This window comes from Oreochromis niloticus, linkage group LG10 (assembly GCF_001858045.2).
Source record: "Oreochromis niloticus isolate F11D_XX linkage group LG10, O_niloticus_UMD_NMBU, whole genome shotgun sequence".
NCBI classification, from domain to species: Eukaryota; Metazoa; Chordata; class Actinopteri; order Cichliformes; family Cichlidae; genus Oreochromis; species Oreochromis niloticus.
The window spans coordinates 33,392,930-33,461,662 of record NC_031975.2 but is presented as its reverse complement, the minus strand read 5'-3'; the positions used below and the strand labels follow the sequence as shown (position 1 = coordinate 33,461,662).

The 68,733-nt window shown below is 45.5% G+C and overlaps 5 protein-coding genes and 1 long non-coding RNA gene across 11 annotated transcripts; 3 read left to right on the top strand and 3 right to left on the bottom strand.

Moving 5' to 3' along the window:
* Window positions 1–970: 970 nt before the first annotated feature.
* On the bottom strand, window positions 971–6,291 carry LOC109203831 (G2/M phase-specific E3 ubiquitin-protein ligase). 2 transcript variants are annotated; one of them, XM_025910622.1, is made up of 11 exons: window positions 6,106–6,291; window positions 5,313–5,449; window positions 4,743–5,049; window positions 4,014–4,096; window positions 3,808–3,860; window positions 3,539–3,577; window positions 3,005–3,315; window positions 2,711–2,889; window positions 2,269–2,438; window positions 1,514–1,728; window positions 971–1,414 (listed from the first exon to the last, which is right to left on the bottom strand). In XM_025910622.1, exons 1-11 carry the CDS (start codon window positions 6,218–6,220, stop codon window positions 1,179–1,181), a joined length of 1,845 nt encoding a protein of 614 aa, XP_025766407.1. In that variant the 5' UTR covers window positions 6,221–6,291; the 3' UTR covers window positions 971–1,178. The 2 variants fall into 2 exon arrangements, with proteins under 2 accessions (XP_025766407.1, XP_019219144.1); XM_019363599.2 differs by lacking the exon at window positions 5,313–5,449 and having other exon boundaries at window positions 6,106–6,276.
* Window positions 6,292–9,239: 2,948 nt separating this feature from the next.
* LOC100711611 (A disintegrin and metalloproteinase with thrombospondin motifs 2) lies at window positions 9,240–32,015 on the top strand. 2 transcript variants are annotated; one of them, XM_005461761.4, is made up of 25 exons: window positions 9,240–9,840; window positions 11,394–11,842; window positions 17,196–17,385; window positions 20,233–20,327; window positions 20,412–20,495; window positions 21,218–21,301; window positions 21,541–21,694; window positions 21,905–22,010; window positions 22,273–22,416; window positions 22,530–22,662; window positions 24,394–24,507; window positions 24,986–25,131; window positions 25,208–25,297; window positions 25,380–25,462; window positions 26,028–26,161; window positions 26,318–26,441; window positions 26,988–27,068; window positions 27,152–27,321; window positions 27,422–27,581; window positions 28,170–28,302; window positions 28,382–28,592; window positions 28,675–28,804; window positions 28,900–28,974; window positions 30,113–30,296; window positions 30,860–32,015. In XM_005461761.4, the coding sequence occupies exons 1-25, from the start codon at window positions 9,753–9,755 to the stop codon at window positions 31,623–31,625; spliced, it is 4,128 nt and encodes a 1,375-aa protein (XP_005461818.1). In that variant the 5' UTR covers window positions 9,240–9,752; the 3' UTR covers window positions 31,626–32,015. The 2 variants fall into 2 exon arrangements, with proteins under 2 accessions (XP_005461818.1, XP_005461819.1); XM_005461762.4 differs by lacking the exon at window positions 9,240–9,840 and having other exon boundaries at window positions 11,679–11,807.
* A 5,121-nt stretch (window positions 32,016–37,136) lies between these two features.
* ndufa2 (NADH:ubiquinone oxidoreductase subunit A2) lies at window positions 37,137–38,764 on the top strand. The gene is made up of 3 exons (XM_003457012.4): window positions 37,137–37,337; window positions 38,386–38,492; window positions 38,579–38,764. Exons 1-3 carry the CDS (start codon window positions 37,234–37,236, stop codon window positions 38,668–38,670), a joined length of 303 nt encoding a protein of 100 aa, XP_003457060.1. The 5' UTR covers window positions 37,137–37,233; the 3' UTR covers window positions 38,671–38,764.
* Window positions 38,765–40,150: 1,386 nt separating this feature from the next.
* Window positions 40,151–47,625, top strand: ik (IK cytokine). Of its 2 annotated transcripts, XM_005461763.4 has the most exons (20): window positions 40,159–40,369; window positions 40,879–40,945; window positions 41,058–41,150; window positions 41,226–41,285; window positions 41,635–41,802; window positions 41,957–42,071; window positions 42,185–42,255; window positions 42,486–42,532; window positions 42,781–42,944; window positions 43,078–43,186; window positions 43,399–43,438; window positions 43,649–43,802; window positions 43,877–43,895; window positions 43,978–44,062; window positions 44,719–44,805; window positions 44,908–44,965; window positions 45,070–45,158; window positions 45,261–45,369; window positions 45,494–45,528; window positions 45,646–45,857. In XM_005461763.4, the coding sequence occupies exons 1-20, from the start codon at window positions 40,360–40,362 to the stop codon at window positions 45,671–45,673; spliced, it is 1,608 nt and encodes a 535-aa protein (XP_005461820.1). In that variant the 5' UTR covers window positions 40,159–40,359; the 3' UTR covers window positions 45,674–45,857. The 2 variants fall into 2 exon arrangements, with proteins under 2 accessions (XP_025766406.1, XP_005461820.1); XM_025910621.1 differs by lacking the exons at window positions 45,070–45,158; window positions 45,261–45,369; window positions 45,494–45,528; window positions 45,646–45,857 and adding an exon at window positions 47,584–47,625 and having other exon boundaries at window positions 40,151–40,369; window positions 44,908–45,058.
* LOC112847973 (uncharacterized) lies at window positions 41,664–42,164 on the bottom strand. Its single transcript, XR_003221814.1, has 2 exons — window positions 42,132–42,164; window positions 41,664–41,887 (listed from the first exon to the last, which is right to left on the bottom strand). It is a non-coding gene; the product is annotated as an uncharacterized LOC112847973 (long non-coding RNA).
* Window positions 47,626–49,293: 1,668 nt separating the features above from the next.
* Window positions 49,294–67,440, bottom strand: LOC100711881 (dachshund homolog 2). 3 transcript variants are annotated; one of them, XM_013265223.3, is made up of 12 exons: window positions 66,908–67,440; window positions 61,390–61,499; window positions 55,776–55,904; window positions 55,559–55,693; window positions 55,317–55,471; window positions 55,065–55,203; window positions 54,867–54,908; window positions 54,215–54,372; window positions 53,786–53,951; window positions 53,547–53,666; window positions 52,117–52,176; window positions 49,294–49,975 (listed from the first exon to the last, which is right to left on the bottom strand). In XM_013265223.3, the coding sequence occupies exons 1-12, from the start codon at window positions 67,333–67,335 to the stop codon at window positions 49,938–49,940; spliced, it is 1,680 nt and encodes a 559-aa protein (XP_013120677.1). In that variant the 5' UTR covers window positions 67,336–67,440; the 3' UTR covers window positions 49,294–49,937. The 3 variants fall into 3 exon arrangements, with proteins under 3 accessions (XP_013120677.1, XP_005461821.1, XP_013120678.1); XM_005461764.4 differs by having other exon boundaries at window positions 53,804–53,951; window positions 66,908–67,438; XM_013265224.3 differs by having other exon boundaries at window positions 55,559–55,690; window positions 66,908–67,438.
* Between the last annotated feature and the right edge of the window lie 1,293 nt (window positions 67,441–68,733).

The following is a 68,733-nucleotide window of genomic DNA, read 5'->3' as shown; positions in this document are numbered from 1 at the left end:
TTTAAATGGGACCAAAATGTAACAAACCCTATAAAATGACCAAGAACAAAGCTAAATTGATTCTTAAATATTAATTATATACCCAGGTCTCAGTTTTGGATGGACTTTTTTGGAGACCTAAGAGACTCTGGAAACTTCAATGGAAGCCACGAACGCCAATGCTTGCTGAGATTCTGCTTCACAGGGGTTCTACAGAAAGACCTGGATGAATGCAAAGACCTGTGGAACAAACACAGGATCCGGCCAAGCAGACTTGCATCGTGTCCAGGGGGGATTCCAAACAAACTCTATCTTGCCTCACAGGTATTTGAGTTCTTAACAAAATTAACCTTTTGCATCAAACTAAATGCAAGGTGTTGTTATTGCTTAAGTTGGTTAATATATATTCATAATTTTACACATAAGTATGACAGAGCAGTTTATAACATGTCACCGCATGCGTTGATTTATATAGTTCCATATTGTCAGCAAAAAATCCTTCACTGTTCTATTTTCATTTTGCAGATATGGTTCAAGAGACTGTGGATTTGCTGTTGAGGAGAGGGAACTGGATGTGTTTCCCGAGGAGGGGCTACTGGTTGGATTGTGTGGTGATCCAAACATTGGGGAATATTTACAACAGGCTGTACAACAAAACACACTGCAGCAGCCACAAGACTGGGAATCGGCCACAGAACTGTATTTGGCCCTGAAGGACATAGCTGGGTTTTAGATACCAACTGAACTTCAGTTTGTAATGACATTTGTCAGAGTTACTCTGACGAAGACACACACGGTGTCGAAACGTTAGTTTCTTTCCTTTTTTTGCACCTAATAAAACCTTTGGACTTGAGTGCTCCAGCCCTTCTGTTTTTCCTTCATTTTTTAATGTTAGTAGTGTTTCCTTTCCCTCTTGCTAAATTGAATATAATATTGTTCATAATATACAGCAACTGGCATGGATTTAAATATTAACATTTAACCACAAGGAAACATTTAAAATTTTCTTTAATAAAACCATTTACAAATAGTGTCCAGCATTTCTGTCACTTTTCCAACATACACAATATTCAGAAAAAAACAACTAAATGTTTAACAATATGGAAGTTGCTTGTCACATAAATGTGTTAAGTAGTATGCCAACGGCAGCTGAACCTAACAGGGTAACTCAGTAACTGTAACTTGATGACCTTGCTGATTTAAGAACATCCAAATCCTGGAGCATTTTGAATTCCAAAGTCCATGTTGGCCTTAAAGATGCTGTATGAGTCACAGATGGGTAGCTTCAGAGTATTTGCACAGATGTTTGCAACTGGAAAAGGCGAAACACTTAAAAACTGGATGCGTGGTGGTGGTGTCATTCCTGCCGGTGGAACTGCCGTCAGCCCTGTGGCAAACATCATCAAATCTTCCAGACACACTGCTGTTGCCTTCTCTGAAAGAAGAAAGTAAACACTGTAGTACATTACAGAAAATTTATTTCCTCACCTCTCCTTTCATAAAACTATAAACAAATAAAAATGGTCATTCAAACCTTCACAATCAAGGAGATAATCTGCCCAAAAGCCAAGTGTTAGGACCTCCTTATGCCGCTTGTTGCTTCCTGCTGGGCTGAGATCTGGTCTGAACATGCTCTCCAGTTCTGAAGCAGTCAGGGCCTTGGCAGAGAAGCATAGGAGTGGGGCCAGCACACTGGAATGTTGTTGCAGTGCACTTAAAAAATTCAGACTTTCCAGTCCATCTTTAAATCTGCAAAGGATAGACAAATAACTAATAATTGGTTTATAGCTATAACTATTGCAGTCTTCTAAATTGTGTTTAAATGTCTTTAACTACTAGAACTTTCATTATAAATCTGGACAGATTTCAAATGCATAGAATCACTCATACACAAAAACAATTCATAGCGCTCAGAAATTAACTGTGACAGCAAAAAAAGAAGAGCTCATTGGGATTTTAGCATTTAAAAAAAAATAGTGCTTTCACACTGGAATAAACAAGTGTGTCAAACAAGGGATCACCTCTTTTTATAAATAACTGAAAAATTAATCATGTTGCATGACTATGATTATTATGGGTCATTGTGAACAATAAATGTATACTAAATTAGAGTTCTAGTGTCAAAAGGTTAATAGCGTGCGACAGTGGCTCAGGAATTAACTAGTTGTTCATCAGATCACCGATGCTACTGAATCAGTTTTTTCATATACATCTGAAGGTCTGAAAATGTCAGTGGCTGCTGTGATGAGCAACTGGCCATCCTGAATTTAAAAGGAGTAATGAGTTTACCGTTGAATGACACTTTGGTTTCTTTCAAGGATGTACCATCTGAGGTACTCCTCCACAAATGCTTGTTTCTCAAAAGGCTTGACGTTTCTGAGGCATCCAGCAGTTTGGAAGATTGTGCTGTTTTGCAAAATAAGATTATGCAAAGACTCCTCTGATTCAGCTTTCAGAACCTATGAAGAAAAAAAAAAAAAGGTTTGCTGTAAGAAAAACAAAAATATAATTTTCACTACTTTTACGATTCATTCAAACATTGGATTAAAAAAATAATCAATTTGTTATTTCACTTGTGTTGTTGGGAGTTGGAAATCCGTCCTTTTGGATTACAGAATCTACTTTCAAGATATGATCCAACCCGGATAACTTTTATCCCGATTAAATCTTTTAAACTGGCCCCAAGTGTCTTCTAAGTAAACCCATTCCCTGAGCCTAGGTAATTTTCTACCTGATGTAAAATTTTTGTGATCTCCTCATCTTGCACATCTTCTACAGTGGCGCTGAAACTCTGATTCCCTGTGATGTGGTTGACCAGGTTCTTGGAGAGGAAATGTGGTGCTGGTCCCCCATGCACAATGGATACAGCGATCATCTTTCCTGCTAAAAAGTACTCATCTTGCCTGGCAGCTGTTATACAGGGCACATAATTATCATGGTTAATTGCTATTAAATATGCTAATAAAAAAAATACGCCAATTTTTATTAAAATTTCCATTGTAATAATTACGGAGAAAACATCCACCTCTTGAATTATATACAAGATAACGGCTCTCTGGAGGTCCATCAAAGATGGGGCGATTTCGCAGACTGCCCATAAGAAGTGTGAGGAATTCACGCCTCGGGCCACCTGTATCCAAACCTTCTTCAAAGCTGCCAGCATCATCATTAAACTTGATGAACATGTCGTAGTTGTCAGAGTATGTGCTGTGTCGAAATCCTCTAACAGCTCCATCCCATACAGCTGACCTTGATATATTGAACCTGCTGACCTTCTTGTGGTCAAGTTCCAGTGCCAAATTTGCAATAATTCCATGTGCCTGCAAATTGGTGTCTCTAAAAAAAAGGGAAACTTTTTTTTTTAAAGGTATATATACTTCTCTCATGATTGCATGATGTCTTGTACAGAACAAGATGGCGGTTAATTGGATTCAAATGTTTAAATTACTAACACAGGTTCTTCTGGGGGCTCAGCAAACAGTGAATCGTTATCTAATTGCAAAGTAAAGGCGGTGGAGATTGTCTGCTGCACTGTTTTACTAATAAAATAGTTTTTTACCTGTTGTACTTCATTAGCAAGCACAAGATCCCCAGCACCCTTCCTTAGAGAACAAAGAAAAGCATTTTTGTTGTGTACTGTGAAAATATTAATTGACACTTTGAAAATATTTAAGCATCTTGATTAACTAACGAACAAGCAATACAAGTATTATGTAGTCCATGTTCCAAAAACCATATACAGAATGAATGACAAAAGTGTATATCTCATTAATACAAAGTGTAGGCAAAAAACAGTAAAAGATTACATGTTCTTCAAATATCACTTACTCATATTCTGCCGCTTTCTGTAAAGGACTGCTTTCATGTTGAAGTTCCAATGGCTGAAACAAACAAACAAACACACGCACGCGAGCACGCACACACACACACAAAATGTATTTCACATATAACTATTAACTGTTTTACTGAACTGAGGCAAATGGTGGTGGCTAAACAACAAGAAAACTCTATAAAAAATTTTAAATTGTACTTACCAGTGTATCAGCAAGATCAAACTCAGAGGGCCTTTTAATAACAATCTCTGGGTCAGAGTCAGACAAGTCTGAGTTTTCTCCAACTACAAAACATGAAAACAAATTAAGCTAAGCTAACTAAATTTATACTAATGTATGAAACTTTATTTGATCATCAATAATAGATTAATACGAAAGGCATAAAGTTAGCATTTAAAACTCATGACTCAGTAGATCCAAAAATGGCTGAATTTCATGTTTCCAGGAAGAAACATAACATATACAAGCTAATTTAGGGAGCAATGGTGGCAGAGGAGTTAAAAGCCCGCCCTGTAATCAAAAGGTTGAAGGTTTGAGCCCTGCTCAGTCTGTCACATTTGTTGTGTCCTTGGGCAAGACACTTCACCCTCCATGCCAGGTGGTGGTAGTGGGAGGGATAGGTGGCATCTGTGTACAGCAGCCTTGCTTCAATCAGTGAGTCCCAGGACAGTTGTGTCCACATTGTAGCTAATCACCAGCAGTGTGTGAATGTGTGTGGGTGAATGACTGGTTTTGTTGTGAAGTGTCTTGGGGGGGTTGTAGAACCCTAGAAGGTGCTATATCAAATACAGGCCATTCACCATTTTAATGTAGGTATGCTATTGACTTGGGTGCTTTATGCGTAATGTTATCATTTCACAATTTCAAAATTAGCATTTGTTGAAACTAAGGGAATGTGTGTCAAAATCCAAACAAACATTAGCAGCTTACCATCTTCAAAGTCACTCTTCAAGCAGATGAAAACAGTGATTCTTTGATAAGGCTTGCCAACTTCAGCCTTATAAGCCTCAAGTGTAAATGGTCTTTGTGTTCCAGGGACAGTAATGACCTCAGTGCCATCCGGATACAGAAGAAGGAAAGGTCCATCTTTTAGATCTTTGTTAAAGTCCTTCATTTTTTTAACAGCTTGATTGAGCAGACTTGTGGCAGTAGCGTCAGGGTCTGTTGTTAGGAAAATAGTTTTTCCACGGTATGGCTTCAAACCACCCTTTTTGATGGTCATCAAGCCGACATTTATCTGTAAGGAAAAAGACATGAACAATGGGCCAAGTAGATACTAATATGACTCTAAGCAGATCTATTCAAACTTGAATATTTATTAACTGCAAAAGAGGGATCTTCCTGACAACCTAAATGTACAATTACTCATAAACAATTGTTCTTATTCTGGATAGCTTTACTACACTGAACATTTTTTACACAACTCCCCTAAGGAATAACAAAAGAATGTCATTAGAAAATTAACCTCAACTTGTTTTCAGACAGAGCTAGCCAAACTACCTGAACCTTTCTTTTTTCCTTTTTCTTTAAGCCCTTCCTCCCTTCAGAAAACTTTTGCCTCTCTTCATTTTTCTTTTTTCTGTATTCTAAGAAGGTGCTGAAGGTTGGAGTTGGGCAGTTTGAGGTAGTCTGTGATGCTAAAGGGAAACAAAGGAAAAATGTACTACAATGTCACACATTAAAGACATTCATTCATGTGACATTCCATTCCACAACACGCAAATAAGGACAACACTGAATAATCTCACTAGAAAATTTCTACCAAGGAATGACAATGTAACTGATACTATTGACCAATACAATTCTACACCACTAAGTTTTAATGTATAGACACATAATAGTGTTAGTTCCTAAAGTTAACCAAACATAATAAATGAACTAATTTATTATCGTTTCAGTTGTGGAAATGCTCAGAGGACTGTTCCACGAAGCAAGCTAATCCCAAAAGCCAGGCTCACTCTGAAAATCCAGGCTCGATTGCCCCAAATTCGGTTCCAGGAACCAGGCTAACCTGCAGTCTTTCTGCTCATTCATTATGCAATATGCTTGTGGACAAGTCTGGTCCGTGGCACCCTAGCTGCGAGGTTTGTTAACACTAGAACTGCCCTCAAACCTTCACTACTAGAAAGGTCTTGAGCAGTCATTTTGACAGCTGCGTGCATTTTCAAATGAGCCTCGATTTTCTGAGCTCGCTTAGTGGAACAGCCCTCTGGTCTGCTATGGTCTGGAAACAGCTAACGCTAGGCTAATAAATCAATAAATAACAAACATTTTATTATGCTTATTAACTTACTCAATGGGAGTGAAGTGTCTCCGATGCAAGATGCGTGATAAAGCCTCTCGCCACAGCCGCTGCAAAAGTTTGGTGACTCCTCAACCAGCTTTTTCCCATAGCTAGGACAAAACATTCCGCCGTTTTTCAAACGAAATGCGCTACAGGCAGAGTAACTTCCGGTTCCAAAGACGAACAGTGCGGACATCCAATCAGTGATGTCTCCTGTTGCCGACTGGTACCTACCCTTTCCGGTTTTCTTAACGTAATTGTGCTTCTCAATTTGTTTTTGTGATTCTTCTTTTGTTTTCGTGCATCTTAATTTTATTTTGTGCTTCTCAATTTGTTTTTGTGATTCTTCTTTTGTTTTTGCGCTTTTCAATTTGTTGTTGCGTTTAGTGAATTTGTTTTTGCGCTTTTCAATTTGTTTTGCGCTTTTCAATTTGTTTTTGCGTTTAGTGAATTTGTTGTTGCGCTTTTCAATTTGTTTTTGCGTTTAGTGAATTTGTTGTTGCGCTTTTCAATTTGTTTTTGCGCTTTTCAATTTGTTTTTGCGCTTTTCAATTTGTTTTGCGCTTTTCAATTTGTTTTGCGTTTTTCAATTTGTTTTTGCGTTTAGTGAATTTGTTTTTGCGCTTTTCAATTTGTTTTTGCGCTTTTCAATTTGTTGTGCGTTTTGTGATTTGTTTTTGCGCTTTTCAATTTGTTTTTGCGTTTAGTGAATTTGTTTTTGCGCTTTTCAATTTGTTTTTGCGTTTAGTGAATTTGTTTTTGCGCTTTTCAATTTGTTGTTGCGCTTTTCAATTTGTTGTGCGTTTTGTGATTTGTTTTTGTGGTTTGCACTTCAGGGCCACCGTACCCAACAGTGAAGGAACAGGTTCAGGGACAGCGAGATGTGTCCTCTTTTGTTGACTTTGTTGATAAGCTGATTGAAAACTTCAGCAAACGTTTTGAAAGCTTCAGCTTTGGACAGCAGCTCACCATGTTCATAAAGAACCCATTTCTCATCACTGATGTCAAAGGGTTCTCAAAGCAAGTCACACAGCACTTCAAGTGGGCAAATGCTGGGCAATGCAACTGATTCAATTCAATTCAATTCAATTTTATTTATATAGCGCCAAATCACAACAGCAGTCGCCTCAAGGCGCTTTATATTGTACAGTAGATCGCACAGTAATAAATACAGAGAAAAACCCAACAATCATATGACCCCCTATGAGCAAGCACTTTGGCGACAGTGGGAAGGAAAAACTCCTTTTTAACAGGAAGAAACCTCCGGCAGAACCAGACTCAGGGAGGGGCGGCCATCTGCTGTGATTGGTTGGGGTGAGAGAAGGAAAACAGGATAAAGACATGCTGTGGAAGAGAGACAGAGATTAATAACAGATATGATTCGATGCAGAGAGGTCTATTAACACATAGTGAGTGAGAAAGGTGACTGGAAAGGAAAAACTCAATGCATCATGGGAATCCCCGGCAGCCTACGTCTATTGCAGCATAACTAAGGGAGGATTCAGGGTCACCTGGTCCAGCCCTAACTATATGCTTTAGCAAAAAGGAAAGTTTGAAGCCTAATCTTGAAAGTAGAGATAGTGTCTGTCTCCTGAATCCAAACTGGAAGCTGGTTCCACAGAAGAGGGGCCTGAAAACTGAAGGCTCTGCCTCCCATTCTACTTTTAAATACTCTAGGAACAACAAGTAGGCCAGCAGTGTGAGAGCGAAGTGCTCTAATAGGGTGATATGGTACTACAAGGTCATTAAGATAAGATGGGGCCTGATTATTTAAGACCTTGTATGTGAGGAGCAGGATTTTGAATTCTGGATTTAACAGGAAGCCAATGAAGGGAAGCCAAAACAGGAGAAATATGCTCTCTCTTTCTAGTCCCTGTCAGGACTCTTGCTGCAGCATTTTGGATCAGCTGAAGGCTTTTCGGGGAGTTTTTAGGACATCCTGATAATAATGAATTACAGTAGTCCAGCCTGGAAGTAATAAATGCATGAACTAGTTTTTCAGCATCACTCTGAGACAGGATATTTCTAATTTTAGAGATGTTGCACAAATGGAAGAAAGCAGTCTTACATATTTGTTTAATATGTGCGTTGAAGGACATGTCCTGGTCAAAAATGACTCCAAGGTTCCTCACAGTGTTACTGGAGGCCAAGGTAATGCCATCCAGAGTAAGAATCTGGTTAGATACCATATTTCTAAGATTTTCAGGGCCGAGTACAATAACCTCAGTTTGGTCTGAATTAAGGAGCAGAAAGTTAGCGGCCATCCAGGTCTTTATGTCTTTAAGACATTCCTGCAGTTTAACTAATTGGTGTGTGTTACCTGGTTTCATGATTTCAGTTCACTTTATTTGTCACAGGAGACTTTCCACAGACACACAGAGAGAAACTCAAATATTCATGACAGCAGAAACGTGTGTGTGTGTGTGTGTGTGTGTGTTCTCAGGTCATGGATCCAGATCTCACCATCGTCCTCCTCGGTAGAACTGGAGTGGGTAAAAGTGCTTCAGCGAACAGTATTTTAGGACAAGCAGCGTTCGAGTCAAAGACTTCCTTCAAAGCGGTGACGACAGGAATCAGCGAGGAAACGGGACAAGTGTTTGGGAAACTGATCGAGTGGTGGACACGCCGGGAGTTTTAGGGTCGGAGCGGCAGCTGAGAAGGCTCTGTGGGGACGTCCTCAGGTCCTCCGGACCTCACCTGTTCCTGCTGGTGCTGAGAATCGGTCGGTGGGGTCTATATTGGAGAAGCTGTAAAATAATAAAATCCTGTGAAAGTTCCTAAATGTTTGGCCTCATTTACATTTTCCAAAGATGTCCAGTGGGCCGGGAGGGGGTCTTTGACGAGCCAGTTGTGGCCCCCAGGCCTGATGTTGGACACCCCTGTGCAGGCCAAAGATCAGCTCAGTGCTGAGAGCAGCTGCTGCTCCATCAGCAGGAAGCTCTGACATCATCTCTCACAATAAAAAACATTATTCTGACAAATTCTTTTTCATGTTTGTACAACCTACTATACTTTGTACTTTGTACATACTTTGTACATATTATCATGTTATTATTTTATTTTATTACTTTATTATCATTTTGCTGGGTGACAGCTCTATGGTTCTGTAACATTTCACTTACTAACACTTTTATTTTTACAACTCAAACTTCATCGAGTTGATGTTACTGTTCTGAGTGTAAGTGCAGCTACTCACCAGCAGGTGGAGCCACTGCTTCAGACCAACTTGAATATTATTGTTTAAAAAGTAATAAATACTGTTTCAGGGAGCAGTTTGATTAGGTTAATAACTAAAAACCACGCAGCGCTTGTGACATTTGCATTTCTTCAACCAATCAAAATCTTTCATCAACATAAAAATGCCTCACAGACCCAAACAAAGTCAGGTCCCTGATCGGCACAGGTTCAGGTTTTTGGGGTCCTCACAAGGATAGAAGAACAAGTTCATGTGTTTGTGTCTGTGTGGGTCAGCTGTTGTCCAGTACTGTTGGTGTGAAACCAGATCCAGGACCATCAGAAAGCTTGGAGGGGAAGGACCGTGCTGCAGACGGCAGAGGGAGGAGATAATGACGGAGTGGAGGAGTGTCTGTCCGAGGCTCAGTCTGCTCAGCAGTTAGTCTCAGTGTGTCTGCCTCACAGAGAGCCTCACTGTCAGCATGGAGGAGCGTCGCTGTGGATTATTGATCATCACCTTTCTGCTGCACGTCCACTGTTTGCACTCAGTTTACATCACCCAGAGCACAGGTGAGACTCTCCTCTAGTACTTCTCATACTGCAATACTGACACTGCAGTACTACACACTCAGTACTGTTGATTCTATCTGCACACCAGTTACACAGCAGCTGCACTGATGCAGTAACACTCCTGCTCTTCTTCTGTGGTGGTTTCCATTCAGTGCTCTGCGTGCTGACCTTTGAACTGTGCAGTCAAGGTCAAAGTCAAAAAGTCCATCAGCACACTGACCAATCACAGAGCGGCTCTCGGTGAGAGGCCCCTCCTCTGCACGTTTTCCCAGTAAATCTCAGTGTTTACGTGTTTCAGACGTTTGGGGAATGTGAGCCATCCAGATCATATTTCATCAAATCCTCACTGTGTGTATGTTTGTGCTCACATTCCTGCTATGTGAGGACCAAGCCTTTACACCATCACAGTGGGGACATTTCTGCAAATTGGGGACCTTCACATGGGGTGAGGTTCAGGAGTGAAGTGTTATCTGAGTCCTCATGGCTCAGTGTGTGTGTGTGTGTGTGTGTGTGTGTGTGTGTGTGTGTGTGTGTGTGTGTGTGTGTGTGTGACCTCCATGACCTCAGACAGAGCCCACTCATCCTTCCTCTTCATCAGTGTAGGTACTGCTCACAGACACACAAAGGTCTGTCTTTCTATACGTGTGAGGACCCTCGTCCTGCTCTCTAATCTCCACCAGGACAGAAACGTCCTCACAGAGCTGCTCTCAGAGTAAGACTGTGTCCAGCCTGAGCTGATGTAATCCTGTAGAAACTGTCCTGTGTGGGAGGATCAGAGGTTTTAGTGTTTATTTATTTATTATAACATCTGGATGAAACAGCTGGAGTCATGTTATACATGATTAGTAATGTCTTTGAAGTAAAACACAGAAACCACAGTCAGCTTTGTACCTGCCCACTGGTTTCATGATCACCATTAAATAATCCTTAAAAATATATTTTATTTAAAATGTCTTTGTCTGAATATGTTAAAGATGTGGCCGTGTAAAAAGAAAAAGAAAACACCAACACAGAAGTGTTTCAGGTCATAAACTCATTTACACGCTCTGTGAGAGGCGTCCAGTCAGAGTCCAACCACAGGATGGTCTCAGTCTCTGGCTCCGCCTCCTCATATGCTCTGTTGGTACAGTGACCTCACAGGGGCCATGTTATTGGTGACATGATGTCATTATAAAGGCTCCTACAGCATAAACGCGTCTAGAGGTCCAGCTCAGGTGAAGCTAGCAGACAGCTAGCAGCTACAGCTGCCTGTGTCACCATCCACCTGTCAGAGGCCACGCCCCCAATAATGCAAACATTAAGCCTTAATCCAATCTAAACAGGTTTGGATTATCACTAGAGACTCTAAACATGTTTATTTTAACATGGGAGTCTATGGGACTGACTCAGTGCTGCCCCTGCTGGACGTCAGAGGAACTGCAGGTGTGAGGTTCAGGTGTTGTCGGTCTGAATGTTCAACAGTAACGTGTTTCTTTAAATAACTGAAGGTTTTATTGTCTTCAGTCCTGAAACAGACGCTGCAGATGTGACTGACTCTTCTTCTTCTTCTGCAGATTCTCTCCATCAGGTTCTGTCGGAGTTCGCCATCATTCGTCCAATCAGGACAGACTCAGAGGGGCGCTTCCTGTCAGGTTCCATCTCAGCTCACCAGCTACATCGCAGGAAAAGACACGCCCCCTCAGCAGAGGACACACCCACTGAATTTAATGACAGACACATGGACACACCCTTTTTACAACAGGCTCCGCCCAGTCACAGTTGGCGGGGACAGAGTCACATGACAGAGGAGGCGGAGCTTTTCTATAATGTGACCGCCTTCGGGCAGGAACTGCACCTACACCTGCATCCCAACTCTCGCCTCGTCGCCCCCAATGCCACCATGGAGTGGGAGGAGTCAGGACAGCGCCACTTTCAGCCAATAGAAGACACCGGCTGCTTCTACACGGGAACTGTGTCCAACATGGAGGGTACGTCAGTCGCCATCAGCAACTGTGATGGACTGGTATGTATCACATGACCCAATCGTCTTACAGCTGTTAGATCAGATCAAAGGTTCCCAATCTCCAGGTCGTGGACCAATCCTGGGTCATGTGAACTTAGTCACAGGGTCCCATGTAATCAGTGCCTGAAGTTCCTGTGAAGAAACTCCGGTTCCTGCACCGTGACGTCAGTGAGCAGTAGTGTCAGAGCTGTGGGAGGGTCCACAGGTCACTGAGCATCCTCAGCTGACCTGCCAACACCATCACCAGGGTGGAGTTAACGGCGTGACCTCCACCCTGATGAGTTCAGAGGAGACGGGACTGTGGACGTCCTCCTCGTGTCTCCGAGGAGCTGAAACAAAGTCATTAATCAGCTCATTGAGCGATCACAATCACAGATGTTTCTCCTGACATCATCCTTCAGCTCTCTGTGGGTTTATTGTTTTAGCTAACGTTTAGCTAATGTTTAGCTAACGTTTAGCTAATGTTTAGCTATCGCCGGGTCGTTATGTTGTAGAGAATCATCAGCACAGCAGGCTGTAGACATGCAGGTGGTTCTTTCTACACTCACTGTAAAGAAACAGACTTTATTTAATTATCCCACAGAAACTCGCTTCAGCACTGGGGACAGGAAGAAAAGAAATAGAAAAAAATAGAAAAAGTAAATGAGTGAATAGCTTCAGCAGTGTATCAAACAGTTTCTCAGGTGTGTTCTTTCTACAGCTCTTTGCTTCTTGCAGTAAAGGTTTGAACGTGTTTGTGGCGTTCTGTTGTGCGGACAGCGCTCGCCTCACTGTCACCGCTCTCTGAGCCAGACGCTCACGTCCTGTTCATCACGGTCCTCTGATGCTGACGGTGGTGAGCTGAGCGAGGCGTGTCTGCAGTCATGGACTGCTGTTACTAAAGTGCTCTGTGACTCAGGCTTTCATGAATAAATATCACATGATTGTTAAACAGTCAGCGTGGCGATGGAGCAGTGCTTCAGGTGTTGTAGCTACAAGCACACTAAAGCCCGCCCACAGGAACGTCTGCAGGACTTTAATGAGCAAATCAGACAACCGTCTCAGGTTTCAGTCCAAACATAAACATCTGTCACTAACCTGAGACATCACATGAGCCAAAGCATCAGGCGTTTCCTGGGTGACATCAACCAGTGACTCACCTGAGTCACTGGGTGACATCAACCAGTGACTCACCTGAGTCAGGTAACAGGTAGGGATGGGTACCGGTGTCCGGTGCCATGATGGCACCGGTTCTGACATAAACGGTAGTAACCAGACCGAAAAGCAGCGCACATTTCGGTGCTTTATTTCGGTGCTTTTTTTTCCTGAGCTGTGATGACTTTAGATTTTAGCCAATCATTTACGTTTCCAAGGATAGTAGGCGGGGCCAGGTACGTACGTTCTTTTAGAGCAGAGCTACAGATTAAAAATTCCCAAGGCGAAGCGATCAAAGTTTGGCTGTACGTCACAGCAAAAGATGCAAACTCAGCAGCCTGCAACAAGTGCTTTAAGCTGATACTGTGATACTGTCAAAGGAAGTAACACCTCAAATCTGATGAAACACCTGGCGACGCATAGCGTTTTTTTAAAAGCAGAGAAATGCGCCGTGTTTGATAGCTTGCTGCGAGACCTCACACCGTGCACATCTACTGCGGGTGTGGTGCCTGTTATCGGACCCGGAGTTAGCAACATCCCCCAAAAACCCAAAGAGTAGAGTCCTGGCCCCTAGCCCTGTCAGCGTAGCAGAAATGATGAGGATGATGATGGCAGCAGCAGCCGTTCTCCTCTGTGTGAGTAGCTTCATGTTGTTCGTGTGTAATTAACGTTGAGTAGGCTAACCACGTTATTACATTAATGCATGTAAGGTGAACTAGCAAACACCATCGTAGTTACATGCGGCTGTCTTCTTGTTTGATGGCAGATGCTCCCTTCACCCTGGCCAAAAAGGCTAAAATGACCAAAGAAAAAGTGGAAAACAGTTAAACATGAGAGGTTTTTGGACAAAGTTTGTGTTTTTTCCATTGTTTAAGCACTGCTTCCAGCCAAGAGTGAGACCATATATGCCCTATAGCTGCAGAAAAGGCTAACGTTGTTATCTTTTTACAAAAAAACAGCTGAACATGAGAGGTTTTTGGACAGTTTGTGTTCTCCATTCTTTAAGCACCGGTTTGGCACCGGTATTGGATAAAACCTAAACGATACCCATCCCTAGTAACAGGCTTCTGTGATCCCACCTGTCAGGTGACTCGAGACGTGACAGGTAAAACACAGACTTTGTTTCAAAGTGACAAAGACTGTGAGGAGGAAACATATCAGCCCCAGAGGAAAGTGTCCCCGGGTCAGGCAGGAGAGTTTTATCTCTTTTATCCTCTCTGAGACGATTTAAGGATGTAACAACATTATCATCATCGTCATCATCGTTGTTGTCCTGAGTGAGAAAGCTGCAGCTGCTGATGGATGCAGATGTTTGCACAGCTGTCTATGTGTGTGGAGCCTCCTGATTTTCCACGTTGCAGCTGAAAGCTTCAGTCTGAGGCAGGAGGAGCATCTGATCCCAACATCTACAAAACAAAGATTTTAAACAATAAAAGTCACGAATGTGGCTCACAAAACTTTCAAAATAAAAGCTTTTAAGTTCATCAGGGAGTGAGACAGAAACAGAGAGGACGCTGTAAAACGTGGCGCGCTGAGACCTTCACTTCGTACAGCGTGGGCCGAGCCGCTGAGTGAAGCCAGATGTGGAAGCCAGATGTGAGGCGTAGGAGGAAGAATGAGGAAGCTGCAGGGAACAAACTGCAGACTTTCAGAGGTGGACACAATAACAGGAACACCTCAGCACTGAAGCTCTGATGGAGTTTACTGCAGGAGCAGTGCATGATGGGAAAAGTCTTACTGAGTTTATGATTTTATATTTCCAGCTCCAGCATGTTTACTGCTGACTCAGAGCACGACTGAGGCTTTAGAGCTGACGCTTCTCACCCAGAGCTGCTAATGATGATGGATCCACAGACTCACAGACATGATTTTTATGTGTTAGCCTGATGATTCATTCAGTTCATGCTTGTATGTTTTTGCAGTTCTTTTACATTTTCCTGTTTCCTTAAACTGTTTTTTTTTTTAAATCAACTCATTTGTTTGTAACTACGTTGAAACTGTGTCCATCCGTTCGCTTCCCCTTATCCTTTTCAGGGTCGCGGGGGGGGGGCTGGAGCCTATCCCAGCTGTCATAGGGTGAGAGGCGGGGTACACCCTGGACAGGTCGCCAGTCTGTCGCAGGGCTAACACACGGAGACAGACAACCATTCGCACTCACATTCACACCCACATTTACACCTATGGATGCAATTTGGATTAATCAGTTAACCTATCCCCACAAACTGCATGTCTTTGGACGGTGGGAGGAAGCCGGAGTACCCGGAGGGAACCCACGCAAACACGGGGGGAACATGCAAACTCCTCACAGACAGACCCCGGCCTGATGGTGGGATTGAACTCAGGACCTTCTTGCTATGCAGCAACAGTGCTACACACTGTGCCACCGTGCTGCCCCTGAAACTGTGTCAGTTACTGAAATGTGTTGAAATATTAAAAATGTTTAAATCCTTGTTGAATGTTAAATATTAAGGGTTAAAGTATTCAGAAAATGTTGGGATTTTTCAAAGGAGTACAGTGTGTTTAATAAATGTAAAACAGTGTTTGCATTATATTTATCAGTGCTGTGTGGAGCAGGCAGGATTGAGGGCCCAAATCTGGACTCTAACTCCAACCTCAGCTTTACTGCTGGAATCCAAGCAAAACAAAACTGGGAGACGGGAAAACCAAACAAACTGACAGAGAAAGAGAGACATCACAACACAGGTCATAAAGACACACGAGGGAACGAACACAGGAGGGAACACATCTGAATATGACGGACACCAGACAGGAGACTATCAAAGTAAAACAGGAAGTACTGGGAGCACACAGAGACGCAGGCTGACCAAACCAAGGAGCAGAGGGAAGGGGAGAGGGTGAGGGGCGAGATAGGGTGAGGGAGACACACAACTGTGAAAACAGACAACTTTGCACCATGAAGACAAACCTGACTTAACTGGGGAAACGCTGAGGGAAGGACAGAGACAAAGACATGAACAGGACCAAAGACTAAGGAAACAACCTGAACTAGGAATAATGAAATAACTCCAGAGCGTAAACTGAACTAGGAAAAATAAACACAGAGAACATGATGATAAATAAACAAGAGTCCGAAACACCGTAAACACAAACCCTGGGTCAGCGACCGGGAAACCTGACAGTCTATTTTTATCCTGTTTTATTGTGAAAAGCTTTGTAAGAGGACGTTTGCGGTGGTCTGTATGAACCTGACTATCTGCTCGACGGTCTTTGTTGATGCTCACGTTTTGAAACTGTCTGTGACATTTCTGTGACACATCCACAGAGCAGCTGCTCACTTGTGTTTTAGCTAAAGAGCCCACGCCATCTTGGAGACGTCCAATGATCTCTCTGTAGTCCTTCACACATGATGTTTCTCTACAGTAACATGTCCTCGTCCCTCTGGAAACACAGGACTACAGAGCCTGCACATGTAGAAGCACGACATCTACAATGAGTCTAAGTTTGACGTTCAAAAGACGACCACAACGACCACATCTGGACTCTAAATAGGCCGCACACTGAGGTCATAGAGGCGACGCTAGATGTCAAAAATAAGACGTCACCTGGCGTTACAAAACCACGCCTTCAGTGGACCAAACCTGACGAATAAAAGACGTGACTGTGCAGTGGGACAGACCCACAGAGTCTTTATCTGATGGACACGTTCTTACTTTCACTGATAAACACAGCTGTGAGCCCTGCTGTTCAGTTTTATCATCTGAGTCCTCCAGATGTGAAGGTAGAGGACCATTAGGGGGTCCTTTGTCCCTCTTTGGGGGGGGGCACTCCCACAGGGCTTAAATCTGGGACTCTCCACCATTTGACCTTAGAACTGAAGAAGCTTCTCGGATGAGAGGTGAAACGTCTTCAAGCAACTTGAAGTCCAGACACTTTTCTTTCCAAGCTCCCTTGATTCCTCCAGATGTTTCTTCCTGGCACTTGTTGGCTCACCTGTTTCCTTCCAGGTGTTTAATTGGTTTTACTGGTATCACCTGTTCCTCTTCAGGTGTTTCCTTTGGGCAAGGCAGTAATCTGACCCTCACTGTTCACTGCATCAGTCTCTGGAACAGTGATACTGTAAAAATGTTGAATCACACTGAAGTATTGGTGACTGATGCTGTAATAATCCCGATCTGAAGATCTGAAGATCTGAAACCATGAGCTCAGATCGCTCAGACTGATTAATGCTGGCTCAGATTAACGCTCTCGTGTCTCCCAGGCAGGGATGATCCGCACCGGCGAGGAGGAGTTTTTCATAGAGCCGCTGGATCGATGGAGGCTGGGAGGAGCAGGAGGAGGAGGAGAGGAAGAGGAGGTGGAGGAGGAGGGGCGGCAGCACATCATTTATCGCTCCTCGGCCGTGAAGAAGAACTCAGCTGTCAATCACACAGCTGATGACTTCGTCCAAGGTGAGACTCAGACTGAAACGCTGCATTTCAGATTAGCTGACACTTAAAAACGTTCATGCTGGCTCCTCTTCTGTAGAGCGAGCTCGATGCTGAAGTACACCTGCTGTCGTTCTGTGGCAAAAACCAAACAAATAAAAACACTGTCCCACAGAGAAACACTCAGGTCTGTTTTCATGCCACGTCCCCGTGGGATTAACACACAAACAGCCTGTTATGTGTTTGATGTTTGACGTGACGTAAAATAAAACTCCTCTTAAGTCTATTAAACCAAAAGTGTCATGATCCTGGGTTTTTCTGTTTGATGTTGTAGTTTTCAGGTTGGATCTTTGCCTGCATGTTTTCATCTTGTTCGTTTTTCCTGGCCTCTGATCTCTCCCATGCTTAGTCTGGTTTCTGTGTTATCTCTTGTGTGTAGTCAGTTTTGTCTCTGTTGTTACTTTGGCCAGTCAAGTTCATGTGTATCGGTGTGTTTGTCACTTCCTGTTTTATTTTGACAGTCACTTGTCCTGTGTGCATCATGTTCAGTTAGATGATGTCGGGCTGTGTTCCCGGGGTTTCCTCTCTGCTGATTCCCTGCTGTGTATTTATCCTGCCTGTGTTCTGTTTGTTATCTCAGGTTAGGTTTCTTGTGTCTTTGTAATCAGGAAATCAGTAATGAAGCTTCCTTTGAGTTTTACCTGAGAGAGAGTGCTGCCTCCCTCACACAGAGACACATGACACTAAAGTACCGAGTTTGTTCTGACAGTGTGAGCACGGAGTGGTCAGAAAAAAACGTTACTCAAGTAAAGATAGTGGTTGTTGATCAGTGGTTGTTGATCAGTGGTTGTTGATCAGTGGTTGTTGATCAGTGGTTGTTGATCAGTGGTTGTTGATCAGTGGTGATGAGAATTTGCATAATTATGATGAAGGAACTGACACATTGTTCCTTCAGTGGGCTGGTTTCAGTCATTGTGCTAATGTCCTGTTTATGAGGCTGAAACCTGCAGTCAGCTGAGACTGAAGACGTCACCTGATGATGACGAAACGTTTCCCACTGAAAACATCCAGATGAACAGAATCAACTTCTGGAGCTTCACTTACCTGGATGACTGAGTGTGCATGGAGATGGCACATGCTGAGTTCAGGTACATATGAGCACCTGGAGGACTGAGAGGTTTCTGACCTGCTGTTAGGTTACATGTCTGGGGACGTGTGGGGACTCTAAGCTGAGTTCGTTGGTGTAGATCTGCTTTGTTTACCTGCAGGAGACCAGGTGAATGTTTCACCTGTGAGCTCTGAGTGTTTCTAACTTCATGCTTTAAATAAACACGATGAACAAAACATGAAACCACCGGAGAAACAACCCACAGGCTGCAAGCATCATAAAGCCTGAGGTGAGTTCTGAAGCACTCGTGCTAAACTGGACTTATCGTCACAGCGCTCTGTGTTTGGGAATGCTGGGAGTAACTACGGGAAATTTAATGGAAAATTCCCAAATCCCTGGACTCTGTCCAGTTTCCAAAGGAAACCTTCAGCCCTGAAGTGCAGGCTGTGAGCAGCCGAAGGAATGAAGGCAAAGAATGAGCTCCCAAACCTCAGCACTGCTCCAGTCCAAACTCCACCTCTGAGCTGGAGAGCTGCTCACGTGGAGGCAGGGACGCTGCACTGAGTCTGTGCAGGGGGAGGAGCCAGCTGTGGGCGGAGCTAGCTGTGGATTTCTGCAGTATGTCATCACCACGATAACCTCCACGGCGACGTCTGAGGAAAGAATCAGAGAGAAAACTGTGGAGCTGTTCCAGCAGGACCACGCACACACACACACACACACACACACACACACACACACACACACACACACACACACACACACACACACACACACGCACACACAGACACACACACACACACACACACACACACACACACACACACACACACACACACACACACAGACACACGCACACACACACAGACACACACACAGACACACACACACACACACACACAGACACACACACACACAGACACACACACAGACACACAGACACACACAGAGACAGACACACAGACACACACACACAGACACACACACACAGACACACACACACACACAGACACACACACACACACACACACAGACACACACACACACACACACACAGACACACACACACACACACACCCACACACACACAGACACACAGACAGACACACACACACACACACAGACACACACAGACACACAGACAGACACACACACACACACCCACACACACACAGACAGACACACACACACACACACACACACACAGACACACACACACACACACACAGACACACACAGACACACAGACAGACACACACACACACACCCACACACACACAGACAGACACACACACACACACACACACACACAGACACACACACACACACACACACAGACACACACACACACAGACCCATCTTCCCCACCGCACAGGGTCCAGCCTCACCAGCACGTCACTCAACCAACAATGAAGGCAACAAAAAACAGGACAAACCAGCCGAGACCAGTCGGAGCACCAACCCACCCAAGCTATCTAAACTGCCCCCTCCTGATTTCCACCCCACAAGGGGCAGACCCCCCCCCACGTTCTGAGACAGTGGTGGCTCTGGTTTCAGCTTTGCTGCAGTGGTTCTAATGGTTCTAGGTTAGGCACAGGCTTCAGCGTAACAAAGATCTTTGTGAGATCAGCAGAGAGTTTAGCTCTGTTGGTTCCAACATTCATATAAAACAACAGAAATTTAAACCAACGCTGAGTGTTAGAACACTTAGGAACTGATGGAGAGGTTTTCAGGGCTGTAATGGTTCATTCGTTTGTCTCCAGGTCCTCTCTTTGGTTCCCTGAACCTGAACGTGGCCTCCTCAGGATCTGCTCGAAGGAGACGCTACATCGAGGAGGCCGAGCTGTTTCACATCGAGGTTCGTGGACTGTGAGAGATGATATGCTGCTGATGGCAGAGCTTACTCAACATTTTAACTCTTGTTCTGTTTTCCTCTCCCTAGGTCTTCTTGGCTGTGGATTATTCTGTTCTTCTTTTCCACGGCAGAGACCACATTCAGAAATATCTCCTGACACTGATGAACATAGTAAGTGATTCTCAGCTCAGGCATAAAGTCAACCATAGAGAGGACACAGTGGAGAGAAGCCCAGGGAAACCAGTCCTGAGCAGAACCAGTTTAATGAAGGATGTGTCAACATCACTGTTTACCCGAGGTCACATCTGCAGCAGCTGGCAGGGCGTGGATGGATTCAGCTACCTAAAGTGGAAAAACAACAGAAAATATATTTTATTTAAAGAATCAAGATTATTTTATCAAGTTAATTTTGGTAGAAAGAGCTAAAAGGAATGTTTAAAGGACCGGTCATTTATCAAAGGGAGGAGTGAGAGAGTATTGAATGGGTTATAGTTGTAGCTAGTAAAAAATGTGAGAAGTGATCAGCTGAAAGTCTGCCTGGTAACTAATAGTATGCATACTGTAAACAGCTGAAATGTCTACAGTCAAAAGTTTGAGGTAAGAGTTTAGAAATGTTAGTCAGAAATGACTGTTAGCTAAGCTAAGTAATAATTAGCTGTTTAATGGTGCATTTAGAGTAGGATTACACAACAGCAGTGCATCAATGCTGAGTTTGCTTGAATAAAAAGCTCAGTGCTGAGAGTCACGCTTGGATTCAGGAGGGGCTCTGATTCATGCCGATGGTGAGCCACACTTCTCTGCTCTCTCACCAGTTTAAATGGTGACTGTACCATAAATCAGGAAAGCCTCCACCACAGTAAGGATTCATTTAAGGCTATGTTTGTCTGCTCCAGGTTAATGAAATCTATCGAGACCACTCACTGGGTGCCAACATCAACGTTGTCCTGGTCAGAATCGCCCTGCTGTCACCAACCAAGGTACCAAACTCTGAGTCCTACTCCTTCACCTACCGGGTCAGAGCCCTCTGTATACCTGAGTGAAGGTTTCCAGTTGTTCAGGAAAAATATGTCTGCTTTGTAGGTCTTGTGAATTCAGGCCTGAGGTAGTCTGAGCAGCTGAATCAGTTCAGTGTTCTTCCCTCAGGCTTTGAGAGGTTACCTGTCTGTTAGGAGGTGCATGTGTGGGAATAATAACAAGCACCGTCCTGTTTCATCAGTCCCAGGAGCTGATCTCTGTGGGGAATCCTCAGAAGAGTTTGGAGAACGTTTGTGGATGGTCGTATCTCCAGCACAGAGAGCAAAGTCTCGCTGAGCAGCACGACCACACCATCTACCTGACCAGGCAGGAGTTCGGCCCTGTCGGCATGCAGGGTAATACTGCTTTTACTAACACTGATACTGCTAGAAGTACGACCACCAAAATGTCCGTGTAGGTGCTCAATTATCCAGGTCACTGAAGTCTGAAGCACGCCAAGCAGGATGCTACAAAAACCGACCACACTGATTGCCAGGTGTAGAATTAACAATGGTACCAGATGGCAGATGACCCTTGACCTCTGATCCTGTCATGTGTGTCTGCAGGTTACGCTCCAGTTACGGGCATATGCCAGCTGCATCGAAGCTGTGTTCTCGTCTTGGAGGACGGATTTTCTTCGGCCTTTGTAGCTGCACACGAAACAGGACATCTGTGAGACACACAAACATTAAGGATAAACATGACGCACAAACATGACGCACAAACATGCACGAACGTGACGCACAAACATGACGCATGTTCTCATTTCTGGAAACCAGAGACAGTTTCAGTGTTTGCTGTGTTGTGTTTTCAGAAACATGCGCAGTGCTCAGGGCTCTGTGTGGAGACGCCTTTGTCCAACATTCAGTAGTTACTGACTGCAGTGAGCGTCCTGCTGTTTGTCTTCAGTCTCTGTCTCTCTCTGTCCATGCAGATTGGGTATGCAACACGACGGCGAGGCGAATGATTGCGGTGACGACGTGCCTTTGGGCAGCATCATGTCTCCGCAGGTTCAGGCCACCTTCCACCGTTACCACTGGTCGCGGTGCAGCTGGAGGGAGCTGCACAAGTACCTGCAGTGAGTGCTGTGAATAATACTACAACTTCTACTGAGTGTTTCTGTACTGATGTACAAACCAGAAATACTAAAGTCTTAACCTGATGCACTGAGCTCGGTTTGTGTGTCTGCAGCACGTACGACTGTCTCCGTGACGACCCGTTCAACCACAACTGGCCGGCTCAGCCTCAGCTGCCAGGCTTCCAGTACTCCATGGACCAACAGTGCCGCTTCGACTTTGGACCGGGATACAGTCTCTGTACCGTCGTACGTCCATCTGTCTGTACTAAATATTTGCATTAACTTTATAAAATTCTGTGAAAACATTTCAGAGAAAAGAGAGAAACAATATAAGATTCACACAACCATCAGGTACAGGAAAAATCTGATACTTAATCTTTCCAATAACTTTCATTTAGAAGGTTTTTAACTTAATTTTGATTGAACAGTGTGACAGTCAGGTCCAACTCTAAAACCTTCTTCCTGTTATTGTGCAGGTCTCTTTAAATCAGCTCTGAGCCGTGGCTGTGGGGGTTCGGGGTGTTTGGGTCGTGAGAACGGACTTGTTCTGATACAGTGCTCGATCTGCACTCCTTCACATGTTTTCCACATGTTGTGGGACATGTTCTACCTCTGTCCCATCTGAGAACCAGCCCAAGTTTCAGCAGGTTTCATCACCGATTGTTTTTATTTTTTTACCATGAGCATCAGCGTGGTGGAAGGCGGGGTTTGTACTGGAGCTGATGCTGGGTCCCACTGTTCTGCTGGCCGAGGCTGCTGCCATCAGCAGTTACTGTTGGGTTTGCAGCAGTGTTTAGCTGGCTGGTACTTACAGATGAAAGCCAGGACCCAAAGTTTCCAGCTGAACATTAGACCGCAGGAGATGATTGATGGCTGGTGTTGCACTGACACGATGTCAGGAGGAAGCTCCTTATCAGAAAGTTGTTTCTTAAGCAGAAAAAACAAAGTTGTCAGTGTAAGTGCAGAGAAAACGGTTTAACAGTTGTTAATGAAAGAGTTTGCTCCTCACGAGCCAAAAGAGAAACTGAAGCCGGCTTTGATGAAGTGATTTAAACATTTGTGTTCTGTGAGGAAAACAAACTGGAGCAGCCAGAGGAAACAGGGGCCGGAGGCTGGCCTGGTGGAAAATCTGTTTTAAATCCTGAGAGGAAATGTGATCCAGCAGGAAAACAACCAGAGCTGAACTGAAGGAAGCTGCTGAGATTCACTGCAGCGTCCTGATGGAAACTCCCGAGTCTTCAGCTCAGCTGATCCGTCTGACGGCTTCTTTTAAACACTCTCCAGAGCGGTTTCCACGGTCACCTCCTAGCTAACATCCTCAGCAGATGTTGCTGCTGGCCTCAGCTCACATCTGGACATCTCATGGAAAACTTTACAGTCCTGCTTCATTGAAGGCTTTCACCCGAGTTGATGCGTACCTGCTGGTTGTTTCTTCACGCCACCGCGTTCTCCACGTTTCCTGTTCTGAGAAATGTCAGCAGGGTGCCAACACGAGGTTTTATCTTTCCCGCGTCATCACGCGCTGTCTGAGAATGTGTCAGTTTCCTCTCTTTATCACGGTAAAAACCTCCACACATGAGATATCTGGTTCTGTCGTGCTTGTGGGCCTTTGGGTGCAGACAGATAAACAGGAAGTAAAACCCCAAACAAACCACCACTGTCTGACCACAAGTTTACTTTATTCACTTTTGTCTTTTTTTTAAACCTGTCTGCTTTCACAAACAGTGTCTGCTGATGAGAACAGGAAGTCTGGGCCCAGGCGCTTCCTGTGGAAGCTCTGAGATACTGGCGCTCATCCTCAGAGTAGCTGATAGCCAATGGATTCCCAGATGGTCATGTGACCTGATGTTCAGGAAATAAGATTGAATGTGTTCTGATGTGGAACAGACAGAAGTGTTTCTGAAGGCTGAAGCAGTGATGACGTTCATGCTTCCTCTGACATCAGCAGCCAATGACCTTCTTATCATGTGTCTGCAGTACACGAACACTGACCCCTGCAAACAGCTGTGGTGCAGCGACTACAACAACCCGTTCTTCTGTAAGACCAAGAAAGGCCCGCCCCTCGACGGGACCAAGTGTGGACCGGGGAAGGTGAGGACAGATTTAGGCTGAGTCTTACTGCTTCTATAGGACATGAAAAGGTAAGTAGCAGCCAGGTGTTGCTGTTCAAACACACCTGATCATACAAGTTTGGGCAGTTTGCAGGACTGCAGTCTTCAGGTGTCTGTTAGCACAATGCTAACGAGGAAAAACATCCCCAGTGATCTCAGAGAAGCAACTGCTGCCTCCCATCAGCCTGGGAACCTGAACAAGATCATTTCAAGTCCTTCATTCTGCAGTGAGAAACATTATTCACAGGTGTTCTCAGGAGTGCACGTCCCAGTAAGTCAGACCAAGCTAAAAACCAAACGGCTCCATCAAAGACGGGCCTCAGTTAGAGGTCAAAGTTCATGACAGGGCAGGTAGAGACAGACTGAACAAGTACGGCTGGTTTGGTTAAAGCTGCAGGAGAAAGCCTACAGTTTCCTGTACTTCCTGTCTTTACGCTAATGCTAGCTTCCTGTTGCAGCACTGTTTCAGAGGTTACTGCATGAAGCTGACCCCTAACCTTCTGAGACAAGATGGCGGCTGGGGGTCGTGGAGTCCATATGGCAGCTGCTCCCGGACATGTGGGGGCGGGGTCAGGTTTCGGACCCGACATTGTGACAACCCAATGTGAGTGAGCTGCCAGTTATGTGATGTCACACGTCAGGTGCACCAATCAGTAAGACTAACCCGTCGCTGTTCTCAGTCCAGCCAACGGGGGGCGCACCTGCTTCGGAAACACCTACGAGTTCCAGCTGTGCAGCCAAGAGAACTGCCCCCCGCTGACAGACTTCAGGTGAGTGCTGTTACCTGCCTGGCCCCTCCTCCTTCCTCACAGAGGTCAGGTGAGCAGCTGTGATGTTCTGATTGTGTTTCAGGGAGGATCAGTGCAAAGTCTGGAACCCTGTTTTTGAACACGAGGGACGGAAACACCACTGGCTGCCGTACCAACACCCTGACCGTGAGCGCACACACACACACACACACACACACACACACACACACACACACACACACACACACAGATAAAGACACACACACACGCAGCTCTTCTGGCTCCTGTCCACATAGATTAGCAGGACGGTTCCTCTCTGCTGTGGAACTCTGAGGACAAATATGTCCACTACAGTGAGGACGTTTCTGTTTCAGGGGACGTTGGTGGACAGATTTGTGCTCTGTGAGGACGCTTCAGGACAGACCTTTAAAGGCCTGTTCGGAGATTCAGGCGAGGTTTCCAGCTTCAGATTTATAGTCTCGGAAATACGTTATGTAACTGAGGGTCCTCACAGAGACATAGAAACGTGTGTGTGTGTGTGTGTGTGTGTGTGTGTGTGTGTGTGTGTGTGCGCACATGTAAAAGTCATCAGTGAGGAATCTGCTGCTGGAGGAAAACTCTCCTCCTTTAACTCTTTAGTGTCGAGCAGATGTTAGCAGATGTTAGCAGATGTTAGCAGACGTTAGCAGATGTCAGCAGATGTTTTCAGAATGATGTGAAACTCCTGCACTGACCCGTTTGTGTGTCACAGCTGACGAGCGCTGCCGTCTGTACTGTCAGTCGAAGGAGACGGCGGCCGCGGTGTCAATGAAAAGAATGGTGCATGATGGGACACCGTGTTCCTATGACGACGCCTACAGTGTCTGCGTCCGAGGAGAGTGTGAGGTCTTTATTGTGTCTCAGTTTCTGTGTGTGACCTCTGACTGAAGAACTGTGTCATGTTTCACTGTTTCAGTGAACCATTATTTAATGTGGTCCTGACTCATTCCTCCTCTCCTCCTCTCCTCTCCTCTCCTCTCCTCTTCTCCTCGTCTCCTGCAGCACGTTGGCTGTGATGGTCAGATTGCTTCAGACAAGCAGGAGGACCGATGTGGAGTGTGTGGAGGAGATAACTCCAGCTGTAAGATTGTCAAAGGAAACTTCACCCGCAGCACCAAGAAACAAGGTGAACCGAGCTGAGACTGAGTTCTGGTTTTAAGCCTCCACTTTAAATTCACTCAAGCCTGCAGCTCAGCCTTCTGTTAGTACAGTGACGTCACAGCAGCCACGTTATTGGTCACATGATGGCATTTAAAATGCTCCAAAGGGCTCCAACAGCCCAGAGGCTGGTCCAGAGATCCGGTTCAGGTCAATCTTGCAGACTGATAGCAGCTGCAGCCACCTGTGTCACCATCCACCTGTCAGTCAAAGAGGCCACGCCCACAATAATGCAGACTTTAAGCCTTAAAACAATTTAAACAGCTATAAACAGGTTTAAATTATCGGTGTAGAACAGAACAGTCCGTGTATCCGGCTGTAAACATGTTTATTTTAACATTGGAGTCTATGAGGACTGACTCACTGCTGCCTCTGCTGGACACCAGAGGAACTGCAAGTTTATCTGGACCAGGTTGGTGGTTCAGATGTTTGTTCACACCCTCCTGATGTTTCCTGCTGCATGAATCCTGATCCTTTATTGGACGGTTCATTATTGGATGATTGTTGTTTCCAGGTTACCTGAAGATCCTGGAGATCCCCAAAGGGGCCCGACACCTGCTGATCCAGGAGTTCAAGGGGACCCCTCACATCCTGGGTAAGAATGAAGAACATGCATTAGGATTTCCTGTTTTTCTTTGGTCTTCTTGAAACACCCTGTCTTTCTGTTTTCTGCTACAGCCATGAAGAACCAGGACGCAGGACATGTCTTCCTCAATGACGAACACGAGCTCCCAGAATCCAGAGTGGTGATTGAAAAGGGCGTGGCCTGGGAGTACAGGAACACTGAAGAGGAGGAGGAGGAGTCTATCCAAACCACCGGGCCGCTGAAGTATGGAGTCGTGCTCATGGTAAGTCCGTCGGCGTGTGAAGCCCAGAGTGTCCACGCTGTGTCTGACACAAACCAGAACTACCAACACCCCGCTGTCCCCGCTGTCTCCTGTCCGTCAGGTCCGTTCTCACGGCGACTCAAAGGTGACGGTGTCCTATAAGTACATCATCCAGGATCGCCTGCGGTCCTCGCTGGAGTCCAACTTGGTGCAGGAGGACGCCATCTTCTACGAGTGGGCCCTGAAGAAGTGGTCGCACTGCTCCAAACCCTGCGGAGGAGGTACCCGAGAATCTCCAAACTCCATCATCCATCTTCTACACCTTCTCTGAGTCAGCCCAGCTCTTCTGTTCTGCTTTATTATGTCGTCTTAATTTGGGAATACTTGGACTTTTTTACTGAAAGAGGCATAAATAATGATTTTAGCCCTCAGCTCACTGAGGCGTATTGCTCTGTAAACATGTTTCCACATATCTATAAGCAGAATCTGTGAGCAAAGAACAAGATTTATTTTACTAACAGCCAAGAAGTCTGGATATTATCCGCTTTACAGACTTCCTGACTACACCAGAAAAAATGGTACTCCATGTGATTTCCCAGCATTCCCCTTTAACAGTCAAAGGTCTGAGTTAAATTCTGTCACCAGAGGTGAAATGTGTGCCCTCCCATTGATTTAACTACATGGGCTTCTCAACTGGACCAACTGCTGATGTAGGTCCAGGTCTTCCTGCCAGTATGAGCCAAGCCTAAGATATCTCAGTGTCATGAATCGGCTCTCTTGTCTCTGAAGTACACACCAGCTAACGGCTAACAGCTAACGGCTAACAGGTGTGGCGTACTTCAGGTAACTGTGATGTGTCCTTTTTTCAGGAAAACAGTACACCAGGTTCGGCTGCAGGAGGAAGGCTGATGGGAAAATGGTTCAGAGGATGTTCTGCTCCAACATCAGCAAACCGAGAGCCATCAGCCGCAGCTGTAACCCCGAGGCCTGCAGCCCGGCACGGTAACACGCTACAGGTCACGTGACACACCCACAGTCCCCCAATCATTGCTTCTTCTTTTGATGCATGTCTTCCCCTCAGCTGGGTGACCGGAGACTGGGAGGACTGCAGCTCCTCCTGTGGTCAGACTGGGTGGCAGCGTCGCTGGGTGAGCTGCCTGCAGAACTCCACCAGGGGGCAGCAGCGGCGCTCTGTGCATAGCAGGCTCTGCGGCGATGACCGACCAGAGACTAAACAACCCTGTAACCGCTTCCCCTGCCCCGCTGCGTGGCGAGCTGGGCCCTGGACTCCGGTATGAAGATCAGTTTATCATGTGTTGCACATGTCCTCAGATCAATACCTGATCAGTCTGATTGATCCCTCTGTTTGCGCAGTGTTCGGTCTCATGTGGGAACGGGACTCAGGAGCGTCAGGTCGCGTGCTCCAATCCCGAAGGTTCAGCTGGAAACTGCAGCAAGCCTCGGCCAATCACGACACGCACCTGCCTGGCTCCGCCCTGCAGTGGTAGGCACTGACCAGTCATGCACCGTACATTTGTTTTAATGAGGAAAAAGATGGATGCTGGGAGTTATAGTGCTGCTGACCGTCTCCCCCTGCAGGTGACCAGAAGAATGCCATCATTCAGTGGCTGTCCAGGTCCAACCCCAGCTTCCCGGCTCCAAAGATCTCTTCAAGTAAAGCCCTCCGACTCCCCCTGCTCTGTCTGCTGTCTGTCCTTACGTCCTCTTCTTCTTCTCTTGCTTCCTGAACGCTGTGGTCTGAGTCTGAGGGTCCCTGAATCCCCACAGGGCTGCGTTCTCAGTCCCCTACTGTACGCCCTGTACACATATGCACACCAACCCACCCAACTAACGTCATCGTAAAGTATGCCAATGACACCACCGTGGTTGGGCCGATCTCTGATGGAGATGAGACAGCGTACAGGGTGGAGGTAGAGAACTTGTCCCGCTGGTGCTCAGAAAGTAATCTGAAGCCGGATGTCCTTCAAACCAAAGAGCTCATCATGGACTTCAGGAGGCACAAACAGCTCCACCCCCCTCTCACTATAAATGAAGAACAGGTTGAATCTGTCTCCACCTTCAGGTTTCTGAGCACCCACATCTCCACCAACCTCACCTGGACCCACACCACCATCGCCCTGGTAAAGAAGGCCCAGCAGCAGCTGCACCTCCTCCGTGTGCTGAGGAAGAAGAACCTGGACCAGGAGCTGCTGCTGACCTTCTCCCCTCCTCAGTGGAGAGCGTGCTCCTCCTGCCTGCTGTTTGTACTCTGAGGCCACGACTGAGAACAGGAAGGCTGCACAGAGGGTCATTAACACCACCCAAAACATCACTGCCAACCCTGGAGGCCATCGCCAGCTCCTCCTGTCTCACGTGAACTATCACAGGTGACCCCTCGCACCCTGCCCACCACCTGTTTGACCTGCTGCCCTCTGGTCAGTGCTTCAGGTCAGTCAGGTTCCACACCTCCAGACTCAAACAGCTTCTTCCCCTGGACCAGTCGGACTGTTAACAAACACTACCTGCCCACACCCACCAATGTGAGCCATGGTCTGAGTAACCCTCATCACTCAGGACACTCACAGATTCAGTTCAGTCCAAGTCCTTTATTTGCACCACTTCTAAGCTCTTTCGCACTTTCAGTTCCCTTCTCTTATTTTTGTAGACATTTCTCCTGTTTGCTATTCGTGTCTTTCTGCTGTGTCTTAACACATCTCTGAGGATCACACTAACCCATCAAACCACTGAAGTAAAACTTTTAGCTGAGGTCTTACGTGTCAGGATTCAGACCGTCCTACTGTTGTGTCTGTAGGGCAGCCATGCCGCGGCGACCGCTCGGCGTTCTGTCGAATGGAGGTGTTGAGTCGGTACTGCTCTATCATCGGATACCGCCAGATGTGCTGCAAGTCCTGTAGTGAGGATAACTTCAGCAATGCCACGAAATCCAGAATCTCCAGCAACTTCAGTGGCACCATCACACCGACGGAGAACAGCAGGTCAATATTAGAAAGATATAATTGAGTCCCAGTCTCAAACAAAGAGGAATGTCTTGTTACTCAAATGACAAACCTTTAATGTTTTAAAACCTGCAGTCAGACAAACGTGCGATACATCGACAAAGATGAAAATAAAATGGTGAATGGCCTGTATTTGTACAGCGCTTTACTTAGTCCCTAGGACCCCAAAGCGCTTTACACATTCAGTCATCCACACATTCACACACTGGTGATGGCAAGCTACATTGTAGCTGCCCTGGGGCGCACTGACAGAGGCGATGCTGCCAGACACTGGCGCCACCGGGCCCTCTGACCACCACCAGTAAACATGGGGTTAGTATTTTGCCCAAGGATATTTGGCATGCAGCAAGAAGGCAGCCTGGGATCGAACCACCAACCTTCTGATTAGTGGCTGTCCTGCTCTGTGAGCCAAAAGTGTAAACCAGGAGTGAGCTGACTGTGAAACTGCTGATTAGTTTTACACTGAAGTGTGCATTTAAAGCAGGAAGCAGAGGAGGGTTTAGGGCGGGGCCAGAGGCTGAACTCTGTTTTTGTCTTTTTAGTTCTTGGAGGCTGACCGCAGAGATCATGACATCAGCGCTCACCTCCACCTGGTCCGACAGCAGCCGTGCCATCAGTGATGTCTTTGGTGACACCATCACCACCACCCCGACGCCCAGCTTCACTGTAACTCCACCCCCAACCAGACGGAGCACCAGTGACTTTGTCTACGTGGATTATGATGAGTACAGCGAGTACTCTTCCTACGAGGATTCCTCCGGTCTGAATGAGCTTCCGGGTACTCCAACCTCTACCACTACTGCTGCCACCACTGACATTAATACTATTACTACACAAACTGCTCCAACACATGTGTTCAAGAAGAATTCTCCCACAATGCCCCCTGCTGCAGTTACCATGGAGACTGTTGACACTGAAGACCAAACGCCGGCGCTGGTTTGGACTTCTGCCATCCCAGAGTTCTCCACCACATCATCACCCGATCCTGGTGACAACACCACATCCTCAGGAGGGCGGAGGCTCCAAAGTCAAGTCAACCGGACCGAAGCTGAACCGGCGCCACCTTCATCCTTCTTCTCGCTGTCAAAGAAAGAGAACAACTCGGTGGACGAGGTCCAGTACCGGATCGTCGGACTTGACAGCGACGTTAGCCGAGGACAGCAGAATTACTTTGTGCCACGGATGCCTCAGGTCCACGAGCGAACGCATAACAAACGCATCCAGCAGCTCCTGAACGAGAAACGACAGCAGGACCTTCTGCGGCGGCAAAGCCGCATCAGAGCGACCCGGACTGACAGGAAGCACTGAGCGTAGATTTCCCCTGGCCATTTGCTCGTCCCGACACGTGCGGCGTCGCACTTCCTGCTAACGCTAACGGACTCTAAACGACAAACAGACTGAAACAACCTCCACCTGTGCTCGGAGCTGTCTTCGTCCATGAGAGGCGCGAGCGTGGACTCTATCCTCAGAAGGCCCCGGGTCTGTTTCACCATCATGACGTTTGTACCAATAATCCTGTTTCTGAATAAAGTCTCATCCAGCTGCTGCTGTGCCTCTGAATCATGAACATCTGGATCACGTTCACGCTCTCTGGTGTCAGGAACATTTTGTGCTTTTGTCTTCTCTGAAACTCGACTGATGATTTCTGTTTGTGAAGTCAAAATAAAATCCAGCCCTGTTTTTACCATGAAAATAAAAGCAGTGAATCCTTTAATAGAAACCAAGAGCACAGGAACAAACTGATCAGTGTTATTGATTTTGATAAACAGCGCCTCATGCTGTTCCCTCTGAGCTGAAACCTGATGTTTCCTTGGTGTTGATCTCAGCATCTGTTTTGTTGTATTTTGGTTTCATGAGGCTGCAGATGCTTGCAGTGAAGGTGTGGCCTGTTCTCAGGTCAGTGTGGAGCCGTGCTGCTGGAGTGCTGTTTGTGGATGGAGCAGATGTTGCTCCTGGACCTGCAGATATGGTTCAGCATTGATGGGGCCTTCACAGAGGTGCACCGTAGATGACTTTGTGTGCAGGAATCTAACCGTTCTGTTCAGTGTTTGAGTTGCTGTCTGCGGATGATTTTAAATGATTCAAAGTTGATGGATTCTGTGTTTACACTGTTGTTTGGGGTCGTAGCCTGCTGCCAAGTCGATGCTGGTTAAAGCTAATCGTCCTGTGGGATTCGTGCAGCTTCATGCTGGATACGATCAGGATCAGATCTCTGTTTGTGTCTCGTATCTTCAGGCTGTCGCAGATATTTTTCTTCTGCCGGTAAACTCTCCTCCAGCTGCAGTCTGTGGGACATCAAACTGAATCCAGATCAGATGAATTGCTTCGTGTTTGGGAGCGCTCAGTGGAAAAAGCTGACTGCCTTGAAAACACGTCACACATGGTTCGACTTTCGGTGTTTGTCCCTCCCTCTCCTCCAGAAAATGATCAAAACATAAAAACCCGCTCGCGGGTCAAACCGAGACTAAACTGGGAGTAAATCTGTTCTCAGAGCAGCGTGAGTCATTTCATCTACAGGACGATGAAGAACGTGAGCCTGGGAACAGATGGTCAGACATAAACAGACCACAAACCCAAATATAACAAAAGAAACACAGAAACAGAAAAAATGAATCATCAGATCAGAAAAGAAAAAATAAGTTAGATGTTCACATCCCTGCTCTTTCTACCAGAATGTAAAAATCACTCTGGAATCAGTCACGTTCATACCCAGAGCAGTCACGTGTCCGTCCACTAGGGTTGCCAGCCGTCCCTTAAAAAACGGAATCGTCCCGTATTTAGAAACAAAAGTACACGTCCCGTATTGAGCTGATAAGGGACGTGTACTTTTGTTTCTAATACAGTGAGAGTCAAAAGTAGTCTATAAATGTTAATGGAATTAACGCTTTGTTTGAAAACATAGTTCCCAGCCCCTCTCCTGCTTTGTGACCAATGAGCTGACAGCACACTTATGACAGTATGACAATTCAGATTACCGCTTATCTCATTGGTCGAGGAAAGGTCGCTTACGGAGAAAATACCGGAAGACAACAGATGATCACAACAAGAAGCATGGCCAACAGGGAAACAAACGCCGACACTGCGGTCTCGGACGACCGTACACCTAAAGCTGGGCAGACACTGTGCGATTTTCAAACTGCACGATTGACTCGCAGGGGTTAGAAGTTCATAGGTCACGATGCAGGGTCTCACACTATACGGCCCGATGCTCTGATGCGACCTGAGTGCTCACACTGTGCCTCCATAAAATGAAGGTTATAACAGAAAATCTGTCGCTCGCTCTCACAGACTCACACCACCACCATCAACTTTGCTAAATTGCTAATGAAAAACATTGATCAGGCAGCTGTGATTGAGCAGCAATGTAAATCCAACTATTTTCACGGTTGTTGTGGTCGTGATAATTTTGTGAGGCCACATCGAAAAGGCTCAGAAGAGCTTTTCAAAGTTCTACAAGTGCCTCCATCGCTTGTGTCCAGATCACACGCTGCACAGTTTACGTGTTTGCTCGTGGGCAGTGTGAGCGGCTGCGGTGACAGCCTCACGAGCGATTGATGATCGGGAGCTGGTCGTGAGGTGTTAATCGCTTCTCGTTACCCCATGTATACTACATGATGCACGACGCACGATGAAGGCCAAAATCGGGCCGATCGCCAAATCGGTCGCACGACTCAAAAATCGGCTCAAAATGGGCCAAAAATCGCACAGTGTGAGCCCAGCATTAGACCAGCAATGTTTGTTCCCTCACAGAAAGAAAAAAAAGGCTGCAAAAGTACTGGGAGGAATGGGAAAAGGAAAACACCTGGCTGGAAAAGTGCACGATAACGCCTATAAAGCGCACTGCACTGTGTGCCGGCGCACTTTTTCCATAGGCATGCTTCTAATGGTGGCACATGAAGAACATGAGGGGCGTGAAAGTTCAGGGAACCCTTAACCAATTTTTTGTCCACCAGGCCACGGCAGAAGCAGATATGGTCTGTAAACACTGGTTTGTTTGTTTTTAAACCCTCTGGTTAAGGTTAATATGGGCATGTGCAGTGAATATCAGCGCTATGTGGCCAGAAGTGTGATAATATCATTTATTTTGTATAATAAACAACTGCAGGGATAGATGATTACAACAAATAGATGACTAATACATAAAAGTAATACATAGATGAATAATGATGATGAGTTATGATGCGTAATCATGGGAACAAGCGGGTTTACAAACGGCAGCAGCTGATTAGCGTTAGAAAAGCTGAAATAATACCTCAACTGAAGCCAATTGTACTAAAAGCACTATATGTGCACTGTTACAAGAATGTTTTTAGTTCTGTTGTTTTCTATTAATTTATAATTTTAAGTTAAGCAGGACAGAGTTCTTTTAAAGAAAGATTTACTTATATTCTCAAAAGTTAAGCATGACAGGCTTCTGTTTAAGGAAGAGACCTGTTTCATTGTGTTAATGTTGTCATTTTGAGCTAAAGATAAATGGCTAAATGATCATTTGTTTCCCATGTGTTCATATCACAAAGAATATGCATCTACTTAAATCAACTTCAAGTCAAATGGTTAAAAAAAATAATTTCACACACACACAAAAAAAAAAAGAGCTACAAAATTCACCACATTGGGAAGGGTGAAGACAACTGGGTTGCCCGGCCCTGGCCACGAGGTGTCCCTTATTTATTTTTCAGGGAGTTGGCAACCCTACTGTCCACTGTTCACCAGTTTATCCCCAACATGAATCTGTGGTTCCCAGACTGCTGAGACTGGGCAGCTCTGCATGCAGGCAGAGGGAGGAGCTATCAGAGAGATAAGATGTCATGGCTACTGGACGGACTCAGGCGCAGACAGTTCTTTCTTTGTGAACAAAAGGAGATTATTTATTTACAACAGGGATCACCTCAGTGCTATATACATGTACAGTGAGTTGGGAGGGGGGTCCAAGGCTCCAGGGAGAGAAGGGGGGGAATCCACACACACACTTCCTCTTCCACACAGTCACCGCCACAGCTCCTCCGCACACACGCACTCCTCTTCAGCCGCACTCGCTCCAAAGCTCCACACACGCTGCCACACCCGGGCAGGTCCCGTGATTTGGTCCAGAAGAGGGATATCTACACACAGAATTCAACGTTAGTTTCACAGCAAAATACATACAGGGATTTCTTTTGATAATGCCGAGAGCACGAACTCAGAAGGTTCAACGTTCCAGCGGTGAGCTGCTCTGTGCCACTGCCTTAAATAGCAGCTGGGGAAATCAGCCAGATCAACAGCAGGTGGAGACAATCACACAGGTGCGTGGGCCAAGAGCGAGAGCCCGTAACGAGCTCCACCCAGGCAGAGAGGAGGAGGAGAGACAAAGAAAACAAAAAAGAACAACAACAACAAAACCTGTAGCCAGCGTGAGCCAACCAGAGAGACACGGGGACCGTGACATAAGACCTCCACCAGAGCATCCCCAACCACAGACAGGAACTCCACCCTGTCCTGATCCGACCCTCCGTCAGACACAGTCATCTCAGTGTGGAGGAGCAGACTCTCCTCTTCATCTCTGGGAGATGGCTGATGTCACTGCTGACATCACTGCTGATATCACTTGTAGTGTTGCCAGCTTTTTACGTACCCAGTAATAGATACTGTGGTGTGCCAGAAGCACAGCCGGCTGGGTGAAGTGTAAATATGCACTGTATGTTCATATTCTTATAAAACACAGTGAACTGTCGACCACTGGTCATTATCTACTATATTTTCAGACTCTCTCCAGACCACAGCCGGAGTTTCACACTGACTCACAAAACAAGTCTGAGTGTTTTCAAAAATGGAGTTCAAGTTATTTTTACTTCGTTTGGCGTTAACACACTCCACAGGTCATGAACAAGATTTCTGTAATTTTCACTGTTAGTGGGCTACAGTGTTCTAGCTTAGATGTTCTAGCAGACATCTAAATGCTGTAATTTGATTCTTTTACTAAACCGTGTAACTTGGATGGATGTGATGCTGCCGTGACCACAGTGCACACATGTGATGTTGCTCACAGTGGTCCGAGCTCAGGGAGTGTGTGTGTTTGTTCAGACACATGAAACATTAGAGGGAACACTGCTCACCGCCTGTCTGATTCCTGCTGATCCTATCATCACAGTTTCCCCTGCTCCTCTGATATTAACATGAAGACGTGACTAACTGATCTCTTTGTAACTGATAACTGATTGATGATCAGAGTCCATCACAGGGGGTCTGGGAAACGCTGGAGCCACTGGTCTTACTGGAAATCACTGACACTGCCTGTGAGAGTTTCCCTGTGAGGGGAGCTGGAAGCGCCCCCTGCAGGTCAGAGCAACATCACACACCTGCTGACTGATGTGTGGATGTCAGTCATCAGTCTTTATTCTGCAGTAAAACAACAGCTCAGGTTCATTTAAAGTAAAATATATCTGTGCTTAAAGGTATTTTTCACCATTATGGATCATTAAAATAGTAAAATCTTGTGAAACATAATTGAGTTATTTGACATATGATTTGAGATACTTTGTGAATTTATTTAAAAGCTAACTGTTTTTTAATAAATATAGAATGGCCAGAGAAACCACTCAAAATAGTGTCTCCCTGTCAGGATAAACTCGGGTCGATCATTGTGCCTGTCAGCATAAACTCAGGTAAATGGCCTGTATTTGTACAGCGCTTTACTAGTCCCGCAAAGCGCGACACACACACACACACACACACACACACACACACACACACACACACACACACACAGCCTTCCGATTACAAGGCAAACTCCCAACTCTTGAGCCACGATCGCCCCAGGCACTATGCCACGATCGTCGAACATTGTGCCTGTCAGGATAAACTCAGGGTTGAATGTTGCTCCTGTCAGGATAAACTCGGGGCACTAGTGACACTCCTCCGTCCTTGACAGGAAGCTAAGATGGCGGCCGCCGTGGTGAGGAGTCTGGGCTCCACTTTGGGTAAAAACCTCCGGGAGATCCGCCTGCACCTCTGCCAGACCTCCGCGGCCAGTAAAGGGGCCAGGTGAGCTCAGAGCCGGCCTGCTGAGGCGAGAAGAGCCGGTGATGGTTTGACAGAGCGGTCATTAGCGAAGGACAGCTAACAGCTAGCGGCTAACAGCGCCGCGGACTCGGGTTTACAGTGAGAGGTTTGCAGGTTTGACCCCTGTGAATGCTGTCAGGATAAATCTGTCTGATCACGTGAAGACTCATAAAGAGAGATGATAACAGCAGCTGCAGCTCATTAAACAACAAAGTTGCCAAAGGAAACACACAGAGGCAGAGGTTTGACTCACATCTGGACAGAAGCTCTGGCTCCTGCAGATGTTCGGCTGTGAGTCTTATGTAGTTCATCATGTTCCAGATGTTTGTTCATGGTGGAGACCTCTGAGTCTGCGCAGTGACACACACACCTGAGCCGGCCACTCAGGCTCCATGATCACAGTATGACTCATGGCTGTGACCTGTGTGAACCCACAGGATCACAGACAGATGAAGGTGAAGGAGATTTCATCGTCATCATCATCATCACACTGTGATTAGCTGAGGAGAGAGAGCTGACCTGCAGCAGGAGTCAGGTTATGGAGGAGACAAGGAGCTGGAGGTCAGATTAAGGAGCTCCTTCATTTCCTCGCTGCCCATTAGCAGGGACTGACCCTTCAAAATAAGAGCATGCAGACTGTTGGTAATCTGGTCATGTGAGGGAAACACTGACACGTGACAGAGTATTGATTTATGGATCAATCCATTCATTAGTAACAGAATAATGATGAGCAGATGAATAAACAGTGGCCATGTTTTATTTTTCATTTTGTTGTAGTTCACCTGCAGGTTCAGGGTCCCTCTGACTGAACGTCCTACAGAGGACACCGTCTGATGAGCGGACACCTCGGCGTACGTGTGATTAGTGTCATCTATGCTGGGACATTTATGTTGGTCACTGTTTATGTCTCTGTGACAGCATCACTTCCTGTGGGATTAATAAACAGTTGTTCAGGTGAAACTCAGACAGGTGATGCTCCTGCTGTGAGGTCACAGGTCAGCTGACCTTCCCCCTTCCCCCTGTGTTTCAGAGACTTCGTGGAGCAGAGCTATGTGACCCTGAAGAGGTCCAACCCGGAATTCCCCATCCTGATCCGGGAGTGTTCTGGAGTCCAGGCCCAGCTCTGGGCCCGATACGGTGAGCCCCCCTCACGCTCGGCATCATGGGAGACTCAGATGTGTCACCTGTGTATTGACCTATTATTGATCCCTATCTCTGTTCAGATTTCGGGAAAGAGACGAGTGTCTCCGTGGAGAACATGTCAGCTGATCAGGTGGCCAAAGCTCTGCAGACTCTGGCTCAATCCAAGCCCTGACCCCCGTCTGAGCCCGCAGTGGTTCAGTCCATCCACTCACCTGTTTTTGTTTCTGTAAATGTGCTGATGTGAATAAAGTGAACATGTGAACGTCCCTGTTTACCGTGAGGTCACTGGGTCCATCAGCAGAGTTTCTGTGGGTTTACTGGGAGTTTATTGACGCATCCAAAGTTTTTCCTGAGTTAAAGTCACATTACTTTGTTTATGTTGAAATTAGAAATAAGAAGTTCCTGGGAGCATGTAACTGGATTTCAGATATTTATACTCCGAGTGTATAAATGTACAGGAAATTAACTGGTATTTTAGGAGAATCAAGTGGTTTAACTGGTTTTAAGGTGTCTTAATGGGAACACACTCAGTTTCATTGTAGGTTTATTGGGATTTATGGGGTTTGTTTGGGTCTGACTGGTTTAAATGGTTCAGGCTCAGTGAAACAGAAACACTTTGCTGGTTTTCTGGAGTTTGTTGAAGGAGCTCTGAGTGAAGCTGTGTGAGTCCTGAAGGTGGCGCAGCAGCGAGCACCAGCTGGTCCTGGAGAACCTTCAGCTGTGGCTCTGCTGACCTGCGGGGGGCGCTGTGAGCCAGAGAAACAACACGTGACCGGGCAGGAGAGCTGCGGGTGTTTCAGTGTGTGAGGAACAAAGTTGAGCTGTGAATAAAACCCTCAGTGACGCAGAACAAACGTTTCATCAAATCAAAGAACTCTTCATTTAAACTACATGAAAATGACCTTTAAACACAGACACTGTAGTCGGCCTCTATTTTATAATAACTTTATTATTATTTTATTTTCACCTCATTTTAACCGGATTTATACAGTTTTGGGCTATGTCCACACGTACACGGGTATTTTTGAAAACGGAGATTTTCCGTTTTCGTTTTAAAAAATAATCCCGTCCACACGTAAAGGCAGAAATGAAGGAAAACGCTGCTACGAACATGCCAAAGCAGCAGGTGGCGATATATTCCTAACCGTGTAGAAATGTTGGCCAATCAGAAGTCTAGAAGCCTCGGCGGGAAATAGTAAACAAAGCTGGGGCATAGAAGCAGAACCGAGTCGTATGTGTGGAGGGACAGTAACTGTGCATGTATATGTAAGCATTTAGACACTGCAGAGAGGACAATTAACAGTAACAGTATTGTAGAAATTCATTTCACCGAAACAACAACGTGGCGCACAGTGTGACGTCAAAAAAGGCGCACACCTTTGACGCTGCGTTTTCTCCGTTTTTCTCGTCCACACGTAAATGCAAAAACGGAGTTTTAGAAAATATCCACCCTGGCCGGAGTTTTTAGAAATCTCCGTTTTCAGTGACCGAAAACGGCGTTTACGTGTGGACGAAAGGTGCAAACGCATAGAAAAATCTGCGTTTTCAAAAATACCCGGGTACGTGTGGACATAGCCTTGTTGTTTTTGTTTAAAAAATCTTGCGGTGTTTATTGACACTGCTGTCTGTCCCGCGGTGTCTCCTCTCCTCCTGCAGGAGGCGCTGTGTCTGTTATCTATCAAAACGGAAGTGACATCACAGCACCGTAGCTCTCCTCACAGCTAACTCGGAGCTTGGTTGGAGCAAAGAGACCCGCAGCAGCTCAGAGAAATCCGAACACCGAGCCTCAGTTTGTCCCTGTGACCGGATCAGACCGGACCGGGCCGGATTCAGACCGCAGGAGAAGCAGCTGCCCGCAGAGATGCCTGAAAGTAAGCGTTAGCTCCGCATGTTAGCATGCTAACAGTCATTGTACGGGCTGTTAGCCGTTAGCTATTTGTTTACTTAAAAACAGCAGCAATAAAAACAGGAATTATTCAATACATGATTGAAATAAACACGGCTTTGGGAGAATGAGGACTGTGCTGGACTGAACAGTTAGACAGAAAAAGCCTCTCACAGCAGCTGTTAGCCTAGCTTCTCCTCTCACTGCGCCACACCAGACTCCGTTCACACTTTTGCCGCTTTAAAACTTCCTTGCTCCGCGGCAGAAACGCAAAGCTGTTGAGAGGTTGTTAATAAAACTGTAGCACAGTGAAGGAGTCCCTGTACACATCGGCCAAGCCGGTTTATCTCGAAATCAAAGAGTTTCCATGAAATCTGCAGTTTTTTGAGTGTAAAACAGGGAACATATAAAGAGCAGAGCAGCTCCCAGCTGTGTCCTTTTAAATGACGCGCACCTGCTGGGCTGGCTGTGCTCTAACATCTGTCTGTCTTTCAGCTGAGACTTACTCCAACCCTCTGGCTCCTGAGGGCCATGATGTGGACGACCACCGAGCTGCAGCTCAGTGAGTCTCACACACACACACACACACACTCTGATACACACTCCTCACTGCTGCTACTGTGTTACTGTGTATGTCTTTATTTTAATGTGTGTGTGTGTCCGTCTGTCCTCAGGTCCAAACTGACCAACGATGACTTCAGGAAGCTGCTGATGACGCCGCGGGCGACGCCCTCCTCGGCCCCGCCCTCCAAGTCCAGACATCATGAGTGAGTGATGTCACAGAGCAGCAGACAGTTGTTTACTCCTAGCACAGCTGACACAAATGTGTTTTTATTTCCCAGAATGCCGAGGGACTACAATGAGGATGAGGACCCCGCAGCGAGGAGGAGAAAGAAGAAGAGGTGGGTGCTGATTGGATGTTTGTCACATCAGAAAACTGCCGGTCAAAGGTCACCTGGCCTCCACAGAGCTGATAGCTCGCTGAGTGAAAGATGGCAGCTGGGATGCATGACGGGATTGTGGAAACACGGGAATATTCTGGAAGGAAGGGAATGAATTTTCACGACATTTAAAGAGTTTTTTATTATTAATAATGAAAATCCTGGACAGAAGTTTTCACCTGTGATGTGCACGAGAGCGTTAAATATGTCGACACATACAGCAGTCCACAGCACTCAGGGCCACAGACGGCACCGCTTTGACCCTCAAATGCACGTTATTGATTATTGATCAGCTGTGGTTTGGTTGCAGTTACTATGCGAAGCTGCGTCAGCAGGAGATGGAGCGTGAGCGCGAGCTCGCCGAGAAGTACCGAGACCGAGCGAGAGAGCGGCGAGATGGTGTCAACAAGGACTATGAGGAGACCGAGCTCATCAGCACTACGGCAAACTACCGAGCTGTCGGACCGACCGCCGAGGCGTGAGTACCACCCATCGATGACCCCAACATGGCCGCGGTGAGAGGAGCGGGTCGTTATCATTTTAACTAAACTCTGATCATTCACCTGTGTGTGTGTGTGTCTGTCTCTCTCTCTGTGTGTGTGTGTGTGTGTGTGTGTGTGTGCACGTGTCAGCGATAAGTCGGCAGCAGAGAAGCGCCGTCAGCTGATCCAGGAGTCCAAGTTCTTGGGAGGTGACATGGAGCACACTCACTTGGTGAAAGGTCTGGACTTCGCCCTGCTGCAGAAGGTCAGAGGTCACAGTCGTCAGGATAACCTGTGCGGGTGTGTTACCTGCTCAGCTGTTTACCTGTGTGTGTGTGTGTGTGTGTGTGTGTGTGTGTGTGTGTGTGTGTGTTACAGGTGAGAGCTGAGATCACCAGCAAGGAGAAAGAAGAAGAAGACATGATGGAGAAGGTCCAGAAAGAAGCCAAGTAAGGAACCACGGAGCAGAGCTGCAGCCCTGTGATCAGAACCTCACCTGTCTATGTGACCTTTGACCCCCTCATCTGTCTGTCTGTGTGACCTTTCACCCCTCATCTGTGTGACCTTTGACCCCCTAATCTATCTCTATATGACCTTTGACCTCTCATTGGTCCATCCCTGTGACCTTTGACCCCTCACCTGTCTCTGTGTGACCTTTGACCCCTCCCCTGTCTGTCAGGAAGGACGTGGAGCCCGAGGAGAAGATGGAGTTTAAGACTCGTCTGGGTGAGTCGTGTTTTCTGGAGGGAAAGTGTGGATGTGGGGGGAGGAGGAGGACGGGAGTTTGAGCCGAAGCTGAAACATTTGAGGGAACCGAGGAGTGAATGTTGTGAGTCTGGAATGTTCAGGAATAAAGGAGGATCGTCTCCGGATCAAACGGAATCTTTTTAGAACAACGTGAATATTTTGGTAGGAGAAATCATGTAAACGTGAATATTGAACCTGGCGTTCCCGGTGTCTCCGTGTTCGCTCAGGCAGGAACATCTACCGCGTGGTGTTCAGGTCCGGCGTGGCCGAGAGGAACGAGCTCTTCCTGCCCGGCAGGATGGCGTACGTGGTCGACCTGGACGACGAGTTCACCGACACCGACATCCCCACCACGCTGATCCGCAGCAAGGCGGACTGTCCCAGCATGGAGGTGAGGCCGAGGGCTCGCCGCGTCATCGCCACGCCAAAACATCTGAGTTCTCCAGCTGAATGATTTGAATACCACAGAGCCCCGAGATCGTTCCCTCACGTTCTCTCACGTTGCCCCATGTTCTGTCTCTCAGGCTCAGACCACCCTGACCACCAATGACATCGTGATCTCCAAGCTGACTCAGATCCTGTCCTACCTCAGGCAGGGAACCCGGCACAAGAAGATCAAGAAGAAGGACAAAGGTGAGTCTGCACACCTGCTGGATGTTCTCCTGACGCTCTGCAGGTGTGCTCGCTGGATGTGATCGGGATGAGTCAGAGGTCAGCAGAGTGTTTGTCGGGCTGCTTACCTCAGCTGCTGTAACCATGAAGACGGAGAGCTGAGCAACAGCAGCAGTGTGATCAGTGTAAGCTCCTCCCCCTCTTAGTCAAGCACTCACCTGTTTGTGTTTCAGGTAAACTGGACGATAAGAGAGCTCCAGAGGCTGATCTCAGGTCAGTTCACCCCACATCGCCTCATCAGGAGTGTGTGTGTGTGTGTGTGTGTGTGTGTGTTTATAATGTGTGTTTATAATGTGTGTGTGTGTGTGTGTTTATAATGTGTGTGTGTGTGTGTGTGTTTATAATGTGTGTGTGTGTGTGTGTGTGTGTGTTTATAATGTGTGTGTGTGTGTGTGTGTGTGTGTGTGTGTGTGTGTGTTTCAGTATCTTTGAGGACATCGGGGACTACATCCCGTCCACCAAACCCACCAAAGAGAAAGAGCGTCACCGGGACAGAGACAGGGAGCGTGACCGTGACGACGACGCCAAGAGCCGCAGACACACCTACTTCGAGAAACCGCGAGGAGACGAGCACCAGGTGACGTCGGGGGGGCGGGGTTTGTTTGTGCTTGGTTTACCTGTGTGGTTCTAACTGTGTCTCTCTCTCTGCAGGTGATGGAGGTGGACACAGGTAAGCTCCTCACTGTGACTCACACGATCGTTCTGACCAATGACAGCTGATCGATAACTGATGGATGCTGCGTCTGTGGCAGGTCCAGGATCAGTCAGAGACCAGATCAAGATGATCAATGAGAAGTTTGCAGGAGCAGCAGGCAGCCAATGGCAGAGCCAGGAGCCATATCCTTGTTTATGATTGGACTGTTGTATGAGTGGGCGGGGCTTAACATACCACACCAGCTTCAGTCTGAGCTGGTTTACCTGTGCGCAGGTAGAGTCTGTGCTCATGTCGTGTTACAGGTGATGTTCTCGCTCACCTGTTTGGGTCTCAGGTGTTCTGGTGATGTCACAGCTGCTGGGACGACGATGGAGCAGGAGTAATAACACCTCAGCATACCGAACAACTGTAGTATTACACACAGGCAAATAATAATAATAATAATGGATTGGATTTCATATAGCGCTTTACAATGCCACTATTCATTCACATACTGGTGGAGGCAGCTACAGTTGTAGCCACAGCTGCCCTGGGGCAGACTGACAGAGGCGAGGCTGCCATATTGCGTCATCGGCCCCTCTGGCCAACACCAGTAGGCGGTAGGGTAAAGTGTCTTGCCCAAGGACACAACGACCAGGACAGAGAGCCCGGGGATCGAACCGGCGACCTTCCAGTAGCAGATACGCTTCCCAACCCCCTGAGCCACGGTTGCCCCAATACACACTATACACCGTATAGATACATGTATGTGTGGTACAGTGATACAGGGTACAGACCCCAGTGTGTGTGTGTGTGGGGGGGGGTATTACTGAAATACTTGTCCTTAGCTGGTGTGTACTGGTTCTCAGAGGAGAGACTCCAGTAAGGAGCAGCTGGGAGATTTCTTTGGAGGGTCAAACTCATACGCAGAGTGTTACCCTGCTACGTAAGAGACACGCACACAGACACACACACACACACACTTGCGCTGCCTTAACCTTCATACCTGCCCTGTGAGGTGTGTGTGACTGTACATCTGTGTGTGTAGGATGGACGACCTGGCCGTGGACAGTGATGAAGAGGTGGACTACAGTAAGATGGATCAGGTAACTCTGACTCCTAGCATGCACTGCAGCTCATTTTCAGACAGTAACATGATGCTTATCTGTGTGTGTGTGTGTGTGTGTGTGTGTGTGTGTGTTCGTTCCAGGGCAATAAGAAGGGTCCTCTGGGCCGCTGGGACTTCGACACTCAGGAGGAGTACTCAGATTACATGAACAACAAGGAGGCGCTGCCCAAGTACGTGTTCCTGTTCCCTCAGCTCTGACTGACAGGCAGCTGATCCTGTGTGTGTGTGTGTGTGTCTGTGTGTGTGTATTCACTCTGTGTGTGTGTCTGCAGGGCTGCCTTCCAGTACGGCATCAAGATGTCTGAAGGCAGGAAGACGCGACGCTTCAAAGAGACCAATGAGAAGGCAGAGCTCGACCGCCAGTGGAAGAAGATCAGCGCGGTGAGAGACACACACACACACACACACACACACACACACACACACACACAGGCAGAGTGAACACAGACATACACACGCTGTAAACTAATCAAACACGGCGCTGAAGCAGCTGTTTTGGTTTCAGATCATCGAGAAGAGGAAGAAGATGGAGGCTGACGGGTAACTGCTTCCTGTTTGTTCTCAGCTCCTCGTTTATCACTGTGTCAGCCAATCAGAAGGCAGCAGTGACCTTATGTATGACATAAAGGATGCTAAACTTTGCTTTTATTTTTTCAGGGTCGACGTGAAGAGACCAAAATACTGAAGACGCCCCGCAGACACAGCAGCTGCATCGATCGGCTTCATGTTAGTTTAGAAACATGTAACTGTACAGAGACGCTGTGAGGTCAGAGGTCACTGACCCTGATAAGTGTGTATTGTTATTGATTACCTGTTGTTATTAATCAGTTTGTGTTGTGAGAATAAAAACATCCAATCAGTTGCTGTGATCACTGTCTCTCTATAAAGACGGTCAATCAGGAGGATGGTGTGCTGATCAGCTGTATCCATGGAGCTGCAGTGGGCGGGGCCAGGAACAGACTGAGTGATTACTATCATAAGTTTAACGTGTGTGACGTCGTGACCTCGCAGCCTGAGTTTGTCACTGATATCTGTGAACAGGAAGTTTATGATATTTGATATCTGGCATAAAATAAAATAAAATAGACGCCCACATGAGTGACAAAGATGGCCGCTCAGAGCAAACTTCACTCTGCTGTCTCATTGGCTAACAACTCATCAGTCGAAACCTGTTAACCAATCAGCTCTTATTGATGAACAATATTTACATTGTTGAGATTTAAATACATATTTTTTAATGCTTATTTGCTGATTATATTGTTTTATATATAAGAGAGGCCCAACTCTTAGTACAGTCTATGCCAAAAGTACTGACAGGAAACTGCATGCTTTTGCAGAGCATGGTAACTGCAGGCAGAAACTGAAACTAAGCAGTGTTTGAAACTTAAAGTGTGTGTGACGTCTATATAAATAACCTGGCTTTCTGTTTTTGCTTGAGACTTGGCGTGTCTGTGAGCCTGCTTGTATCCATGTCCCGGGATATGTAAAATTAAAGATCATTTTTTGAGTTAGACCACTTTGAGCCGTGTCGTTCTTTGCCGTAAAGAATACAAAGAACGACATTTAATAACATTTTTATTCAGAAATGAGTGAAGAAGCTCAGCAGTGTTGCCCCCTGGTGGTCCTCATCACCATAGTTCTAGCTTCAGCTGATTTTAGCCAATCAGAGGATAGAAATCCCATGTGTCCTCTGGGCTCACAGCTGGCAGACTCACTAAATGTGCTAACGCTAAACGTGCTAATCTAAGAAGCTAATCTAATTTTCCATTTAAAGTAAAGCTGTGTTTGCCTGCGTACACTCACAGGTAAACTGGAATGATGACATCACAAACACTGATTGGCTGTGGTAGATGTTGGACAGAAAGCGCTCACTCAAGTCTGGATGAGCAGCAGCCGTTTACGTCCACATCTGCTGAGTGTCAGAGGTCAGAGGTCACATCACAGATCCACAGGAACTGTTTGTTTAATGAGGTCATCAGACCTGCTCTGAGCTGTGCGTGTGTGTGATAACAGCTTGTTTCTTTGTTGATCTCATTAAGCGTCCTCCATCTTTACAGGACTCGTTAAGCTCGTTATGCGCAGCAGCTCGTTAAGAGATCAAACTCTTTGTTGTTGTTTGTTTGGCTCTCGGACGAGTTCGTCCCCAGATTAGCATCAGAGAGGCTAACGAGAGCAGCTATTTACCCTGATAGTGTGATGGACGGCTGGAGTGATGAATATGGATGTGCGTGCTTCTAAGGAGCTAATGAGGCCTCGCAGCTCCGCCCACACGCAGCTCTGACAAGAAATGGTTGTGTGAACATCAAAGAGGAACTTTGTCTTTGATTGAACTTTTTTATGACCTGATTTATTCTGAAAACTTCAGACTTTATTTCAAGTTTATTTCCAACTTTGATTCAGCTTTAATTTAATGATCAATCAGCTGCTCGTTAAGCCCTCGCCCTCTGAGCTGCCGTCTGATCAGCCAATCAGGACCAGCGTGTTCCTTTAACTGCTCAGACCTCAGATCTGCTTCAGGAGGTTTTCTGTAAACAGACGAGCAGGAAGTTCAAACAGGGTGAACTGTGGAGCTTCACAGTGATTCACACAGTGCAGGTGTGTGTGTGTGTGTGTGAGAGCTGACCCACTGTCCTCATTTATTTCACTTTGTCGCCATGGCAACAAGGTATATGTGTTAGCGAGTGGAAATGGGTCAAATCACAGCAGGTTAATGTCATGACACAATAGATGCCACCATCTCACACACACACCTGCTGGGTTTTGGCCTTCATGGGGTCCCTCCTTTACATCATGCTTTCTCAGCTCTCTGATCCTGAGGCTCAGCTGGGCAGAATGTCCCCATAAAACCAGACTCATGACAGCCAGCACTCTCACAGAGGTCTGTCCTCAGAGTGATGATGAAGATCTCTCTCTATATCTCTGTCTCTCTTCCACAGCATGTCTTTATCCTGTCTTCCTTCTCTCATCCCAACCGGTCGCAGCAGATGGCCCCGCCCCTCCCTGAGCCTGGTTCTGCCGGAGGTTTCTTCCTGTTAAAAGGGAGTTTTTCCTTCCCACTGTCGCCAAAGTCCTCGCTCATAGGGGGGGTCATGTGATTGTTGGGTTGTCTCTGTATGTATTATTGTAGGGTCTGCCTTACAATATAAAGCACCTTGAGGCGACTGTTTTTGTGATTTGGTGCTATAAAAATAAAATTGAATTGAATTGAAAGATGTGCTTCCACAGGAAGTGTCAAAGCCACTCACTGTGGGGAGGTTAGTGCAGTCTAACCCTCACAGCAGAGACATTCAAGTCAGACTTAAAGAGGTCCACTTATTGGAGCAAGGGTCGGGATGGTCATCATCAATCTACACGACGAAACAATCTGAGCACACATAGCACTGTTTTACACACGTGTGCATAAATACTGATGGTGTCGCAGCAGCCTGGGACGAAGGCTGGCTCGGAGAACAGAGCGTGCGTGTGATGCTCTACAGGAAACACACCTTTCATCACATATTTGTGGTTTTTACTGTGTTTCTGTTGTTTTCTGTTATATTTGCTGAGGTTTGGAGGTGTTGGCCTGCCTGGCATTACCGTAATGACCCTAATAACAGTGAAAAGCAGAGTTTCGACTGTGCCAATTGTTCAAGCGTTCCGGTAGTTTGACCTTAAAGTTTGTCCCTGACCCGACAGGAGCGCCGTGCTTCCATCAGGATAAAGGAGAACACGGGTTCTCAGCTCTTTGCTGGATGCTTTCAGAGGTCACAGGTAAATTCAGGTGGAGGAATATCTGTAATCATCCATCTGAACATGAAGGTCTTGGTGGTCTGTCCCCATCTGTCCAGCTGTGCTGCACCTGCAGCTTCAGCAGCTGAGCTGAGGCTCCTCTCAGGGCCGGGCGGACTGTCAGCAGTCCCAGGTAACTACAGGTGACACAAAAAGGTTTCAAAATAAAGGCTCTGCAAAGTTGAAAGGCTTTTCTTCAAGTGGAATGGCGGTCCTTTACTTTGAGACAAACAGGAAATGCTGAGTTTGTAAAAGCAGCGTGGTTTGTCTGTAACAGGAAAACAAACACGCGTCATGTTCAGCAGCTGAGGTAATCAAGGGTCAAAGGTCACTATAAGAGTTAGTGTTCTTAGTTATAATCATGTTATTGGTTCCAGGTAAGCGAGCTGTTTGAGCGTGTTCCTTCATCATCCTCCCTCTGACCTTCATCATCATCATCACCTCTCTGTGGAGCATCGTTTGGACCCACGAGGCTGTCAGTGCTGACCCGGGCTGGTTCTGTGTTTCAGTCACAGCAGGACGCAGGGACACGACAGCTATGAAGATTCATCATTTATTTCATCAAGGTAAAATGTTACAGACGCTGACACAGCCAATCAGGCTGCAGGAGCAGGAGGAATCCCTGTGATTGGTCGGCAGCAGGTGGATCAGAAACAACATTTCAGCCAAAGACTCATTCCGGACCAAAATCAATAATCAATAACATCAGCTTCCTGCAGTGAAACAAAAGCAGAGTTCCTGGCTCTGTGTGGTTAATGACAAAAAACTGATTCGTCACTGATTCATTTATATTTTTTAACTCATAGAAACCAAAAACAAACAACAGTGAACAAAATAAAGTTGAATAAATGACAGCAGAGTGGGACGGCTGCCTTGTTAAGCTCGTTAAGACCGGAGCGCACCTGTGTCACCATCAAAGTTTAAATAAAGTTTTCCAAACATCAGACATGTCCAGCTGTGACTCCGCCCCTTTCAGGTAACAGTTCACACCCAGTTCCACATTAGTCACAGGAGCAGATCCAGTGGGGCGGAGCTTCCTCGTGAGGTCACATTTCACCTATTGACATCAAACTGAAACCCCGCCCCTTTCACAGTGTCCTCTGTGCTCTGTCCATTAGCAGACAGGTGGCTGATGGGAGTCTTTTCTTCTCCTCCTCCTCCTCTCTGTCACAGCGAGCGTCTCAAAAGAGCAGCAGGGGTTTGGTGAACACTTGGTGCTCTGCAAAAAACAGAGAAGAAGAAAAAAAGAGGAAGTGTCACACCGATGGTGTGACACTTCCTATGTTTAATATGTTGGCATTACTAAATTTGGCTCAATGCTTACATATATGTGTAAAAAGAAAATGTACGAGCTGTGATAACTGTTTCTGATAGAATGAAGATCAGACTGATATATGAAATATTCCTTTATTGGGTGAGAAAATCAGAGCATGTCATAACTGCTTTAAGTCATACAGAATAGATATCAGAGCCTTAAACAGGCTGACTTCTGCTAAATGGGTCAAACTGGGCAGAAAGTCTACAAACACATAACATCCTTATAGAATATGATGTAACACTATAGATCAACTTAGCTCAGAATATATAAAGCATATAAACAATTACAGCAATATGATGCAACAAACACAGCAGTGCTACTAATCCAAAATACTCAAAGCTTCATAGAACTGAAACAAACATTTATTTTTAGCTCCATTCTGCTGCTGATACATACTTTAGGTTTCTGAATATGAAACTTGTTGCTGCCTTTCATAGTGTGTAACTTGAAGGCCCTGAGTACTTTCTCCCACACTGAAAACACTGGGATGATAACATTATTTGAACATTACCTAATAAGACTGATTCAGGACAGACAATTAGTTATTTTAAACTTTCCTAGCAGTCCTTCACAAACAGGGAACAGTCTGTCTATTCTCTCCATCTGTCAGCTGCTGCTGGCTCTTCCTCCTACTCTTCCTCACACACTGCTGAGTTTGTCCTGGTGGATCATCAGGGGTGCAAAGCCTCACAGATGATGTGCAGCAGTGGGTCCCTCAGTCTGTCCTCACTCTGGACACTTGCAGTTGTCACACATGGAAATCAAATGTGTGATAAGCTGCAGGATTCAAACACAAGTGTAACTTATAAATACATGTTCATACTTTTATTCCACAATCAGAGAGAAAGAAACAGAGAGAGAGTGCAGGACAGACAGACAGGTGACAGTCTCAGGTGTACACACTGCTACAAAACAGCACAAGAGAAGGAGGATTTAGTGTTTGTGTTATTACGAGTGCTAAACAAGAAGAGTTCCCAGATGGTCCAGTGGACACATGTGTGACTCCTGTGATTAAAGCATCTTTCTTTCAGCTTAACGAGTGAACCGTCAGCTCGTTCAAACACACGTTAAAGTCCGTTTGGCTCGACACCACCGAACAGAGGCAGCAATATAACATAGCTAACATTAACAGTGCAGTGAATCCTGCTTGTGCCGTCATATTCAGGACTGCAAACCGAGCAGCATCACTGACTTTCAGCTTGTTGTGTTTGTGGATATATGACTGACTTTAATTATCCATAAAATCGTCAACTATTGGATGGCACATATATTTTAAAGTAGAGGCTTTAAAACCAAGTTAGTACAAACATCACTAATGTCACATAACTTTCCTGACATGTGGCCAACAGTAATGTTTTAATGTTCTTCATTATTCAACATTTGCACATAAATAAGTGACATCATATTCAGGACTTACTTTTAAAAGTTTACTCTTCGGCCGCTCCCTTATCCACACCCACCGCCGCGCTAGGAATCCTGGGATATGTGGAGCCACGAAGTCTACTCCGGACCCAGCCTTCAAATTTGGGGAAATGCGCATTTGTCGACCGCATTTGCAGTAGACTTCGAATTGGGACACCCTTCGTCTAGTTGCTGTGGCGTAATCGGTCTCCAAATGCGCACTACGAAGCGTGCGGTTGCTGGATTGGGACACAGCCCAGGTGAGGTCAGAGCAGCAGGTACGAACATCAGCGTCTGCAGTGGTCTGATCACGGCTTCACCCTAACTGACCTAAACGCACTGAAGCTTGTAAACATTCGTCTGTTTGCTGATCAGTTTGTTTCTGTCACAGAGTCCAAAACACCAACAGCTGAGTTTAAACAGCAGAGGGAGAAAAACTACAACATTCAGATATTTCAAAGATAAAGAAATAACGAGTGTGACGGACCGCTGATACACCTGTGGTCACTAACACACTCAGTACTGCATGTACTGCAGTACTGAGTGTGTAGTACTGTCTCTGAGCTGTGAGTCAGAGACAGTACTACTCTCAGTTATTATGGCGTCTGTGTGGAGGAAGCTGGCGCGACGTGCTTTGTTACCGTGAGCTGCAGCGTTCTCCTGATGGGTGTTCTCCAGCTCGCTCTCCGGAGTCACGGCATCTGAAAACCAACAGGAAGTCAAGAGGGGTGTCCAAATTCATAGGCTGCACCCTCCTGAGGACCCGACCTTCGCGGTCTACATGGGCCGTGTCCTCCGAAGACCAAGAAGGTCGGAAGTAAACAGCTGTGAAATTGGACGGTCTAGCTTTCAGATCTGTGTCACCGCTGTGTGGGTGGAGTTTAATAAACTCGGCCGTCTGCTCCTTGCTATGTAAAATATAACAGGAGTTATAGAGTTAATATATAGGAGTTAAACTAAAATATATAGGAGCAAACTCGACCATCTCACACTTCTGTTTAATCAGTTTTCTGTTTGACGTTTATTCAGCTGTGTGAAAACCACCCGGGGGATTAATAAAGTTTTATTTTATCTAATCTAATAATTTTAATCTCAGCCAAACCGATTTACTCACGAACAAATAAAACACTGAAAAAAAGCCAAACAATAACATTGACTTATATATCACGTTTAATCTGAGTAGTGAAAGACCGCGGGGGGTTAGAAAATGATGAGCTGGGAGTTCTCACCCCGGTCAGCTATCGAGCTGGTGGGTAACAGACGTCTCTGAAAATGTCGGAGCACTTTTGCAAATATGCGATACCTTGATAAACCGAGCAGATATTTGAAGTTTACACAGCTACATTCTCGCCTGAAAATATGTTAAAAGTTTATTTTGTGACCCAGAAAGATTAATAAGAGTAATATTAAAACTAAGTAGCGGCCGCCATTGTTGGAAACTGAAATTGGCTGGGCCACACTATGAATTCTGGGATATGGTGGGCCACGAAGGACACACCCGACCCATCCTTCAAATTCGGGGAAAAGGAGGACGCATTTGTCGGCTGCATTCGGAGGAGTCGACGAATTTGGACAGCCTTCGGCGCGTCGCTGTGATGTAATCGGTCTACAAATGCGTCCTCAGGAGGATGCAGCCCATGAATTTGGACACCCCCAAGGACAGGAAGTCAAGGACAGGAAGTGAGTGACAGCGATGTTATCATTGACCATCGCTCACACTCAAAACAAAGAAAATAAATAAATGCAGCAGCTGTTTTACAGCAGTACTGTGATGGAGCTACCACACAAATGTATAAATGAAAACAAAGCAATGATTTAAGCATCAGAGACCACGACAGAAATAACAGGTGAAATAATAAATAAATAAAGACGTCGTGTTAATGTAAATACGATAAGAGTCAATAATGTAGAAATGAGCTGAAGTTCATGTAAACTGATGAAACATGTGAATTATAATTATTACAAAGACCATCAGTCATAAACGATGATTTCATGACGAAAACATGAATGTAGAAATCACACAGCAACACGTGAAGAAGAGCCGACCAGCACATTTCACAGTACTGTTCACCTGTGAGGCCGTCCGAGTGTTTGAGCGCTCGCTCCACCTGCTCTCTCCTCCTCGACTCCAGCGCCTCCTGCAGCTTCCTCTTTGCCTTCTTCTCCTTCTTCAGCCTCCGCTGGATTGACACTAATGAGGAAGACGAGACAAAGAGGACAGGTAATGTCAACAGCTCTCACCTGACTCACCTCTAGTCCATTAGCTCAGAGCTCACCTGTCTGACCTCTGACCTGTTACACCTGTCTCACCTGTGTGGCCCGTCTCACCTCTGGTGTGCAGCTCGGAGCTCAGCTGTCTCTGCAGCGTCTGTCGGGCGTCCCTCTCTCTCTCCAGCTCCAGTTTTAACTCTTTCCTCTCCTGCTGGTTCTGTTTGTCCTGAGAGCGAGCGCTCTCCACCGCCACCTTCAGGAGACCCTGAGAAACACACAGGTACTTTTCATCTCTGCATCTCTGATGTTCCCTCACAGTATTTTAAATTCTCCACATGAACATGTCTCAGATTCCCGAGTTCCCACATCCTCGTCATGTAACCTTGTATTGATTTCACATGTTTTTTTGCTCAATTTTAAATATTCTAGTCTCTGCTTTTTGATTTGATGGCCAACATTCCTGCCTCCTCATGAGCTGCATTGATGTCTCTACATGAATATTTCACCTCCATCATCTCTGTCTGTCACCTGTACGTTGGTCAGCAGCGTCTCCATTGATGACAGACCCTCAGCGAATAGGAACGGAGCAAAGGTGGGGTTTGTGTGTTTGATTGACAGTGACTGGGAGGTGAGTGCCAGCTTGTCATAGGTTGGTTTGATGAGGGGGAGGGACAGCAGGCTGTCCTCTGCAGGTAGGAGAAAAAAAGCTTAAACAAAAATAAAAACATCTGGACTTTATTGTACTTTAATGTTCTACGTCATCATCTGTTCTCACTGCTGTCTTACATGATCTCCACAGGAGAACCATCACTGTCGCTACACTGGCGTGTCTTAGATTAGCTCAGGTCACTGCTGATACCAGCAGCAGAGGGCGAATCACAGCTTCTGCTGACTTTGATGTTTTCATACTAAAAAAAATGATGGCTAATGATGTAATGATCTACAAGCTGAAGCTAAGGTCATTTCCATTATCTGCATGTTATCCTGCTCTGAGTTACACATGCACTCTTCCTTTAAACTGAGTCTGACGGATGAGCCGAGGATGAAGCTGAACCAGGGCCACAGACTCAGAGGCGTAAATATCAGACGGGCTGGAGTCTGTATTCAAACATCTCAGGACCCGTTACCGTTCATGTACACACACACACACACACACACACACACACACACATACACACACCTTTTTCTTTCAAAGCCTGTTTAATGCTTCCTGGCTCCCCATCTGTAGAGTGAACACATGAAAACATGCAGATCAGTGACTGTGTGCATGTGTTCTCGTTTAGAAGTATTGTGGGGACATACTGTTACAATCACATTTCGGGGACTTTTAGGGGACAAAGAGCAAAGCTGTCATATTTTAGATACTGTGAGTGGTTACCCAGATCTGGTGTGTGTGCTGGAGGAAGGGGTGATGATGACGATGATGAAGATGCCCTAGAAGGCGATTGGCTGGTCGGTGCCTGTGGGTGGAGCTCATCATCGCTGGGAGTGGGGGAGGGGCTACCTAAAGGAGACTCCTGAACACACGGTTAGCATTAGTGCTGGTAATATTAACACTGCTAGCATTAGCCCCTTTAGCATTGGCTCTTTTGGCATTAGCTCTGGTAGTTTTGCTGCTGCTAGCCGTTACCTTGCTCTCTTCTGTGTGGACCTGTGACACAACGGCCATGTTTGCTAAATCACTGAGCTGACTCATCTGATTCATCGTCATAGCAACATTGGCAGGAGGCAAGCCCACAGGGAGGATGGGATGTGGCATAACCATAAAAGGAAGGTCTGACAGGCCTGAGGAGGGCGGATACAGATAGTTATGTGCTGTGACGCTAAGCTAACAATGACCAGGCGTCCAATGAGAAGAGAGCGGTGACTCACGGTTGGCTAACAGCGAGCTCTGCTGCTGCAAAGTTTTGAAGTGTAGGGATGTCGAACCAGCAGAAGGCGCTACAACTGAGGGGGGAGGAGAGAGGAGCTGCTGCTCCTTTTCCCAGGATGCTTCGCTGCCTCCTGCTGAGGGAACAAAGGTTTAGACTTTGGTGCTGCCCTTTGATTTGCTCTAGGTTCAGATTGGAACAAACTGATGGAATCGAACCCGTGTCCTCGTTCTCCGACTCGGCTCTGATGTGATGTCGCTGCTGAACACTGCTGCCATGGAAACGCATCATCATCCGCATCTTCTGGAGCCTCAGAACCTCGGCCATCGCTGCTGCCGCTGTGAGCCCTGCAGACAGGGGAACAAAGAGTGATGGTAGAGTGTGTCCTGAAGGGGGCGCCACTGCACTCACATAAGAAGGGTTTGGATTGTTTTTGCCGTAAATGTTTGATGAGATTTGTGGAGGAGATGATGATGATGATGTGAAGAATCCGTTCAGTCCTTCAGAAATCAGAGTGAGACTGAATCGTCTTTGTTGTTCATGAAAGCTTTTTTCTTCCTAGAGAGGAGGAGGTGGTGATGAAGGTAACTGTTTTCAGGAAGTTGCTGACTGATCAATAATTAACAACCCCACCAGCCTGAAAGTCTCCAGTGACTGCTGGTGTCTCTCGACCATCTATTGCTTCCTGCAGCCACTTGGCCCAGTTAACTGGCTGCACTAATGAATTCAATTAGTATTAACAAGGGAATCCTGCCGCTGCTAACGAGCGGTCGGCCTCCCTGTGACTTGTTAAATGAACAAAAACAAAGAAAGTTTGATCCTTTTGTTCTGTGAGACTGACAGCGATGGGTGATTAGCCTAGCTTAGCACAAAGACTTGAAGTGAGGAAAAACCTCGATCAGCTGGGATAAGACTCGAGCGTGTGTGTGTGTCATCACAGAGCAGCAAACTGACCTCGAGTTCTCCTGTTCTATCACTATTGAAGTAAAACACCTGCTCTTATTGTGGAAGAACATTCAGCAGGAAGGAGATGCTGGTGCAGGAAGTGACAGACAGGGTAAGCAGCTTTCCCTAACTGCTTACCCTTTCACGTCTGTCACGGCAGACACACCTGACAGCTTAATGAAAACACACTCACACACACTTTGTGTCCTGCAGACAGACCGTGCGGTTGCTGAGCAACAGGAAACAGCTGTTCCTCCTTCACTGCACACGATGTAGACGACAAACAGGACGAGATCATCAAAGTGACTTACCCTAACCATCTAATATGAATGCCAAACCCTGAGCGTAACCCTGAGCCTAACTGTAACCCTGACACTAAAACCACATTCTGAGTCTCAATCATGTCTTCAAACTCGTGGGGACGGCACTTGGTCCCCATAAGGACTGTTGGTCCCCACAAGCAGAGGTGGGTAGTAACGAGTTACATTTACTCTGTTACATTTACTCTGTTACATTTACTTGAGTACGTTTTTGAAAAAAAAAAAAGTACTTTTACTCCACTACATTCGGCAAATCTCACACATTGGATAATACGACTAATAATGGATCATGCCGAAACTGGAGCTACCGGTAACTGTTTCACCAATCAGACGTAGCCATGCGGTAACATGACCAGATATAAAATGGCGGACCGAGCAGCCCAAGCCTTTCAAACTTACAAAGATGGAACTAACCCTAAACCTCCGCTAACACTGAAGAGGACAAACACCCTTGGCCGCATATGCAAAGCATGTTTCACTTTAAAGGAGTACAAAAGCACAGCTATATAATGCGATGTCTTCTGTGTGAGAAGCAAACCAACATCTCAGCGTACAAAAACTCAACATCTAACCTGAGGAAACGTTGCGGTAAGTTTGCTCTAAATTTCTTTTTTAGCTGTTGTTAAGTGGATGTCAGTCTTACAGCCGCTGTGTTGAGCTTGATTCCTTGTACTGCACCTTTCTGATGTGTCCATAATCCAACACACACAAATTAAATGGCTGAATTGCCACCTCAACATGCAGTCATGTACTATAGAGTCTTGCTAATGACCTAATAATTTCATTCGGTGTGCCACAATTTTAAAAAATTGTGCATATCCAGAATCAATCAATCAATCAATCAATCAATCAATCAATCAATCAATCAAAGCTTTATTCGTCACATGCAGGTTGCCCTGCAGTGAAATGGGACCCCCCCGACCTTACACATACAACACAGATATTACATGGGGATACCGGTCGGAGATTGGTAGCATTCATCACTTCCTTTCTCCTACAAACGACATTAGTAATTAAGCCGTTATAATATTTTTCTTTTTTGTCCTGACTCTTGCTTCAGAGAAGTACAGTTATAAGGTGAAGAAGTTTATAAAGAGGAAAAGCTAAACATTTTTTTTTTTGAAGGAGAATCTATTGACTAGTACTGCTAAGCCTTGCATACGTTCTTGTTTTGAACTTAATCTGGAATTATTTTATTTTTGTTTAGTGGAAACTCATGTAATGTAGGCACGACTTTGCTTCTCCTCCCTTCCTGTCGTCTTCGGGTCAAATCTATGCGATTCACAACTTAAAGCGCTCATATTGTGTTTTACATCTGATTGCCTCACGATATCCTCCACATGCACTTGAACATATAAAAGTGATGATCACCTCTTTCATTGAATTTTGAGTGTTTTAATCAACCTTGTTACACCTGTGGTGTTCCCGGACAAAAGTGACTGCCATAGGAAACGAACTGGAATCCACTCACTGAACGGCCCACTTAACTGAATTTGGTGGTGAAAAATGTTTTTTGTGCTAGTTAGATAGAGGAAGAAACAACCAATTGGCAGGAGGATGGTGGGTCCATCCTTGATGATGCAGAAGAAGACAGTGAGTTAGAGGTGGAGTATCAAGATGTGTTTGCTGTTTTGGATGACAACACAGGTCTGGAGTACCAGCTTCCAGGGCACCAAAGTGTGCATGTCATCTACTCCACCTTATATCAACAGTTGATGCTAGTGCTGCGGAAGCCAATGATACATACAAGAGACTGTCTCAGTCTGCTTTTGCAAAATGTCATGCTCTGTGGAATAAAACCAGCAGGTCCATCATGGCTTATGAAACAGTGGAACGTGAGTGCAAGTTGCAGTTTCTTCGACCCTATCAGACTCGTTGGAGCTCCCTGTTCCTTGCTGTGGAAAGACTTGTGCACATTCATAAAGAGCAAGGAGAGAAAGCAATCCGCAATGTTTGCACGGCATTAAAGCTAAAGATGTAAGTTGATGGAACTTGTTTTTAAATATTCAATTGAAACTAATGTGTGAATCCACCCTTTTTTTAAGTGACTTTGACTGAGACTGAAAAATGTAAATATTACTTCTAGTTTTACTGTCTTATTTTGCAATTATTTGCAAATTTTACAGACAGTGCACAGTTATTACATTGCTGTAGAAATGGCTATGACTTATTTCTGTTTTTACACCTTTTTCAGGTTCAATCCTGCTGAAATGGGATTTTTGGTTGAGTTACACTGCTGTGATGAAGCCCGTTGCCATGGGCCTTAATATCCTCCAAGGGGAATCATCTGTGCACATGGGCTTCTTGCTGCCAACACTTTACCAGTTGCTGGAGTCATCTTGCAAAATGTGTAGACCTCTTGTTGATGCGAGGCGGGATGGGATCCGGAAACATTTTGGAGAAATAATGAAAGACCCTGAGCTGATTGCAGCTGCAATGCTTCTACCAAGATTTAGAACATCATGGACGACAGAGGAGAGCATCTTAAAATCTGGTAAATATGCATGTTATCCATTAAATTGTGAGCCACTAGATTTTGACTTATATTGACTTTTCTTGTTACTGTGATTTGGGATTATACTGTTAGTTAGGAAAAGAAAAGCTGACAAAAGTTAGAAAAAAACCCATCTTGTGTGATAAAAAATTTAATGCCAAGCATCAGCAGCTCAGCAGTCTATACAGCACATTAATGCACAGACCTAACCATACATCTTTCCACAGGTCTGACCTTCATCAGACACCACCTAGACACAGAGTTGGGTGAGGTCAGCACAAACAGCAGCCAATCTGATGAAGATGACTTTGGATCCATGGAGTCAGGAAATCCAGAAGCAGGGGAGCTGGAGAGGTACCTTTCATGTCCATTCACTGGAGGTGTGGATCTATTGGGTAGCTTTCCTCACATCAAGAAGCTGTCAGTCAAAGTCAATACAGCTGTTCACTGCCAAACGGTCACAACTTCACAGCAAGAACCTCGAGAGCCAACTGCTGCTGAAGCTTAACCATCATTTCACTGAGTGAAGAAACAATTTATGGTAAAGTGAGCCATACACATCCACATATGTACATCCACATAGTGGAAATTTGTATTTGTCTTTTATAATTGGTTTTATTCTGACTTCAGTGTTTATTTGTGTTGTTTTTATTTGAATTATATTATTCTGATGTTTGTATCGCATGTTTTTAGTGTTTTTATATGGCATTGTGTTAATCCACTGTCTATACCTTAGGGGTAGCGGTCCCTAGGGCTGTTCGATATAACGATATATATTGAATGACGATATAAAAACATCTATTGTTTCATTTTACGCTATTGTTTGTTTCGTGGTGTCGCAAAATAAACTGTTTACGGCAATATTTTTTCACCGTTTTGATGGTCACTGTAGCGGCTATATGAATTTCTTAAAGTTCTCTCTTTCTCTTATATTTGATATAACCACACTACAGACGGACAAGCGCCTGTTTTTATGCGTTGTTGTTAGCAACAATGACTTGTTTATTTTCCACATAAACCTTTCACAATAAAGCTCAAGATCCTGTTGAGACTTTTCAAAATAAACTGAATCACATGAAAGATGCAGAGTGTTTATGGATGAGAAGCAAAAAAGTAAAAAGTAAAAAAATAAACCTTAGACTCAAACGTTAGAACAGGCTTTTCCCCGCAGCACGCCGTGTAATAAATGCAAAGAAAACAGCGGCCGTTACAACTTATGTCTAAAAATGCATCCTTTAATGCATCGGTTAAAACACTCGACTCCAGGTACGCGACGCCCAGCTGGAAACACTTCACACAAGTCGAGCTGCCCGACATTCACAGAATTTACAGAAAATGTTAAATTTTTGTGATTTATATCGTTATCGGACGATAGATGTCTTAATATCGGGATATGAGATTTTGGTCATATCGCACAGTCCTAGCGGTCCCCAAACTTTTTGTGCCACAGACGGTTTAATGTCAGAGAATATTTTCACAGGCCGGCCTTTAAGGTGTGGCGGACAAATACAACAAAATAAAACGATACGACCAAGGCAAAAATCTGTGGTATTTTGTAAATATAATAATAAACGCGAATTCACTGTGTAGCTGTGCAACTCTATTAGCAGTGTCCTCCTGAAATGCGCCAACAACATTGAGAGTAACATCCTCCTCTCTGCCCCCAATAAGACAAACAACTAACACAGGAAACACCCAGGGAAACCGAGTTAACGATAAAAACCCTGAAAACCATCATTTTCACACCCGAGCCTCAACTCTGGCGGCCCGGTACCAAACGACTCACAGACTGATACCGGTCCGTGGGCCGGGGGTTGGGGACCGCTGCCTTAGGGTATTTTAGTAGACAAAGAACATTGTATAGTTTTGTTAGAATTGTGTTTATCTACTCCTGTGGAATTTTAGCACAGATGTGTGTTTTTTGTTGTTGTTGTTTTTTTTGTTTTTTTTTTATTCCTGCTGTCCGCCTTGCTGAATAAACTTTTCCTGATTAGACCTGTCACATCTCTGTGTCCTGTGTTTCTGACTTACTTGATCCCTCCCTCCTGCAGTGTAACAGTTTGTCTCACTCACCTGTCTGAGACAGCAGGGTGGGGCTTAGCAGACTGCGTGGGAGGAGCCTGGAGCCATCAGTCATGGAGGCCACGCCCGGTGTTCTCTTAGGAGGCCGACCTGGACGAGAGCTGAGAGAGATGAAGACATTAGTAACTCAGCAGGACGTTCCTTTAAAGAAGGCTGCCGACCGACTTAATAGATTCCACCTTAAGTAACAACTGTGAATAATTAATGAGCGCTGGCCTATCTTTCTCTCACTTTCAGTATTCCAGGTTAACGTCATGTTTTAGCTTCATGAATGAATGTGTTTGATGTCGACCCTGGAGGCCGTTCATCGTCCCCGGGGAAGACTTTCAGAGAAGCACCGCGCGGCTCAGACAGAGGGGCGGAACCAATGTTACTGACAGGAAACAAACACCAGAGCCGCTTGATTACCTGTTGTTGTATTTCACAGCTGAACAGGAAGTGAGGCGGGAATCGGTGCAGTGAGAATGAATACGGAAAATAAAACAGCGAAGATAAAGGATTAAATCAAAGGTGACAGAAAACCTCAAACAATGACAGAGAACAATAATAATGACAACACAGTCACTACAAATACAAGAGTAGGAATAAAAAAAATAATACACATAATAATAATGAGCCAAACTTAAAACAATGGGCTGATAAAAAAACAAGAGTACAGAAAATATCCTTTAGTTTCCAAATAAAGGAAAAATCATTTAAAGGATCTCAGTGATAATAATAATACCACACAAGCAGAACTGAATAGAATAGAATAGAATAGAATGCCTTTATTGTCATTATACAGCTGTACAATGAGATACAGAGCATCTCCTACTCAGTGTAAACATGTTGGGGGGGGGTACAGTTCTGCAGCGCTATATACATATGGACAGTATTAACATAGGGAAGAAGATGTATATATATATAAAATGTACAATTTACAAACCGTAAACAATATGTAATAAATAGTGTTATGTATGTACAGTTGAGTTATTGCACATGGAATTGGTATAAATAGTGTTTATGTATATACAGTTATTGCACATAGAATTGGTATAAATAGTGGTGGTCCATAGAGGAAGTGGGAAGTGGGGGGCTGTGTTATCGGTGCATGTGTGAGTTCAGGGTGGTTATCGCTTTGGGGAAGAAACTGTTTTTGAGTCTGTGGGTTTTAGTGTTGATGCACCTGCAGCGCTGCCCTGAGGGAAGCAGGCTGAACATGTTGAAGCCAGGGTGGGAGCTGTCCTTGGTGATGTTTGCTGCTCTGCTGAGGCAGCGGGAGGAATAAATGTCCATCAGGGAGGGGAGAGGGCAGCCGATGATCTTTTGTGCTGTCTTGACCACACTGAAGCCTCACTCTATCCGCCTTGGTGCAGCTGCCGTACCATACCGTGATGCAGTAGGTTAGCAGGCTCTCAATGGACGAGCGGTAGAAGGTCAGCAGCAGGTGATGGGGGATGTCAGAGTAATCAGATTACTTTACATGTATTTTAAGTAGGGCTGGGTATCGTCACTGATTTCTAGAATCGATTCGATCCACGATTCGATTAAATTTGATTTAAATCTGGGAAATTTTGACAGTCAGAAATATTATAACTCAGATCAGTACATTTACATATTTTTGTATCTATAAAAAGGAAGCTGACACTTGACTTTATCAAAGGTGTGAGCGTCACAGCAGATGCCTTTGTGTCAAAGTAGCTGAAGATAAAACACAGAAAAACATGAAGGTGGTTTTCCTGGCCTGGGATTTTATAAAAATATTCTGCAGTACATCAAAAACGAAAGAAAACCATTAATCAACATATGAACGTTACCTCTGACGTTACAGCGGTTTTATTAGAGACACTAAGCGTTTTGCATTTTGCATAATTTTAAAAAGTTTAAATTTGTTCAGTATTGAACGGCAAAAATTAGGTTTTCTTTTCGGAAGTATGTAAAACGGAAAAAAAAAAAACAGCGGCGGACAGCGCTGTAAACAACAGTAGAGTTGTGCGTAACAAGCAAGCGAATAATGCAGAAAACAGATTTTTAGACGATTTTTAGACGTTCTTGAAGTACAGAGAGAGAGAGAGAGAGAGAGAGAGAGAGAGCTGTGCATGACGTGTGATTTTTATCGTGGGTGAAGCAAAACAGTAAAAGTCAGAGTGATTTCATGACGATGTTTATGTGAAGCGTAGTTTGGATCTTCTTTTGCTGCTGGTTCGGTCAATATTGTTTGGAGAGAGATCAAACTAACAGCTTTAGAATCAGCGCAAAAAGGGCGTGAACACAAAGCGCGGACCCGCCGAAACATCAGAATCAGCGAGCTGTCGGCTTTCAGCCCCGACCGTGTCCGTGCAGTTGTGGTGCCAAAAAGTGATTGTCTGCCAGAAAGTGATTGCCGTCCGCGGAGCGCGCGCAGCCGCTTAAAGCTGCAGCGCCCGTCGGGTGAGAAAGGCGACATCTCACTGATTCTGATCCGCGGGTCGCGCTGTGTGTTTACGTCCTTGTGCAGAATCAGTGTACCTGCTCTCATTTACTGTCTTAGCTGTTTGTTGGTTGTTGAAATTTTGTGAGGTTTCACCTGAGATTCTGGCGTTTCGGGCAAAATAAATTTATATTAAAAAATCGATTCAGGATTTTAATGAATCGATTTCACGTTATCCAAGCCAGAATCGATTTTAATCGATGAATCGATTATTAAAACCCACCCCTAATTTTAAGGTCCCAGTGTGTCCACTTCAGCTTGTTGTGAACACACATGTTTGTCTCACTGACCTTGAGGGGACCAAAGCTGTATGATGCATTATCAGGTCACACACACACAGTCCTGGGGGTACCCACAGGTCAGGGTTTGATTGACAGCTCTGACAGAACCCGCCCACACACAGAGTAAATTAAATTCCTCAGGAAGACTGTGTGTGTGTGTGTTTGGGCTTTCTACACTTAATTAAACTGGGACAAGAGATCCTTTATGTGCACACACAGTGAACCCAGTTTAACCCAGTGAGACCAGTGCAGTTACTTCTGAAAACAGTGAACCACCAAACTGCAGAAACACACTGCAAAGAAGTGTGTGTGTGTGTTTGAGGGTTCAGGTTTGTGTCCTGATAATGCATCAGACAGCTTACATATGTGACATTCGTCCTTGTTTTTATTTTATTTTTTTTGTAGTTTTTGTGTCTTTTCAGTATTTTTGTCTCTAATTGTTCAGTTTCTGTGTTCCATGCAGTTTTAAAGTTGACATCTTTTACGTTTTTGTCTTGTTTCCTGTGCACATTGTGTGTTGGAGTCTTTGGTTACACACAGAAGATGAATCAAAATCAAAATGTCATAAGTGAAGGTAAAACTCGACCTGCGAGCGCCCACTGAGTGCATCTCAGCTAAAGCTACAAACATGAGCGCTAAAGTGCAAAAACCACGAACGCTTTGTTTCCTGTTCTAACTCGTACATTTATGGAGTGAAGCAGGTCCAACGTGATGATACATACTGATGGAGCATGTGTGATGTCACTGTTTTACTCAGTGTGTTGTTTTTAATGTCACTCTAAATTGATCTGTTACTGTATATTTTTCACATGTTTGTACGAGATATTGTATTTGTTTTAGATGTACTGATGTGGTACATGTATTTTTGACTTTTGTTGCCATGATCCCAGGTCTCTCTTGGAAATGAGATTTTTACCTGGATAAATAAAGGACTAATAACATTAACACTGTCCTGCTACAGGCTGATGTTCCAGCTGTGATGACTGCAGTCAGGAAACGGCTGCTGCAATAATAAAGTCTGTATTTCTATGAATATCCTCATCAATAAACACGCATGCGCGCGCACACACACACACACACACACACACACACACACACAGAAGCTTTGTGTTTCTGTGAACTTGTCTTTGTGTTCTTGTGGGGACTGAGTTAATTTCTGTTTAATGGAGACCTGTCCCCTCGTGCTGGTGGATCTCTTCATGGGCTGCAGTCCTAATTTTAATTTAAAAATATGTTCCCCAGCCTGCCAAACAAAATCAAAAACACGCCTCTAAGCTATCAAACACATTTGTGTCTTCTTTGTTTTACCACAGGACGAACAGCAGCGACCAAAGATTCACTGAGTGGAGGGCGTTAAAGATTAAAAAGTACAGGGCACAGTGACGTCTTTGGACCTGCAGGGATCATCATATTAAACACAGACTGATGACGTCATAACAGGATATAGATCACAGCCCACGTCCCCAAAAGGCTCAGGGTGACACGACCCCTAATGGTAATGACGGTCCACATACAGGCAGAAAGACCAACGTGTGTGTGTGTGTGTGTGTGTGTGTGTGTGCGCGCGCGCTTCAAGTTGTGTTTTGGCAGCATGTTCGTCCAATATCACACACATGCTGATGACATCATTACTGACCCGATCACTGTGATCGGCTCTGTGACTGTGGTGTGTTTGGATCAATCAGCTGAATATAATCGATCAGACGTTTCTCTCTGAGCTCGTTTATTGATTCTTGGATCAAACTGTCCATCTGATGGAAGAGGCTGCTGCTGACCACCGTTATTGATCATGCTGCTTGTCAAATTCTCCACTGATCAATGATGTGCTGAAAGGTTTTTATTAGACGAAGATGGAAGCAGAACGGAATTAATTGATTATGATTATTGATCCGCTGTCAATCACTTTGAGTCTCTTAGTTACTAATCTTCATCCACGTAAACAAAAACAGCACGGTAATTAATCTATATCAATCAATCAATCAATGAGTTATAAGATGTGAGAATGTAAACAAAAAACAGCTGATTTTATACCTGTCACTTTAAACCGCATGAAAACATACACACACACTCAGCGCGCGCGCACACAGCGACACAATCGACCGTCAGCCTCGTGTTAAAAACAGGAGGGAATAAAAGTCATTTTTAAAATGAATCTTCTGGATTTTTATTTTGAACAGAAACAGATTTATTATTAATTATTAGAGTTTTTATTGATTATTCTCTGTAAGTAAACACATAATGAAACCTGATCGATAATTGGCTGCATTCATTAATGAATGAAACGTGAGAGTTCAACACATGAAGACGAGGATGAGTCCATGGAACAGCTTCAGATAGGTTCAGTTTTTTATCGCGTATCGATAAAGGCTGGCAGGTTTCTGCTGCTGGTTCATTTAAAACACACACACACACACACACACACACACACGCAATTTTATCAATAATCTGATCACTCAGTTTGTAAAAGATTTCATGATTCAGTATTGATCTGATCAAACTATCGATCAGTCATGGATGACGTTTGATTGAATGAATCCTGATCAAACACCAGAAAAATATCAACAATCAATAACAGCTGATTTCATCACGTGCTCACCTGCAGCTCAATCACAGTCACTTTATTTAAAGTTATTGATTAAACGCGCTGATCGTTTCCGGTGTCAGAACACCTCAAATAAAATAAAATAAAATAAATGAAGTAAACAAAACTCCAGCTGTGTTTGTGTTTTAATAAACACTCTGACAGCCCCCCACCCCTCCGGCCCCGGCTCCGGCTCACCTGGCGCAGGTGCAGTCCTGGTACAGCGTCTCGAAGTCGGGTCTGCTGATGAGCTTGCATCGGTTCACTCCGGGCTGGATGGCTCCGAGCCCGCGCAGCACACGCACCTGCTCCACGGTGCAGACCACGGGGCTGATGCGCAGGCGCTTCAGCTTGGTGTACACGGTGTGCAGCCCCCCCACCAGGTGCTTCAGGAACAGCTGGAACACCTGCGGCAGGCACACCAGCTCCGCGCCGTCCACCGTGAACGACGCCACCTGCACGCCGTGCACGTCCACCATCCGGCAGTCCGCGTGCGCGACACTGCCGCTCCGGAGCGCGTCGGGCAGCCGCGGGGAGCCGGCCAGGACAGAAGCGCTGTGAGGCGGGTCGGAGTGGAGCACAGGGTCGGCGTGAGGGCTGGAGGTCCGGGTGGAGGAGCCCGCCATTTCCGATACTTTGTTTTTGATCCGCCGCCCGCGCGCGTCTGTCCGCGTGCAGCCCTTCACGCTGACTCCACTCCGCTCTAGCCCCGCCTCTCTGCAGCCAACAGCCAATCAGGATCCAGCCAATCACACGCGGGCGCCACAGACGGACAAGACTCCCATTGGCTGAGGACAGCGCTCCCAGGGGCGGGGCTTCTGGGCTGTGACTCTGACAGGTGAATGATAGACAGGTGAGTCTGAGGTTTATCGAGCACGTGACTCATTATTGTTCACTTTGATTGTTTTCGACTTTTTACATTTATTTATTTTTTATTTATTTATTGATGTTTTAACACAAAAAAATAATACATGCATGTAGGCACACACACACACACACACACACACACACACACACAGCTGTGCATCATACCCATATAAAAGGCTTTGCAGTATTTTGCATGTAAAAGCAGTAGCTTGTGTTTTTTGGTGAACTTTGCCCTGAGATACATCGTTTACAGGCGTGAGGAACTCCAGGCCTTGAGGGCCGGTGTCCTCCAGGTTTTAGATCTCACCCTGGGTCAGCACAGCCTCTGGAGAACTTCACGACACATCAAGGAGGTAATTTAACCATTTGAATCAGCTGTGTTGGATAAAGAACACATGTAAAACCTGCAGGACACCGGCCCTCGAGGCCTGGAGTTGGACACCTGTGGTTTAGGACATGGAATCAGCTGAACACTGGTAATGTCTGCAGTTATATCGAGAACTTTCCAAAACCTTTGGGTTTCTGAACATTTGGTCCTGTGTTTAGCACACGTGTCTGAATATTAGAATCCAGTTTTTTTAACGATGTTAGAGTGACATTTGTTTTCATCAACCATCTAAACTGGATAGTTTAAACTGGGTGTTAATAGATGGTGTTTGGGCTTTCAAGCAGGCTTTCTGCCATTCCTCTGTGGTTATTCTACATTTTAAATCTCGACACCAGGCCAGTGTTTTGTTTTCTGAGGATGTTTGAGAGCCGTCTCTGAGCCTACTATAAATCTGGGATATTAAGCCCTTCTTCAAATAGTGGTTTACTGCTGTGTCCAATAATCAGGTTAGAGTGGGCAGTGTTAGAGATTTTTGAGATTTTGAAATAAAGTTTGAAAAATGTTTAGTTGGGACATCAAATTTCTGTTTCAAATAGGTCTGCAGTCTCTGGCAGACCGCATTTTAAAACCCAAATCTTTCCAACCGGGGCCACAGGCCTTATTGTCCCAGACAGGCGAGAACTGGGACAGTGTTGGCACTTTGTTTTTAAATTTCTGTGCATCAAACCAAACTCTAATGGTATTTTTTACAAATGGATTCAATGTACCTTTCATCAAATCTTTGTATTTTGCTGGTTACAAGTATGAACTAAGTGACGGCGTAGTGCTT

What these genes read in the sequence shown, in the direction of transcription:
- ik (XM_005461763.4), top strand. An exon ending in ACTACAGTAAGATGGATCAG is followed by an intron (nt 44,966 to 45,069) that starts GTAACTCTGACT and finishes TGTTCGTTCCAG; the next exon opens with GGCAATAAGAAGGGTCCTCT. An exon ending in AAGAAGATGGAGGCTGACGG is followed by an intron (nt 45,529 to 45,645) that starts GTAACTGCTTCC and finishes TTATTTTTTCAG; the next exon opens with GGTCGACGTGAAGAGACCAA.
- ndufa2 (XM_003457012.4), top strand. Translation starts at nt 37,234, where the DNA reads ATGGCGGCCGCCGTGGTGAGGAGTCTGGGCTCCACTTTGGGTAAAAAC. An exon ending in GCGGCCAGTAAAGGGGCCAG is followed by an intron (nt 37,338 to 38,385) that starts GTGAGCTCAGAG and finishes CCTGTGTTTCAG; the next exon opens with AGACTTCGTGGAGCAGAGCT. An exon ending in CCAGCTCTGGGCCCGATACG is followed by an intron (nt 38,493 to 38,578) that starts GTGAGCCCCCCT and finishes ATCTCTGTTCAG; the next exon opens with ATTTCGGGAAAGAGACGAGT.
- LOC100711611 (XM_005461761.4), top strand. Translation starts at nt 9,753, where the DNA reads ATGGAGGAGCGTCGCTGTGGATTATTGATCATCACCTTTCTGCTGCAC. An exon ending in GGGGACCCCTCACATCCTGG is followed by an intron (nt 27,069 to 27,151) that starts GTAAGAATGAAG and finishes TTTCTGCTACAG; the next exon opens with CCATGAAGAACCAGGACGCA. An exon ending in ACACCGACGGAGAACAGCAG is followed by an intron (nt 30,297 to 30,859) that starts GTCAATATTAGA and finishes TTGTCTTTTTAG; the next exon opens with TTCTTGGAGGCTGACCGCAG.
- LOC100711881 (XM_013265223.3), bottom strand. Translation starts at nt 67,335, where the DNA reads ATGGCGGGCTCCTCCACCCGGACCTCCAGCCCTCACGCCGACCCTGTG. An exon ending in AGCACACACACCAGATCTGG is followed by an intron (nt 54,909 to 55,064) that starts GTAACCACTCAC and finishes TTCACTCTACAG; the next exon opens with ATGGGGAGCCAGGAAGCATT. An exon ending in ACAGGCTTTGAAAGAAAAAG is followed by an intron (nt 54,373 to 54,866) that starts GTGTGTGTATGT and finishes TCCTACCTGCAG; the next exon opens with AGGACAGCCTGCTGTCCCTC.
- LOC109203831 (XM_025910622.1), bottom strand. Translation starts at nt 6,220, where the DNA reads ATGTTTTGTCCTAGCTATGGGAAAAAGCTGGTTGAGGAGTCACCAAAC. An exon ending in GAAGAGTGACTTTGAAGATG is followed by an intron (nt 4,097 to 4,742) that starts GTAAGCTGCTAA and finishes CATGTTTTGTAG; the next exon opens with TTGGAGAAAACTCAGACTTG. An exon ending in TCACAAAAATTTTACATCAG is followed by an intron (nt 2,439 to 2,710) that starts GTAGAAAATTAC and finishes TTTTCTTCATAG; the next exon opens with GTTCTGAAAGCTGAATCAGA.